Here is a 72,089-nt window from a genome sequence, read left to right as displayed (position 1 = left end):
CACCTGTCCTGTCCCGGTGTGATCCTCACCTGGCGTTTTCTGGCTGTCAGCGCTGCCTGAGTCCTCGTCCACAATGTGGGCCGGTAGGACATACATCCTGTTCGTCTGTGTCTGGCTCTTTGTACTGCCCGTCCACCTGCCAGTGGCGGGTCTAATCCAGTACTCGGCCACTGACCTGCTCCGGCTGCGCCATCACCTGCCTGGACCAACGCCAGAGGCTCTTCACCTCCACCCGGACATCATCTTCCACCCCCGCCAGAGATACATCCACCGAGGGTCCCGTCGGAACTTTCAACACAACACCTCAACAGCAATAAAATCCATCTGGTCCAGTTCCCGACGCCGGACTCGTCGCCCTCCACACTCCACCAGCCGGGCTGTCGACCACAGCGTGTTAGCCTGCCTAGCCCGGCCGGCTAGCACCACCACCAGCTGCGACAGCACGCCACTCAACTTCGCTCTGCTCAACATCCGCTCACTGACAGGCAAGGGACATCTCATCCAAGACATCATCACAGACCGTAAGCTAGACTTTCTATGTTTAACTGAGACGTGGCAACAGCCCCAGGACTACTCCCAGCTCAACGAATCCACTCCTCGTGGGTTTGTTTACATCTGTCAACCCCGCGGCTCTGGTCGGGGAGGAGGTCTCGCGATATTTTATCGCGAGAACTGGAAAGTCTCGCCGGTATCTGTGCCCGTCTCCAGTACGTTCGAGTCCTCTGTCTGTAAGCTGTCTGGTCCCACTCCAACCATCATTGCCACTGTCTACCGCCCCCCAAAACCCAATAGTGACTTTTTAATTGACTTTGCTGCTTTCCTCACCCATCTATCCTCTCACTCACCAAACATTATGCTGCTGGGGGATTTCAATATCCACATGGACAATACCAATCTGCCACTTACCAAAGACTTCACATCCTGCCTAGAGAGTTTTGGATTACAACAACACACCACCATTCCCACACACTCCAAAGGACATATTCTGGACCTAATCTGCTGCTCTGGTGTCACCCCTCTGGACATAACCGCTGATGATCTCCCCATAACCGACCACTTTCTCCTCTCATTTACAGTGAAACTCACTCTCTCCATCTCCAAAACACCACGCCTCATTTTTTACCGGAATATAAAGAATATCAACCCCGCCACTCTCACTTCAATTATTCACTCCTCCGGCCTCCTTGACATCCATAATCTGTCCACTCCCGCTGATCTGGTTTGTCATTACAACAATGGACTCCACAACATTCTTGACTCTCTTGCTCCGTTAAAAAACAGATCCGTCTCCTTCACCGTCTCCGCCCCCTGGTTCACCCCCGATCTCCGTCTCATGAAAACCAAAGGTCGGCAACTTGAAAGACGCCACAGGAAAACTGGTCTCACCATACACAAAGAAATCTACAATAACCACATATTACACTATAAGGACTCCATTGCCAGCACAAAAACCCATTACTACTCAAGTTTAATCACTGCAAATGAAGGAAACTCCAAGTCACTGTTCTCTCTACTCAACAATACCACCAAACCCCAGGACTCTCTCCCCCCTCACTTATACACAACCTCCTCCTGCAATGCTATCATGTCCTTTTTCACAGATAAAATCAAGAACATCCACCAGAACCTCGCATCACTGCCTCACCTCAGCACCTCAGCTGACCTTCCCCCACCCACCCACCCACTCTGCTCCTTCCAGCTCCCCACTCTCTCAGAAATCTCAGAACTCATCCGGACTTCCAAGCCATCCACCTGTCAACTGGACCCCCTGCCCACACAACTTGTTAAAGCCTCCCTCCCTTCTCTGGTCCCCCTCATTTCTGCCATCATCCACTCCTCTCTCACCACTGGAACCGTCCCTACACCCTTCAAAACTGCTGCCATTACCCCAATCCTGAAAAAACCTGGCGCTGACCCATCCAACTTCAACAACCTCCGCCCTATCTCCAATCTACCCTTCATCTCCAAAATCCTGGAAAAAACTGTTGCCTCCCAGCTCCACTCTCACCTATCCCACAATAATCTCTATGAACAGTTCCAGTCTGGTTTCCGCCCACTCCATAGCACTGAAACAGCACTCATCAAAATCACCAATGACCTTCTTATGGCATCTGATTCTGGACTCCTCACCATCCTCATCCTCCTCGACCTGAGTGTAGCTTTCGATACCATCTGTCACACCACCCTCCTCAGCAGGCTTTCTTCCATTGGCATCACCCACACCTCCCTGGACTGGTTCACATCATACTTCTCTGGCCGCACTCAGTTCATTCAACTCAAGTCGCACAAATCCATCCCTTCCTCCGTCACCTCAGGTGTGCCCCAGGGCTCTGTCCTGGGGCCCCTCCTCTTCATCATCTACCTCCTTCCCCTCGGCAATATCTTCCGCAAATTCAACATTCACTTCCACTGCTATGCCGATGACACCCAGCTCTACTTCACCACTAAACCCTCGTCCTCTCTTCCACCTACCTCCCTCACCGATTGCATCTCTGAAATAAGAACCTGGTTCACCTCAAACTTCCTTAAACTAAACAGTAATAAAACAGAGGTTCTCCTCATTGGTACAAAATCCACTCTATCCAAAACTGACAGCTTTTCCCTCAACATCGACAACTCCTCTGTTTCACCATCCCCCCAGGTTAAGAGTCTGGGTGTCATCCTGGACAGTACACTATCCTTTCAATCCCACATCAACAACATTACCCGGTCTGCCTACTTCCATCTACGAAACATCAATCGCCTCCGCCCCTCCCTTACCCCCCACACTGCTGCCATCCTCGTCCACAGCCTCGTCACTTCCCGTCTGGATTATTGCAACTCTCTCCTCTTTAGCCTCCCTCAAAAATCACTCCATAAACTTCAACTGGTCCAGAATTCAGCTGCCCGCATCATCACCAGAACCGCCTCTATCCACCACATCACCCCTGTCCTCCAACAGCTCCACTGGCTCCCGGTTCAGTTCCGCATTCAATACAAAGTCCTCCTGGTAACTTTCAAGGCTATCCACAACCTCGCCCCCCCATATCTGTCTGACCTCCTCCATGTTCCCACTCCCTCCCGCTCCCTCAGATCCTCTTCCTCAATACACCTGTCTGTCCCCTCCGCCCGTCTCACCACCATGGGGAGCAGAGCATTCAGCCGCTCTGCTCCCCGCCTCTGGAACTCACTACCACCCCAACTCAGGAACATTGACTCACTCCCCCATTTCAAATCACAACTCAAAACACATCTGTTTAAAACTGCTTATTCCGTCTGATGACTTTTACCCTGTCCAATATTGTATTGTATTGTTATTAATTCTGTGTATTTTATTGTATTTTATTGCTGTTTCTTTTTATCCTTTGTACGGTGTCCTTGAGTGCCAAGAAAGGCGCCTCCAAATAAAATGTATTATTATTATTATTATTATTATTATTAATCCTTACTTCTGCTAACGTCTGCAATGTGCTGAAGTGGCACGATTGTAACGCCGCTATGAAATGTCAGCTAATGTTGCAACCACAATTTTGAGTTAGCATTGATACGCTAATGGCTACTCTTGTAGCTGTAACAAGATTCGCCGCTAGCATCAGTTAGCCGCTAGCTTTCGCTAATGAATTTCACCGCTTTCCCACATTTCACAACAAAGAAATAACAGTTAGCAGAATGATTGTCCCTTGTTGTGAACCCCAACTTAAAGATATAAGTAACAACAACTCACAAACTTGTTTTTGAGCATACAACTGGCTTCCTTTGTTGTGCTAACTTACATTATTGCCCTAAATGTCAATCATTTATATTTCCAAGTTTTACCAACTTAAATCACTGTTTTAGGCATAAAAATACAAGTTGGCTTTTTTGCAGTGTACAGACAATTTAGAGTCACCAATTACACCAATTACACCCACAAGCTGCATGTTTTTGGACTGTGGGAGGAAGCCGGAGAGAACGCAGAGAGAACCCACACTTACAACATGCAAACTCCACACAGAAAAAGGGAGGGGAGGCCCATGACTTTGGCCCAGGAGACCAGTGTTTGTGTCCTGTTCAATTCATACGAACACCGGCAGTAAAATATGTTGAAAATATAAGAGCATTGAAGTAACTCAAACTTGCATTGCTATGAGCTTTTCAGTTATTAAGCTGCACAAGTTATTTTTCTTTTTGACCTCATTCTGACCGTAAGCTTATCATTAACAAAATTCCTACAATAAATAACTCAAGATAAATAAAGATCTCTTTTGGTATCTTTAAATGTACTCTGTCTCCAGCAGCCCATCAAAAAACTGCAGACTGTAATGTGATCTGAGGTGGTTGGTTAAAAAAAAATTCTGGTAGCATGCTCAGTAATTGATGTTCCCATCAGTGTAATTCAATCACAGCTCAAAGTGCTATATCAGCATCAAGCACTTCCCCACATAGAAACAGTTAAATGGACAGAAAAGATACACTTGAGACTGCCGATAATTTCATTGTCTGTGTGTGTGTGTGTGTGTGTGTGTGTGTGTGTGTGTGTGTGTGTGTGTGTGTCTGGGTGCGGCAGAGAGCAATATAACTCTGTTAAACAGAGATGTGATAACAGGCATCTCAACTTGACAACTCAACACGTCAATACACAGACGAGGAGGGAAAGTGGACGATGCAAAGAGCTGAGAGACACGGGATCCCTCAGAGAGATTGAAGAGTGACATCTTATAGAAAGAAGAATGGAGTCAGCTCATAGTGTTTTATTTTCTAAATACACAGAGCAAAGATTATGCATTGTTCTGCTGGCTTCATGAGCACATGTGGAGAAACACTAGCTGAATAAAGGAAATTATAAGCATCTGTTTTTTTCAGACAATCAAGATAACCATCACCAACCCTACTCATTACAAGCTGAAAATGCCTGGAAAGCAGTTGATAAGGTTGGAAAATACTACCTGCTCACTCAAGAACCCACTGCACACTGAAAACATATTTAGTTTAAAACATTCTGAAATTAACTAACAGTGACATAATGTGAAAAGAGTTTTGTTGTTATATCAAAGATGTCCATGTATTTTGTTACTGTAGGGTTCAGTCTGCCCTACTGAGAAGAAAGTAGGCAGCTAAAACGTTAGACAGTTAACAGTTAGCAAACGTTACACAACAACAAAAGAGCCACTAGATGTCCCTGTGGCGCCCACACGCTTTAACAACTATTGTTTACATATACTCATGCGTAAGGCAAAATGTTCCCACGCCACTTACTTCAGTGAAGTTAGATAGTTTCAAAGATGCCGTGTTACCTTTGAAGTGTTTTTTTTTTCTTCAGACGAGTACGGGTCGGCCGTGACTTCTGGTGAAAGTCGGGACAAATTGCAAGTGAATTTGTGTTTTACAGATATATGTCAGGACTCTGTCTTCTCGTTACCTACCGTAACTAGCTGTCTGCATCGTCTGCCATGTCGTCTTCATGCTGTGACTCCACTCTGTCTGTTGATCTCCAGGTACTCACTGGGATAATCTCATCTGGGATGGCGCTTTACTCTCAAAGACCCATCCACTGCAACAGTCTCATAAACAGAATATCAGTTCAGGTGTAGGTCTTAATTTTAGCTTCCTAAGCTTGCTATGCATTTTTGAGACAAGGTTCATTGTCTAATGGTACACAATCAAATAATGTAATTCCTGCACAAGGTGAAATACCGCCCCCTACCTTATTGGAGCATGTTGCAAAGAATTACATGTTGTCCCTTTAATGACCTAAATCATATACATGATCTTGAATTCTACAGCCTGCAGGTTCTCCAGAGAGACAAAAAACAACCATACATGAATGTCTCTGACAAATGATGATGCGTTTAAAAGTCACAACTGCAACCCAGAACAGGTAGCAGCAACCACTGCATCTAGCAGAAAGGAGGACCTCCCAGGAGAACACATCAGTGAGACCAGAGCAGGAAGGGCAGCAGAGAGGGACATTCCTCGACCGCAGGTCATCATCTCATTTATTGTGTTGGTGGCTTAGTCACTGAAAGAAAATGAATGCAAGTTTATAGCATAATGGCCATGTTTTTTCTTAGGTAACACTATGTGTATTCTTCATTTTATATATCTTGTATCTAGGCTCATTACTGCAAACTTCCGATTATATTCCATGACATAGTTTTTTTTTTTTTTTACTTTAACTGATTATATGGGTGATTTATTGTTTCCACAATAAATCATCACATTAACTTAAGAATGGTTCAGGTAAGGATAAAGTTAGGAAAGTTAGTAACAAATCATATCCACATCCTCACAACAGCACTGAGCTAAATCAATGGTACTCTAGCTCTGTCACTGAATGTTGGCATTTAACACAAATCACTACTGCATAATTGTCCACTGCGAACATAATTTGCTTTTCACATTTTGCTCAGTTTCCTTTTCCAATACATTATCTGCCTTGAGGGCAATTTGTCAGACTGGCAGCAGTCCCTCATTGGCAGTTTTTAAGAGAAACTATTGTGACTATCTTTCTTTTGACTGAGAGAACAAAACTGCAAAGGATAGCAAAATGTGCAGAGATGATTAACAGACTGGTTACACTATCATAGAAAAGTGGACCATTGACAGATGGCTAATAACCGAACTATGCTCTTTTGCTTTGGCATAATGTCTGTTGTTTGCTGAAGATATGGTGTGTTATGCAAAACTGATCACCACCAGCAAAAAATGCTTTCCCTAGTGTGTAGTAACAGAAACCCTGCAGTCCTCTAAAGCTGATGGATAATTTGCTGCACCTACACAGCCTCCAAAAAACAAGTAAACAAAGAAAACAATGATCCTCATCAGTCACAGTGTACAGACGTATGCTTGCATGTTTTTATGTAGGACAGACAGACAGACAGAAGAGGCATGGCTGTCCACGAGTTTGTGACACCAGCTGGTCTATGTCAACCTCTCCTCCACCCCATAAACACACACACATCTGTACGCAAGCACACACCATTACGTCTGAGAAAGGGTCATTTTTCACTGGGTAATTGGCGGCGAGGCACATTGCCCTTGGGATTCGATAATTCATAACCTCCTCCCATCCGATATCGGATGGCGGGTAGAAATGGGCTGAGACAAGGGGTGGTGTGCGTGGAGAGGGGAGGGAGGTGGGGAGGGGTGGCTACATCATTAGAGAGGAGAGGTAATGGCTCTTATTGATTCTGGCCCGCCGGGCCCCCTCACCATTTCATGTTTAAAACAACACTGATCCTCATTACCGAGGCAGCCGCCACCTCCCTGATAAGGAGGAGAGGAAAGAGACAGAGATGAGGTGAGAGGAGAGGGAAGGGGAGAGCGTAAGGGGGAAAAGGAGGAACTGATGGAAAGCAGAGAGGTGACTTAGGAGGAAAGACAGAGACTGAAGATGAAAAGAAGGAAACAATCAGGTGAAGAGGAAAAGGAAGAAAGTGGCTGCACAGCTTGTGTTTTCCTGTCTTAATGCCTCTGTTTGAGTGGTATAAGTAATTACTGTCACCCTTTAATGCGTGTAATGCAGTATTACTTGTTTAAATGTCTCTCCCTCCTTCCCCCTTCTCCTCCCACCCCCTGCAGTGTGTAATAAGGCTAAAGAATTGACTCAAACACAGACTGCAAGGATCTGTCTAATAATTCTCTGTGCTATTATCCTCTCTTTGCTGCTAACACACAGCCCTCTCTCTCTCTGTGTTTGGCCACAGGCAAACACTATCATTACAGCAACAGTGGTGTAAGCCCAGCTCTAATGCACCTCTCTCTCTCGCTCTCTCCTTACTCTCTCCTTGACTCTCTGAGTTTTTATTAGAATTTGGAGTTTTTATTAGGAGGGGGTAATTTGCCAAGCTCAAATTGCTCCGAACTCACAACTATAGGATTAAATATGTTATTAATTTCCTAGCGTGTTTCCTTTTTTTTCTTTTTCTTATTAGTCAGTTGTTGGGAAACTGCTATTCAGTTCTTCTGTTATATGTTTTGGGCTACTCCTGACCCTCCCCTTACCCCTAAACTTACCTGGGCAGGTGGGTTTCAAGAGGTTAATGTTCAAACTAATTACTTTTGTTTTGTAAATATAAACTCTGAATGCTGAATTTGATGCGTTCTTTTTTAATTAAAATTTTACACACCGTCTCAACTTCTTTGTTATTAGGGTTGTAGTATAACAGTGTACTGTAGTTCAGCGTGTGGTTAGTCCAAATGGTGTTGTTGAACTGCTGTAGATAGGTATAATCAATGTCAAACACTGTTCTGTCTCTATTTCTTTACTTTTAAATGTATCAAAAAGTGGAAAACTCGAATGTAATGTAAGTGGTATTTGTAGAACAGGCTGAGGTGATATTGTGGTAAGAAAAAAATAATTTTATGAATGGCTAGTGTCAATTTTTTTTTGCAATGTTATGCCTAATTTCCATCAGAACGTTAGCTAGTTATCTTACATTCCGTATATTAGCTAACGAATAGCTCCAGCTCCAGCTGATACATTCTGACCATATTCTATTTGCTAGCTTTGCATAAAGTTAATGTTACCATCAGCTGTTCATGGGAAAACGTATTGTTGTAACATACTATTTTTCTTTTTTTTGACTCGTTTATTTTATTTTTTTTGGTTTGGGCTCTATTTGACAGTGATAGAGATACAGTGAAAGAGGGAGACAGAGGGGAAGACCTACAGGAAAGGGCTCTGAGCTGGATTTGAACCCAGGCTCACTGCATGCAAGGACTGAGCCTTAACGGTATGCGCTCTACCGGTGAGCCGCCGGCACACCCTACAGCCAGAATTTTTTTAATATTTTAAAATGCTAGGAAATTAGCTTTTAAATGTTTTAAATTTTCTTAGGAAGGGGGAGGTTTTGGTCACCTCAGTGTTGACTCCACGGCTATAGCCTTGGGCTGGTCTATTAATCCAATGATAAGGTGCCTCTTGGGTTGAGTTTGTGTGTGCTTATGTGTGTCTGTACTTGTTTGTTGGAATGGGGGTTTCATTCACACGCAAAGTCTTTGCATACAGTGAATAAAAAAGGATACCACAACTCTCATCAAATTTTAAGGCAAGTCATTTCCTTTCTTTGATATGTATCCTGTTCTTGGCTTCTGGGCCAAGAATTAACATAGATATGAAGTTTCTCCAGAAACCTGAAGTTTAAAATAGCTTAGCAGAGGTGCCGCTTGCCACCTACATAACAATCCTACTGTGTGCAATATAGATATGATTCCAAAATCCTTTTATGCTCTTCACACAACAGCTGCAATTTATTTCTAATATCATGCCACAACTGCTTATAAAATTAAGCATGATTGCATTATTGTTACATAGAATTCAAATTGGTACATTTGGATTCATATACCAGAACTGCCAGAGATAGTTTGCATGTATTAGAACAAGCACTAGGCAATCAACAAACATATCAACTATATGATAAACACTAAATGTGCTTGTTGTTTGTTCAAAAAGTTACATATTTTTAAGCTGCTTGAGACCGAGAGGTTATTCAAGACTACCTTCAACACAGTGATAAAGTATAAACTCATCTTGTAGCAAAAGTACACACTTAAAGGTACACACTTGCACATTGTATACATGATAAGGTCATATCATTTTGCTACACAGTACAGGCAGGGATGGCAACGGTAGAACTGGTAGAACTTTTTAATTTTTTTGTGGCTCAGATACTAGCAGAGTCACCCACTGATTGCAAGGTCGGTGGTTTGATCCCTGCCATGGCAAGAGAGAATGTGAATGAGTTAAGCAGGTGGAACAACATTCACACATCAGTGTATGACTTGGATTCGTCCTCCAATAAAAGTGCTGTACAAACGCAGACCATTTAGGTCAAGGTCTGACTGCTGCCCCCTTCGGTTTGTTTTCCGGAATGTTCTACTTTGTGAGAAAAGATAGATAGATAGATAGATAGATAGATAGATAGATAGATAGATAGACTTTATTAGTATTGACTTTAGAGTATTGTAGTAAGTAGAGAAAAACTGTTTAATGGAGCGTATTCTGATTCAGTTGTTGTGTAAATCCACGTAAATTCTCCCTGTATACTCCCCTGCCCTCCATGTTGCAATGTCCGGTAGTTAGCAACTACCTGAGCCCTGTTTTCTTTAGTCTAATATTTGTACATTTTGTACATTGCTCGAGATAGGTCTTCTTTGTATGATTGCTAATCCGTATTATGGAAATGTATTCACAATTAATATTGAATGACTTCACTGACTGAGAGAATTGCACAAAAATTCCAATGTCCTTGTACTTGTCCCAGATCAAATGGCAAATAAAAGCCGTGAATCTTAAATCTTGCATAGTGATAACCTCTGGAAGTTTAAGTCACACAGAATCTAAAAACCATGTCTGTCTGTTCAGAGGTTGTGATGACTCAGAGAAGTACGAGTATGACTCATTGTGTGATTGGGGGGCAAGCCTGCTGTTATCGTCCTCTCTGAACTCTGCATTTGCTTTCACTTCATATAGGTTAACTAACTGCCAGAGACAGAAACTAAACCAAAATTCTCCAGTGATGAGTGTTATCATTCATTGTCATCACAATCTCAGAGACAAGTGCAGCACACCACTCACACGCCCTCCGACAGGCTCATATTAGATAAGATCCACCTACTTCAAGATTGGCAACCAATCGAAAATGACAAATGACAGCATAGGACAGCGAGGGTACCTTTTATCTATGTAAATCACCAGTCTGGTCAATATCAATGTGTCAATCTCTCTGATGTTTTTAGAAGGTTTTTTCATCATTGAGTAATACAAAAGAAGCAATTACTGTAGATTTTATTGTGCTATTACCAAAGAAGGGCCACTCACTGTTGAAATGTCTTTTGCTGTGCACTTTTTAAAGAATTATGGCATTCTTTAGAATAAAAATCGCAAGTTTTCTTGAAGTATATTTGTGTAGCTCATCAGCAAAGCAAAGCTAGATGGCAGTTATTGTGAGAGTCTACCAATTTGCATTATTTTACGTTAGCTGTGAAGAAGCATGAAGAAGAATGAACACACTGAGAAACACATCTCTCAGCAGCTGGTTATCCCCACACCTCCTGTGATACCTAATGGATTCATCTATCTATCTATCCATCTATCTATCTATCTATCTATCTATCTATCTATCTGTGTAGGGAGTCAAGTCACTGTGAGTCTCATTGATCTCACAGTGAAATCATCAGGGTTGGGGAAAATGTGGTTATGAAACACCGGATCATTCCATTCAGGGTATACAGAGTTGTTCATCATTTATTTAAATACTTATTTTATTAACAATTTTACTAAATCAAAGAATTTATACTTTTAATCAGAGCACCTACAATAATGTGGCAAGTATTAACAATGCACTTTTTACCTCTATGAATGATTTGCTATTTAAGTCAGCAGGGGAGGCACTCATTCACTTTCATGTCCCTTAGTTTCTTTATTTGGATTGCTTTGGTGTGGAGAATTAATTTAGGTCCGTAAAGTTTGTCTGTCTGTTACTCTGCTCTCATAACTGCAAACAATGGCAGACCAATACACACAAACACACACACAAAAACCGCTAAACTTAAAACTCTTACACCATGTCCTAACTGAACACAACATGAGTGAGCATCGGCATCAAAATCAGCCAAATTGAAGGGAGACCACCAGGAACCTGAGCAACCTGCTGCTAAATGGTAACTGGAGTGCACTTATAGCACTTTTATCCAAATTGCTTTACACTACACACTACGCTCATTCACCCATTCACACACACATTCATACTGGTGGCCGAGGCTACCAGGGCACACTGGTGCCACCTGCCACCATTGGGAATTCATTCACATACAGATGAACGCAGCATCGGGAGCAATTTGCGAACCTTCCGATCACTGGACGAACGCTCTACCAACTGAGCCACAGCTGCTGTCTTTATTATGTGCTTTTCCCAGTAAAATTCACAATATAAACAAAGGAAGATAGCAAGCAGGCTAACCGCCATCTTTCCAGGTTGGTGGCTGGTTAATCAAGGTAGTTCAGATATCCGTCTCCCCGGCAACGCTTTCCAGCTCCTCCTGGGATATCCTGATCATTCCCCAGGCCAGATGAGATATAAAATCTCGCCTCTAGTGTGTTCAGGGTCTACCCCAGGATTTCCTACTAGTTGGATATGCCTGGAAAACCTCTAAAGGTTGGCGGCTGGCTGTGGCTCAATTGGTAGATCGACCATCAACTGATTGGAAGTTCGTGGTTTGATCCCCGACCATGGCAGCCTACATGTCAAAGTATCCTTGGGCAAGACCCTGAACCCCAAATTGCTCCCGATGCTGCGTTCATCGGTTTGTGAATGAATTCCCAATGGTGGCAGGTGGCACCAGTGTGCCCTGGTAGCCTCGGCCACCAGTATGAATGTGTGTGTGAACGGGTGAATGAGCATAGTGTGTAGTGTAAAGCGCTTTGGATAAAAGTGCTATATAAGTGCACCCCATTTAAAGGGAGGCATCCATGAGGCATCCTGATCAGGTGTCCATTTATGGCAGCATCATTTTACCCTTTAACAAGATTCAGGGATACTTGGATTCTTTTGCTCAAGGCAGGAACTCACTCCCAACTCACCTAATGGCAGATGGATCCAATCAGATCATCCAGTATGCAGTATGGTCCAGAGCAACACCGGAGAATGGTGGACCTCCTTTAAAGTCTGTTGTTGCCTGGATAAATGATATTCTTAGAGAAACAAAAAGGTCAGCTACAGCTCCTCAAATCCCCTTTCTGCTTCTTCTCTCCACACTGACTGCAGAGGAGTTTGGGCTACTAAAGCATTCACTTGTCCCCCTGCCCATGCCCTCACCCCTGCCTGCTCTCTGACGCCCTCTTACTCTGACCTTGTTCCCTGACAACAAACAAGCAGTCAACACTCTCTTTCAATTACGGGTCCTTTCTGACGCTTGCTATTCCCTTACAGGCCTGTTAATAGCACAGAGGAGGAGCAGAAAAGGCAATAAATTGGAGAGGTCGACCCCTTGGGGGATAATCCTTGTTCTGTGGCGTGTTGAGGGTCAGCTTTTTGCATCCTGCATAGTAACGAGCAGACCATAAGAAAGAAATAGAAGAGAGACTGATTATTCTGATAAGCCATGTGTTCTTCCATGCATCTAACCCAGTACAACACTGCCATCCACACACACACACAAAGCCAGAGATAGATCCAGAGCCAGAGTAGATCCTGAGATAAGCTAGCTAAAGGGCAGAGTGTCCACAAAGCAGAATGCATAGAGAAAATCACCAGCAGACAGTCATGCCAGTCCTCGTCTTTTGACCTCACAGATAAACCACTAGCTGTATCAACTCAGTCACGGCCTGAGAAGCCCCCAAAGCGGCAAGACTGCTTCTACATCAAGTGTGTGTGTGTGTGTGTGTGTGTGTGTGTGTGTGTGCGTGTGACTCAAGCATTAATAAATAATGATTTGCCACAAAGAGCCTGTCTAGCTCTCTGAATTCCCATCTCTTAGATGTGCAGTCGCCATAGCCCTCTCTGTGTGTGTGCATGCATGTGTGTGCAGTTACTAGTGGAGACATACTTTCCGCAAAATGCCTCTATTGATGGTAGTCAAGTCAATGGCATCCTTGCAATAGTCATCCACACAGTCAATTACCTCACAGAAAGGCGGGTTATCTCTCAGATAGTCTGAGCCGGAGCTGGCAGTCTGCCCGGAGTGTCTGTTAGGCATGAATGTCTTTCTTGGAACAGCTCCTTTTTTAAAGGAAATAATAGGAATTCAAATATTGGGCCTGTCTGCAATTGACACTGAAATGTGCAGAGAAACTGAGGTCAAGTGAGGAGAACAGTTTTCATTTTATGCCTGGAAGAAATCAAATCCCAAATCTAGTCTCTCGGCTTGGGTTATGTACTGCTTTGTTTCCCGTAATTATCTCATCAACGGAGGTACTTGTTGAGCAGATTGGATCTACATGTAGTTGTGAGACAGGTTACTAGCTTTAATCTCACCATGTCCAGTTGACTCTATAACCCAGGGGTTGTCATACTTCCACAGAATGGAGCTCCAATTTTTTTCTTTTTTTTTATCATGCCCCGGGAATCTGGCTCATTAAGTATTCTAGTAGTCTTATGATGTGGGGATGAGACAGAAACTGGACTGCTGTAATGCCAGGGTTTTCCCCTTGTTCCTTTGCTCACACACAATAGGGGTTTTCATCCACTACATTTGATGCAGTATTGAAGAATGTCTTTGATACCAACAAGCAGCGTTGGGCAAGATGGTTGAAAAATAAGTAATTGCATTAATTTACTAATCATTCATCAGTGCAGCTTCATCAGAGGTGCCTTCAAAATATAACTGGTGCGCCATCTCATAACATGTTCAGTAAGAATAGAGCACAAGGCATTATATGGTTTTTGAGCAGACAGATTTTACCAGCATCCGGCAACATGGCATTTAGTGACCATCAGCAGCAAGCTTAACCCTAATGACAGCATTTCAGAAGTCTTGTCGTGAAGATGAAACACTCACTTCAACTGTTAACCCAGGGAATTCCTGAATATAGCCTAATGTAAATACTAACTCAGAACCAATGCTAGGTGACATTTCAAGGTATAAAATATAATGCAGTAGCTGTATTGCTTTTAAATTTGCATTCTCCTATAGGCCGTTTTACAAGCACAGCACACCATTACTGCATATCTAAAACAGTGGATAAAAACACAACTTGCCTAAAACATAAGAGAGTAATTAAGACATACAGAAACAAGGTGCCTGTCAACACCTGCTCATACATATGTTCCAAACTGGCTACTTACTGCACTGTGAAGTAAGGACACAGCAGGCAAATAAACACTAACATGTATGAGCTCTTCTTGGTGTGCAAAAAAGTCATTATATGCCAACGAGTAAAATTTAAATGTCCCAGTAGGCTGTATACTGGTACCAGCCTACTTGGAGCACTGCATACACTTAAAGGTTACAGGAAGAGGTATTTCTTCAGCTCCTGCACACAGTACTTGAATGTATCTCTTCACTGAACACACAGAAACTTAATAGTAGAATCATTATGAATAAAGCTATTCTTTATTCTATTTTTTTCTGTCTTCTACTATCTTATCCAATCTAACTCCTGGTAAGCAGATCCCCCCAAAAATTGTTGCAGTAACATAGCAGGCTATTTTTTTCACTATTATTGGGAGCAAACATGGGCACTGTCAGCTCAAAGTCACCAGGTAACACAGTCACTCAATCTTACATTTTTTTGCAAATTGTACCTGCCTGTTCTGAAAAAAATCCTCACGTCTAACGTCTGCAGCCACATCAGCAACAAATTTGAAACCACACACTGAGTTGAGGCATTCAAAAAAACAAAAGAAATGAACATTCATTTATTATCCGTAACCTGTTAGGATGTGCTACCTTTGTCTATGACCCTGTGTTTTCCTGGTATTTCCCTGCCCTTCGTGTTCTGTGTTTGTTTTCGTCTGTCTTCCCTGTCTGTGCAGGCTGGGCGTGGCTCCCTCATTGATCCTCACCTGTTCAGCTTCCACACCTGCCTCTCATCATCTAATCAACTTCCTGCAGTATTTAACTCCGGTTCATCTTTTCCGACTCTGCCAGTTCGTTGCACCTCACATGGTAACGTGCAGTACTGGCTCCCTGAAGAACGTCTTGGATGTTGTTTGGATACTTGCCTGTTTTTGATTCAACCTCTGCTTTGTCTCCTACCTGCTCAGCCTGCCCTCGTCATCTTACCTTGGAGTTTTCCCCCTGGACACCCCCTGTCTTGTCTGTTCGTGTAATTTTTTGTTTGGGGCAAATAAATCCTACTAAAATCAGCTCCTGTTTTTGGGTCTGCTTTGCGGGTTCAGTATTCTACCTGGCACTAACCCTTAACATAACCACTTATACAAATTCGGGTCGCAGGGGGCTTGAGCCAATCCCAGCAAACATTGGGCAAGAGGCGGGGTACAACCTGGACAGATCACCAGACTATCACAGGGCTCACACATAGAGACAGAAAAACATTCACACTCTCATTCACCCCTACGGGCAATTTAGAGTCACCAATTAAACCTAAGCTGCATGTTTTTGGACTGTTGGAGGAAACCGGAGAACCCACGCTAACACAGGTAGAACATGCAAACTCGGCAGTAGCCCAAGAAATTAAAATGAACGAGCTATTTTTTTGGGACTGTAAACTAGTGATTAACATAACAAGATCATTTAAATCTGTGTGAACTAAACAAGCTTCTGGTGAAGTGTTCCATTGCAATCCATTGTTGAGTTATGTGCCAAAGTGGTGAACTGACTGAGCAAACCAACATTGTTATCCCGCTACTCAGGCTGCTAGCAACCTGAGACACCGCCTCCCAGGTGATCAGAATAGACCCACAATGATTCATGTTACACATTTTCTGAGTCTATTAGGGAACCTTTCTTACCATTAAAAGTAAAAAGCGTTTTATCTGCCCTTTATCTTACCTTCTCTTTGTGACCTCTGACAAAACAAAAATAATTGCTTAGTGTATGTCATATACTTTGCAAGCTAATAAGTTGTTTTTCCACAGCATGGTTTTGACTTCCTTTAAAAATAAAATCAGTCTCCCAGGAGACTCAAGTGAAAATAGTGCTGTTGTTTAAGTAAGTATTTGCAACAAACAAAATAGACAGGTCTGAAATAAAGATAGCTTGTTAGAGATGCATTAATGAATACAACTCATCTAAAACCACCCAAGTGCTTGGAGCTAGTATGTGTTAATTGAGTGCTACAATAAAAAAGCACGCATCAGATGAGGCCTTCTCATTCAGGAGTTGATCAGCTATGGGAGAGTGATGAGAATCGACTGAGAGTCTCAATTTCCAATAGCAATCACAGTGTGACATCTCTTTCTCCAATTAGGACTGGAGAGGAGAGATGAATCCAGTGGGAGCTGCTGTTGCTTTGAATAAGTTATTGCCTACTTTAATAGTCTCTCTCCTGCTCTGACCTGTAAATGATGCGGACACTGTCGAGCCCACGCACGCATTCTGAAAGCAATTGTGTGCTGCTGGGCGAATTACATACCACATACTGTATAGTGTTGCTTTCAAATAATTCTTTCATTTGTTTGACTTGAAGTGTAATCAATTTGGCTCCATGGGAAGTCTAAGTCACCTGTGAAGGCTATATTTGTTCTGGCAAAGGCAGGAAGGAGGTTTGGGTTTAAAAACAAGATATTTTAAGAAATGAGTGGTAAGTGGTTAGTTCTGATTAACTGCATGAACATATGAAGGACATGTAATGGGGTCATGGCAACCATGGAGACCATACATGCCAATTAGAAAATGTGAGAAAACAAGTGTTGAAAGTCAATTAACAATTTTGTGTCACCCCACTTCCTTTGGCTCATTAATTCCTCAACAATGGAATACATACACTCACTGGCCACTTTTTTAGCTAGCAAGGTATATCTTATAAAGTGGCCGGTGTGGTCTTCTGCTGCTGTAGCCCATCTGCTTTAAGGTTGGACGTGTTGTGCATTCAGAGATGGTCTCCTGCATGCCTTGGTTGAAGTGAGTGGTTATTTGAGTTACTGTTGAAACAAGGCATTTTGCCTCACTGGAGATTTTCTCTTTTTCTGACCATTCTCTTCAAACCCCGTGAAGTTCCCAGTAGATCAGCAGTTTGTGAAAGCAATGTGACCAGCAACCATGCCACGTTCAAAGTAACTTAAATCACCTTCCCCATTCTGATGCTCGCTTTGAACTTGTCTTCACCATGTCTACATGCCTAAATGCATTGAGTTGCTGCCATGTGATTGGCTGTTTAGATATCTGCGTTAATGAGCAGCTGGTACACAGATATAGATACTGTATATGTACGTATATCAGTGTAAACATTGATTTCATTCACAAATATTTCTACTACTTTAAGTAAACGTTAAGTATATCTAAATTATACTTTTTTACCTACTGTATAAATAAGTTAATCCACCAAAAAAAGTAAAAAGAAATGTGAAACAAATGTACGGAGCCCCCCAGGGGACACGGGGGAAAAAAAAAAGATGGGTGAAAAAAAAAAAATGATGGGTGAAAAAAAAAAAAGGACGGACTTTTGCGAGATCCCGAGTTACTTTTGCGAGATCCCGAGATAGTTTTGCGAGATCCCGAGTTACTTTTGCGAGATCCCGAGATACTTTTGCGAGATCCCGAGTTACTTTTGCGAGATCCCGAGATAGTTTTGCGAGATCCCGAGTTAGTTTTGCGAGATCCCGAGATACTGACGAAAGAAGAGGAGCAATGGAGGAGCGATATTCGCCTATTTTCCGGCCTTCTAACTGGAATAGCGTCACGAAAACCGCACCAATTTCCCCCAGGATGGTTTTATTTTGTACAGAAAACTAAGACTGACATTTCACAGGCTTGATCAACTCCCCAAAATCAGCGAGTCTGGCGAAAGATTAAAGTAACCGGGCCGAATATACGTCCTAGTGCCCAACGGCAGCCAGAGTGCTTAGGGACCGTCGCAAAAGTGCAACGTCTTTCTTTTCTATTTTTAATAACTCACTGGAAATTCATCTAATAAACACCAAACGACTTCTGATGTGTTCATGAACTCACTGTGGACTTCCCACACCCTTTATTTTCAATACACACCTTTTCAATTCCTTTTATTCAGTGTGTACAATATTTAAGCCTTTTATTTTGTCATAGCTCTCTTGTTTTTATAGATAGCCTATCAACACCAAACCACTTCTGATGTGTTCATGAACTCATTGTGGATTTCCCACAACCCTTTATTTTCAATAAACCCCCTTTTTTAAAGGCACAAGTAATATGTGTGTATAGTTCTTTCATATATAAGGCCTTTCTTATTTGATAGCTGTTTGAATCAGTCACAACCCTTTAGTTTCAAGCAAAACCTTTACAAGTTGTTTAGATATAAGGAGCAATAAGCGTGTATATTCTATTCATACTTAAGGCTTTTATTTTTTAATAACTCACTTGTTTTTCTACATATCAACTTCAAAACACTTCTGATGTGTTCATGAACTCACTATGAAGCTTCCACAGCTTCTTGCTTTCCTTTAAAACCCTTACAAGATTCTTAGACATCATTCATTTCTTTACATTTCTCATTTTTTATTTTGACTTCACTGTTCTTTTTCTTCAAAATTGCTGCTGTTAATTCAGGTCAAGCATGCAAATTGTCATTCAAGCATGACACATACAACCTTTCAGGTAGTTTAGCATTAATTGCAAGCTGTTAAAGCAAAGTGAATAAACAAAAATATGATTACTACAGCCACAAGTATGCATCTGTACTTGACCATCAGCTCGTGATGCTTCCCAAAACAGAAAATCGAGAACAACTATAGCAAGCAATAGTGAGGAGTTAAAATACTAAGAGCAGTCTTTGTCTTTTGTTGAACATAGTCTTTTGGGCTGCACAGTAATTAAATACGTAAATTACATTTTTACTCATTGTCTTACAGATGTCTTATGATTGGTGACACACTGGAAGGAATGATATCTGAAATTTAAAGTGTTTGTTTTACGACAATAAAGGATGTGGGGAACCCACAATGAATTCATGAACACATCAGAAGTGGTTTGGTGTTGATAGGCTATCTATAAAAACAAGAGAGCTATTACAAAATAAAAGGCTTAAATATTGTACACACTGAATAAAAGGAATTGAAAAGGTGTGTATTGAAAATAAAGGGTGTGGGAAGTCCACAGTGAGTTCATGAACACATCAGAAGTCGTTTGGTGTTTATTAGATGAATTTCCAGTGAGTTATTAAAAATAGAAAAGAAAGACGTTGCACTTTTGCGACGGTCCCTAAGCACTCTGGCTGCCGTTGGGCACTAGGACATATATTCGGCCCGGTTACTTTAATCTTTCGCCAGACTCGCTGATTTTGGGGAGTTGATCAAGCCTGTGAAATGTCAGTCTTAGTTTTCTGTACAAAATAAAACCATCCTGGGGGAAATTGGTGCGGTTTTCGTGACGCTATTCCAGTTAAAAGGCCGGAAAATAGGCGAATATCGCTCCTCCATTGCTCCTCTTCTTTCGTCAGTATCTCGGGATCTCGCAAAACTAACTCGGGATCTCGCAAAACTATCTCGGGATCTCGCAAAAGTAACTCGGGATCTCGCAAAAGTATCTCGGGATCTCGCAAAACTAACTCGGGATCTCGCAAAACTATCTCGGGATCTCGCAAAAGTAACTCGGGATCTCGCAAAAGTCCGTCCTTTTTTTTTTTCACCCATCATTTTTTTTTTTTTTCACCCATCTTTTTTTTTCCCCCGTGTCCCCTGGGGGGCTCCGTACAAATGTACCCAATTAGCAAGGATGAAATGCCAGCTGTACCAAAAAGCAATAAAATATTAACACCTTATGCCAAAGTGAAATATTGCTTTATAAGTCAGCTCAGATGCTATAACCATGTCATCTTGTCATTGCTAATTAGCACATAGCAGCAAGTATTTTAACAAGCACTGTAAAGAGCCACAGGTGACTGATGAAATAATGTATTTCCCTTTGGATAGTTGTTATGGAATAGGTATGGCAAACATAATACATAATTAGCTTTCTGCTTGATCTGTGTTTAGCTCCACAGTTACAAGATGGAAAGCAACACTGTATGTATATTGTATGCTATTTGACACATAAAAAATGATTATGTAAAAATACATTTTTGTATTGCATAGTTTTTAGATCCTGGGAATGTTGACATGGAAACATTTTTGACAGGAAGCAACTTTTAGGGTTCAAACATTTAATTTCAAGAGCCACAAAATTTGGTAGGGGCACAGACATAACAGTGTACAACAGATCAAAAGACAAGCAAATGTCATATCTTTATCCTACATTGACTTTGTATTGAAGAAGGAGCCTCCTTGACAATTTCTTCTACTAGCAAAACAAACAAAACATGGTGAAAAGCTTCTGTGTGGTAGAACATACTACCAACAGGTAGACAACACAAACTTCAACTTCCGAACCAAAAAAGTCAGTATATTTAGTGTTAACTTTTTAGACAACCATGGCCAAGCAAACAAAATGTCTGTTTCTCGCTAAAATTATGAGATTCAAACAAATCATTTGATTATTTTATTGTCATATCTCTACCAGAAAGGTCAAGCTGGCTGTTAGCAAGCTAATGTTTGCTATATGTTAGCAATCTAATGTTCTAATATACACTTTTGTCCTCTTAAAAGTTTTATATAAATATACAATTATAAAACCTTATTTCTGGGTATTTTCTCTCGTTGGTAGTATATTTTGCTAAACAACAGCTTTTGACAATTTTTCTGTTTATTGCTAGTGAACAAATTTGTGCAGGAGGCTCCTTTCAATACAAAGTCATTGGAGAGAGAGACTTTGTTCCCCCCAGAGAATGACGTGTGGGGCTTTGTGTCTATACTCCTCAGCTGAATTAGGATAAACATCAGCATGCTACCGTTATCGCTGTAATATGTCGTGATATGTTTTTTCTTATGATGACCGGTCATCGGATGAGGCCACTGGCAGCACACGCATTCTGTCTGATTATTCCATTCTGCAGCACTGTGCATTCAAACACAGCATATAACAGCTACTTCTCTTGTCCACTGTCCTCACTCCTACCTGAAAGATCTATTAAAAACAGACGAAGGCTAGATTGTCCACTCCACTCCTCTATCTAAAGTAAAAGGCAGCACAGAGGGTTGTCAGGTGTTCTCCATTAGTGGTTAAAAAACGGCACCTCATTCCCTGCTGACTGTACACTCACACAGCAACATGAAGGCATACGTGTGTGTGTGTGTGTGTGTGTGTGTGTGTGTGTGTGTGTGTGTGTGCGTGTGTTTGAAAAAGAAAGAGACATACACTGCCTGAGAAAGCAGAGAGAAGAGAGGCAGGTTCACAGCAGCAGGTAGAAATCCTGTTTTTCCTTTTTGGGTAGTCATTTAGTTTCCAAGGTAACTTTAAACACACTTTCTCTCAAATCTAGCGGACCTGCCAACGGTGTCTCAGTGGGCTCTGAAGGTGACTAGTCCATCCAGATCTCAGAACAGGCTTATGGAAAATTGCAGAAAAAAGTGTGCACCAAATGTGTGGTTAAAACAGAGGTCTATACAGCATTTTTAGATTAAATCCGCTTTACATAGTGTGTCACAATCAAGTCAAACACAACATGGAGTGGGAATCAATAATCCTTTCTCTGATTATGATGTCGGCTGAATGTTAGTGCCAACTTTGTTAATGTGGTCCAGGTGCTGAATTCTCTGGCAAAAACAAATAGACAAGCAGAGTTTGTCTTGAGCTCACTGAAGGATTTAAAGGAAGCACTATCCAGTGAACATAAATTGTGTTTGGCACGAAAATTGGGAAAACAAATTAGTAGCATGAAAAAGTAATTTTTGAGAGATCATTGAGAAAAATGATTCATCGTTACTTAGACTGAGATAGACAAGAAGCCAAACAAGAAGAATGGGAAACGAAAAGAAAAGACTGGAATAGTTCAACCAGCCTACACAGATACAACTGAGAACAAAAAACGAAATACTAACTAAACTAAATAGTTAAGTTTCATAATGTGTTTAAAACTGGGAATTTCCACAAAGTTAAATTAGATTAGAAGTTAAATTAGTTAAGTTAGAACATTCAGCTTTTGTAATGAACCATACAAACTGTTCTATGATACACTGTAATAAAAAACAAGTGAGGTTCTCCATTTTGCTAATTCTTAAAGTTAAGTAAAACTTGTTTGCAGTGTAGTCTTGTTGTGTGAATAAGAAAATGACCCAGTGTTCCTATTGGTACTTAAATGTTGCAGGGCTGACACATAGAGACAGACAACTATTCATGCTCTCATTCACTCCTACAGGCAATTTAGAGTCACCTAGTAGACCTAACCTGCATGTTTTTGGACTGTAAAGGGGGAGCTGGACCTCCACACAGAAGAGCCCCAACAACCTGCGACCCTCTTGCTGTGAGACGAAAGTGCTAACCACTACAGCACCATGTAGCCCAAAAGTATTAAGTACTGTTTCTTATGCCATATTTTAAAAGAAATGGAGAAACTACTTATTCTGTAAGTTTCTTGAATACCTACAGTATTCAGTTGTTTCTACAAACAGTAGAAAGGCAGTGCTGCAGTGGCCAACAAGCAGAAGGTTGCACTGTGAACAATATATTTTAATGTACGGACGTGTGTGCTCAGTAAGTTTCCCAGGATCGATAAAGGTTTATGAGACTTAACAGTTTATAGTTTAATTTGATTACATACATCCCGTAAACACTGTTTGGTTTCATGATTATTGTCTTCGCACATATAGTATAGACAGCGCTTCCAGTTCCAAGCTATTTAAAGTAAGGTCATTTTTGGACTGCAGTTTATGGTTTATACATATATATTTTTTTAAATCTCTCTCTCTCTGTCGCTCTCTCTCTCTCTCTCACACACACACACACACACACACACACAAACACACACACACACACACACACACACACACACACACACACACACTTAAACTGTCTCCTCTGTGAAATTCAACCTGGATTGAGTTGTCCAATATCATGGATCACGCTGGATAAATATATTTCATTTCCCACTTCCTCCAGTCTCCACACACACACACCACAGGCCTCTGCAAATTGTTAGCACCCGCTGCCTGTAATGTGATATTACAACAATTAGCAATTAGACACCATACAACACTGGTACATTGAATTTATGTTTCTGTCTGCGCCTTTTGCGGATGCGATGGTGCCGGGTGTCATTGGGAAATTTTATCACTGCTTGGGTAATGGAATCGGGGAGGGAGGTGGGAGGGGTCTGAGAGATTGTGGTGTCAGGTCTTCCTGACAGAGTGTTTTACTTGCAGACCTTTCCCACCCTGATACCCCCCCACCCCCTCCCTCTATTCACTTTTAATGTAATGAGCTTTATTGGTATGAAAGTTCACAAACAATATCACCAAGGCAATTACATCAAATTGACATATAATTTAGATAATGATTAGACCTTCTATGAGTGCATGCTTGTGGATTTCCATGTGTGTAAGAAAACAATTTAATTAAAAAAATAAGAACAATTAAAAGTAATTACAGCAATGCCGCGTTCATGAAGAAGAAAACAAAAGGCTAAACGATGGGGGCAATAATACCAGTTTAGCCTGTCCTTGTGAATGTTTCTTAGCTATAAAACGTTTGAGGCTTTTGGTCATAGGATGCCTTTCGGGTGTTGGGTGGCTAAACCTTACTTCTTTACAGGATTAACAACATGTTTAAAGCAGTAATGGTGAGATTTAAAACAGCAATTGTGATAAAGTGTGTAACAGCGGCCATCACGTGTCAACACTGTGTTGCTGTTACATGTCAGAAATGTGTTTAAATTAGCGATTGTGATGTTTTTATATACCTCATGATAACTGGAAGTTTTTTAAGGAGCTTTTCAATCTTAAATTTTTGTCATTATATTCTCTACATATTTCTTATTACTTTAGTTAAGAACTTTATTATCTGATTATTTTCCTACAGTAGAGTAGAAAATGTTCCTTTCTATCTATAGAATTTGACAGTCAGACTTGTCACAGGCAACTTTCAGCCAGTGTTGTTTGAGGCTGTGGTTAATAAGTCTACATGTTTCTTTTCTGTTTAAATTGGTTCCACTGCTCAGGAAGTGTGCTAGATTGTACTTGAATATTATTAGCGCTGAAGTCTGCTATGAGTCATTGTTCATCGATTGTGCTTGTCTGGCTCTAATTTGGTTGGGGCAGGCTGTCTGACAGTTGTTAGTAGAGGTGGACTTGGACTTTTCTGACGTTAATCTAACTACGGTAATAAAATAAACTTTACCTTAAAGTGGCTATAATCTATGATTTTGTAATAATGAATCAAAAGGCAATGTGAAAGAAGTCGCACAGATTTTTGGAGCTCTATATTTAGTTTCAGCTCTGACAAACCCACTGCACACTACCTGCTAAGGACCAAATAACAGACAGACACAGTAACCGAGCGGAGCTGCCAGCTTTTCAGTTGAGTTTAGAGTAAGATTCAGTTTCTGTGAAGTCAGTGCATTTTATGTGACAATACCCACCGCAGGGGTCGGGATCATCACTTCTCAACCCTCAGGAATTTGTTTTAACTTTATATTAACATGTGTGTTAATACAAGGTTACAAGCCAGACAGGGCCAAGTTCCGTAGCAAACACTAAGTTATCAGTCAATGCTAGTTTTAGATAGCTATTTTGGTAAGCATCCAAAATTCACCTGATATTAATTGGAACGATGGGCTAATTTTGACTCCCCAAAAACAATCTTATAAAAAATATACTTACAGGAAAAACTGAACAGCCAACACTTCAAGGTGTCTTTACTAGTACTATATCCGAACACAGAACCAGACTTTTTTAAGTGACCAAAATGTTACAACTAACCCATGTGTGAATGGGTGCAGTTTTTACATGTGTAATAGAAAATGAATAGCACACGAACTGTTTTCAATATTGTGTCTAAGTAACATGTCTTCAATATAAATTCTGTGCCTTAGTTACAGACGAAGATTGTTCTCATGTTACTTAATCGTTTTTAACAATTAATATTGAAAGCCTGTTCTTGTTATACATCTGTTTTGCAAGTTGTTACTTCAAGGCTGCAGCTAGGTCTGCAGGTGTTCTTCGTCAAACAATGAATCAAGTCTCTTTTCTCTTCTCTCTTTTCTCACGCACACACTTTTGTGACAGTGCTTGAACACAGAACCTCAGAACGATATTGCAGACTGCATCTGACACTCTGAACTATTTGCTCAATAAATTGACAAAAAACAACTTCTTCCTCTCCAGTATTCATTTTGGTGACTTCTCATTGAATATTGTTTATTCAGTGATTTTTCACAACACATGGAAAAACAGCAGACTTAAAAAAAACTGAATATATAGTTTTGAGAAATATATACATCGGACTGCCTTAACTAGGGAATGTGTGCAGCATTTTTTATTCCAAATTACAGTCGGCCTCAATAATTATGGAAGTATCCAAAAAGCAAAGTAAGAAATAATCAAGTCGAGAACCTCAATTAAAAAATAAATAAACAATAACAATAAAATCTTTAGTGGCGACAACTAATTAAATGGAAAAATGTCAACAGAAGTCTAGTTTTGGTTTTCATCTTCATTATCAAAGCACATATTAATCAGTGAAATATTTTAATAAGAATGTAATTTTGAATCATATAAAGAATATCTATGATGTATTAAAGATGCATGCACAATACATTTAAAATATGCCTCAAGAATTTCTATAAACCTTCACGATGCATTAACATCTTATTCAAAGCAGTCTTAGAGCATTGCAAGAATGATCATTAGGATTAAGGAATAACTGCCTATATTTGCTTTTTTTTCACAAGTCTGCAAATCAAAACTGCTATAATAGAAAATAGAAATCATAGAAAATCCACAATTTAAAAACAAAACATTCTTTAAAAAATTTACTTTCCAAAAAACTGAAAAGCCAACACATTAGAGTTAGTACAGCCCAACACTGAATCAGACACAATAACTTTCCATGATCTTCAAGTTCCAAGACTGAAGATCATGGCTATTTAAATAGACACAGTGTCATGGATATGCATTGTTTGGCCTTTATCCCCATTGACTAGTAAGTGTGATAGTGTAAGTGTGCAAAACCCACATCAACACACACATGCAAATATATTTGTATTTTTTATACACATGTGTGCATCATGTTGGTAGACAGATGTGTGCCTGACTCTTAAAGCCAGTACATGAGAGTTGGAAGCCCTGAAACTGTCTAGCTGCTGAGCACAGTGGAGCATTTAGTTGCTAAAGAGCCAGATATATTTCCCTCAGGAGTCAGTAGAGACAGAAAACAGACTTAAAAGAGAGTGAATATTGGACTTACACTCATCAGGTGGACAGAAAAACATCTCCAAATGAGTGATAAAGTTGCTCCAAAGCTGTTGAATATGTAAATAAGCAGCTGATTGCTAACAAGTTTATCATGCCAACCTGTTAAAGTGTGTTCATAACTTGTTAATGTTGATCCCACATGGCCAAGAAAATCAGCTATTGCTGGTATAAATCAAGGAACCCTCCCCAATCCAATCATTATATTTTGGCCATCCACATCAGACTTTCAAAATAGCCCGGAGTGTAATCTGCATTGAGAATGATTGCCAAAGGCATATTGCCAAATCACATTATTATGCTTTAGCGATGATCGAGGGTCATAAATGTTACCTGCTCAGCAACGCTGAGTAATTCCTGGGGTGATTACTGGGGTGTTATTATTTCTGACCCTCAATCATTCTTAAATACTTGTGCAGGCAGCTGATAGCTGAAAAATATGTCAATGATGACACCTGTTTTGTGTGATCAGCTAGTGAAACACAAAAAAAGACATGGCAGAGTGTCAAAGGCTATAGAGAGATGGCCTCTTAACATCCTGGACAAGTTATTTTTGTTAAGCATTCCTTGAAAATAATTTTTAAAAAGATTACTCTACATAGGAGTTTTTGAAAAATTTGATTTTTGGTGGTCATACTAACGTAATGTAGATGAAAAAACAAAGTGCACTGTTCTTTTCACATTTACATGCCTCAGTGTGGACATGATCCTGCATACAGACACACAAGGTGGCTGGATCAATAAGGCGAGCAGTGTGTGTCTCCCTCTGTGTGTGTGTGCGTGTGTGTGTGTGTGTGTGTACTCATACTTCTTACATAGCGAGGACCATAAGAAGTATTAAACCATCGGAGTGAGGACATTTTTGGAACGTGAGGACATTTCTGCAGGTCCTCACTTATGTATCGGTAAGAGTTGGAGTTAGGCATTTACTTGTGATGGTTAAGGTTAGGGTAAGGGGCTAGGGAATGCATTATATCATTGAAGGGTGCCCACAAAGATGAAAGTACAAGGATGTGTGTATGATGTGTCTCAAACTGAGACAGGGAGAGCTTTGAGAAAATCATGGAATATGGTATATATATATATATATATATATATATAAGAAAAACATAAGATAATAGGTGGTCAAATTTCACTAAGTACTGGGTGTTGAGCTTTATGATGTATTTTCGACAGAGATGTGAGACAGAGGAGATGTGTAGAAAGATATGTTTGAGTGTGTGTGTGTATTTGTGTGCATGCATGTGCATCAGTGAGAGTGTAAACCCTCTGAGGTGAAGTTTAAAGGCTATTTAACATTTAACAGCTAACACAGTAAAATAACTAATCCAAAACCTGTGCAATGAAAAACTTGAAAAAAAGACAGACATTTACCACTTAGATAGACACTTTAGCGGCGCGCGCACACACACACACACACACACACACACACACACACTCCATGGGGTTTATCCAGGGTTATCTTGGATCCCATTTCAGGAGATGGGCCTCTGCTTGGATTGGTTTCCCACTTGGGAGTGAGAGAAAAGGAAATGGATTGTAGAGCCGCCCTCTGATTGATAAACCATGTATGTGGTTTCCTCAGCTAATCCTATATAGAAGAAGAAGAAGAAGAAGAAGAAGAAGAAGAAGAAGAAGAAGAGTACTTTATTAATCCCACAATGGGGAAATTCAACCTCTGCATTTAACCCATCCTTTTTTACACACAAGAGAACACACCATGCAAGGAGCAGTGGGCAGCACATTACATTGCAGCACAAAAACACACACGCACATATGTGTGCGTGTGTGTTTTTGTGTCTAAAGGCAGAGTGGTGGAAAATGGAAGTCGTTTAGATTGAGCTGATACTGAAGGAGTCTTGCCGTGATGTTGTAGTATGTATATGCATAATGTGACTTCATTGAGCCCTTGAGTTGCTTCCTCTCTCTGAAGAGGAAGTAAAATAGGAATGCTACTGTGTTGTGGCTTGCGTGTCAAGGACATCAATCCACAAGCAATTTATTTTATTTTGCAAAAGTCTTTTTTTCTCTCTGTTGGTATCCTCTCAGATCATCAGCACGAATACAACAGCTTTGACACTTGTGACATGATATGCACCAATAAAATGCCGATGGAGCAATTATTGTTAAGAAAGAAAGAAAGAAAGAAAGAAAGAAAGAAAGAAAGAAGATATTGTTGTGTTTGACATTTACTGGGAATGGATGACAAGCACAGAGAAAGGAAAGAATGTGTCGAAGATAAAAAGGTTTTTTTTTTTTTTCTTGCACATACACATTGATTGAAGCTAAAATATATGAAGGCGTGCAATACTCCCACATTACTACAGAAAAACAAGAACATTTTTTTTTGGTCTAGCCCCACCAGGATAACAGGGGAACTCAAGCCGTACACTATCTGTGCTGCAAGTATTTTCCAGCCACTGTTCCAACACACCAGCTGTGCTCAATTCAGTGAGAACAAAAAAAACACATTGTGGGACTTGAATGTGTCTGAATATAAATGATTGTGCAGAAGATTCCTTTCACTGAAATATATTTTTAAGTGTTCAACAGCACATTCAAATCAATGCATAAACATATATTCTGCTTTTCATTACCCCTGCGTCCCACTGGCCATCACATCCTCTATAATGTAATGTAAACGATAGTAAACATTCAGGTGTGACTGACAGCATTTAACTATAAATGCACAGACAAAATTACACCAGTATAATGCCTATAATTCCAAAATACAGTACGTTAGACACCACCCTGTCAGTATTATACAGTCCTTTAAGGAACAGGAAGTGGTTCCAGGGCTACCAGAGTAACACTTACACACTGAAGATGTCACCATCCAAGGACTAAATCATGTTATCTGGTGCTATCAAATCACTATACAATCTTCAATGTAGTTTTTTGCACTTTATGTATCTATGTATCCATCCATCTTTCATCAAAGCCCATTTGAGTGGATCCTACACTAGACAGAGTAAGTGACTAAGAAACATTATCTGTCCTTAAGGAGCAGCTTCCCCAGCTGCTCCGCTCAGGTGCGAACCATGGAGAATGGTGGCTCAGCTGGATAGAGGCAGCACCCAAATTTGACTGGGTGCAGCAAAAACTGTGTAATATGAGAAATAAATACATCAGATAGCCTTAACTTGGGAATGTGTGCAGCACTTTTTATTCCTTTCATTCCTTCTGCCTTAATAATTATAAAAGTATCCAAATAGCAAAGTAAGAAATAATCAATATGAGTCCCCCCCACTATAAAGCACCTCTATAAAAAAAATATTTAGTGGCGACAACTAATTAAATGGAAATATGTCAACAGAAGTCTCGTTTGGGTTTTCATCTTCATTTTCAAAGTACAAAGTTATCGGTGACATGCTTTATATGATTCAAAATGACATTCAAATGAAGAGATATCTATGATGTACTAAAGATGTATGCATAATACATGCAAAAGATGTCTCAAGAATTTTTATAAACCTTCACGATGCATTAACATCTTATTCAAAGCAGTCTTAGAGCATTGCAAGTATGATGATAAGGATTAAGGAATAACTTTTTTTAGCTTTTTCTGCAAAGCAAAACTGCTATAATTTCACATTTTTCATTCTTTAAATAAACTAAAATTACACTTCTGCTGCTCATGATGTTTACCACAAAGTAACACATGTCAAGATGTAACGAATGCACATAATCCACATTGAAATTAATTCCATTCAGCTGTAAAAGTAGAAATGAAATCAGAGTTAGATAGAAAATCAGCTGCAGTATGAGACGCCCTCCTTCGCTGACATCCATACTTGTATTTTCTAAAGTTATTTTTGAGACTTCCTAGAATGTGGGGTCTGTGGGTCGCAAACAGTCAGTATTCCCAGTCAGCTGGTGAAGTTCTTTTAACAAGGCTGTGGCTCTGCTTGTGCCATCACGCTTGTGCTTTGAATGTCTGTCATGCTCTCTGGAGGTTGCATGTGGACTGTGGTGTTGGAATCGACAAACACATGGTGGTTGTGTCCTGCCGGAGCCCCGCAGCTAAGTGTGTTCACTGGAAATAAAACCAACAAGGCCTTACTTAACTTCAAGCAGAGAATGAGATTTTAGAACCACATTCTTTATCATTTTTTGTCTATAGAAAGCTCAGTGATGTTCACTGTATCATGTAACATCTTATGAATGTCTTATGCCTGGCATCGTGTTTTATGAAGGCTTAAAGCATTAATATTCATAATTAAAACCCACTATAAGTATGCAAGTACTTGTATAATGAAGGAAACATATGGACATCACAATGGGTGTAGAGTAGGTTTGAATACTCTAGCGCTCAAAAGTTTGGGGCCACCCAGAAAATGTCTGTGTTGTTTTCCATGAAAATAAACTTTTATTCATGAAATGATTTACGAAATGAATCAAAAATACAGCAAAGGCATTGATAAGGGTAGAAATAATAATTTCAACCTGTACCAATCTCCAGCCTTACCTCTGGATACTCAACTAGCCTGAGGAAGGATCACTTTATTGCTTCTCAGATCAGAACAAAGCAGTTTTCAGCTGTGGTAACATAATACACATAATTAATACCTTTCATCACTATAAATGTGGATTATCACAATGTGCACATGAGTGATGGTTGCTGACAATATATAATATATATTCCATTGTAAATCACAATACAACCACACAACTTCCTTGTTCCCCATCACATGTCAGTCCATTAACCAATCAGAACTAGCAGGATGTAGAATGAGGCAAAAGCAACAGAATCAGAAAAGCTGATTCAACAGGTAACCGTGACTGCTGGTACATGTGCAAATATATATAATAAAACATGTAAATCATAATTATGTTAAATAATAATCTGAAAATGGTTAGCTGCTTACACATTTTAAATATATTTTAACCACTTAACTCAACTAATTATTAGCCATATTCAAGCAAATTAGCACTTGGAAGGAACACTTTTTTTATGGTAAAAAATGGTAGATTAGAGACCTAGACATACTGACTTTTAGTCATGGGTCTAGCTCCAAAAAGCCTGGATCCATAGAAATAGACTAGAATGGACATTCCCATATCATGCCATTGCAACCAATGTAGTGGACTGAAATCTGAATATAAATGGGGCCTTGACCTGAGGCAGTAATGACAGAACAAGCAGTAGAGCAGTACTAACACTTAACGCTTAATGCTTTAGTCACAGCATGGCACTTGCTATCGCCAGATGAGTTTGGCTCATTTTCTGTAACCAGTGTAGCATGAAAGCATGGTAAGCAAGCTAGCTAGGCTCAAACGGTTCCTCCACCCCACTTCACTGGAGCGTAAACTGTGGTGCTAGCTAGCTAACTAGCTAACTATCCAGGTGTCGGTCCCTGAAGACAAATTTCCACCACAGTGAATAATAAAGTCAAATCTATCTGCTGGGTAACTTATTCTATTAACATATATTACTATTTATTAGTTAATGTATATGTTGTATTAATAATAAAAAAAAAAGTTACTACAGTTAAGTCAAATTAACCTAGGGTTTAAAAAAAAACCTCTAAAAGTAAAGCAGCAAATCTTCAAATTAGAGGAGCTCACAGTTATTTTATTTTTTTCATGAACAAATTGAGAAAAGCTCTCAAAAGGGCTAATTGTAGTAAAAACAAAATTTTAAAAAATATTTCTCTCTGAGGTGTAGTGGAGTAGAAGTAGAATACTAAAGTACCCCCAAAATCATACTTAAGTATATGTATTTAATTATAAATTTATATTCACTACTTAAATTCCACCAGTGGATGTCAGACAGTTGATGAAAAAAAATTTTGCCAAAACAAAACAAAACAAAAGACAGCCAATGTGGCCTTTTAACTCCACTGAAGCACAAAGTGGACTGTATGTTTTGCTGCTTATTATGCTGCAGCTGTCAAAGCTGCTTCTTCAGTCCAAACTGGATTCAACTTCTTTAACCTCTGGGTCTTGGAAACAGACCAAGCATACCAGAGACAGAAGTAGAGCAGAACATTACACCGATGAGTAAGAAAAAGGGGAAGCTATAGAGGACAGTTTAGAGATAAAGGTTAGGAAGGCGACGGGTAGGTTAGAAAGACGGGGAGAGAAGCTAAGAGAAACTGAGAGAGGGGAGAGATCCATACAAGCTGCCCAGTTTGGCCTCTATTTATAGGATTGAAAAACAAGAAATCAATAGCGACGGCCACCCAGGCAGTCAAATAATTGAGGCTTTACAGAGCAAACGATGACTACACATTAATAAGGAAAATACTGTTTGGGGGGAAATTAGACACTATGGTATGCTGAGGCATGGTTGTGCAATGAAAAAAGACAGAGTGGGTGCATCAAAAATATAAAATGCAATACAAACTTCTACAATTGATATGTTGAGTGCAAGTAATTGAAACATGACAATGTGTTGTTTACCCAAAGGCTGTTCAAAATTGAAATCAATATGTGCAGGACTGAAGAGCAGAAATGATGCAAAAATAACATTGAAGGTTGGACAGAAATGGCCAGAAAACCTTCACCATATCTGCAAACACTGTAGAACTTGAAACAAACTTTTCCAGTGTTCGAAAAACAACGTGGGCATAGTCCAGTAATCCAACAGGAAGCTCTGCACATAAGGGGCAAGGCTGAAAACCAACTTTGGATGCCTGTGACCTTGGATATTTTTGGCACACTGTATTACAAACTAACATGATTGATTTAAGGACATTACCACATGGGCACTTTGGAACACCATTGTCAGTAAACACATTTCACTGCTGGATCTACAAATACAAGTTAAGACCATCGCTTTCAATACAATAAGTGTCCTATGTCCTTTTACACTTACAGAGTGTTGTGTTGCAAGCTCAAAAAGTGTGCCAACTCTTTTGGAACATGCTGCAGGCATCAAATTCAGATGATTGTATATTTAAAGTAAAAAATAAAGTCTGTCAGTTTAAACATTAAATATATAAGTTTTCAATTGAATATATGTCAAAAAGGACTAATCAAATGATATAGCGTCCCAATTTTTTGGAATCTGGGTTGTGGGGTTCAATTAGCTTAATCTAGTTGGAGTTGTTTTAAATTTGTCATTAGATGTGATGTTTTTGCCTTAATTTACCATGAAATTTAATCAAATAAATAAGGGACATAAAGCATCTCTCTATATATATGAACTGAACAATTTAATTTTAGTTTATTAATATTTAGGTAATGTTAAAGATGAATATATCTTTTTGAAACTGTGCTCATCTTGAGTCATTTACAGGCCACTCTCACTATAATACAAACCCCCCAGTTCCAGAGTAGTTCTTCATTAAAGTCTCACCCTTTCCACTGTTACCTCACTGTGTTGAAGTCCTCCAGTAATTGAAGAGAAGTGTGCAGTCAGCTTCCTCCTTAAAGGTCACATAGAAAAAAAAATGTCCAACTGACAGTAATGGCTACTCTGGGATTGGATCTTCCACCGTCGCTGCTAATTTCCTCTTAAACCTGACCAAATGTCAGCAGCACGCCTGTTTGAGGCTCCTGCTGCACAGTGTCAGTTTGTGGTGGTTAAAGAGGGTTGAGATGGTAATGAATGGTGCTGCAGTTATTAGCCATGCTATGCGAGGGGATTATGCTTTACGTGTCTCTGGGTATGGAGTTACACTCAAAGAATAATAAAGAATGCATCTTATCTCATGGTGCATGCTAATAACATAGGTAATATCTGCAGAGATGGATGGCCATGAATGCATTTGATTATTTAATGACAGTTATTTTAGTTATAGCAGTTATAGGGATAGTTTGGATTTACTGAAGTGGTTGAATGAGGTACTTCACAGTCAGTGTATTCCCTACAGTAGATGGGGGTCCTCATGGAGCAGCATTCAGCACAGGCATGGAAGCTGAGCAATGTTTTATGGACGGGAGCAGCAGTCCTATGTGCTTTAGCTGCCAAAAAATAAACACAATATAAGTTTTAGACAACACTACGTCTAAGTGTTTTTACTTCTTTACATTACCTTCAAACAGCCCTGTTTGAGTTTAATATCTACACTTTCGTCCCCAGACTACATTGACAAAAAGATCAAAGTCACTCAATAACACAAACAAACTAATCGATGGCAGCAGGGACTACAGTGTTCTGCAAGATAAAATTACTGTTTTTGTCAAAGGAGTCTGGTGGCGTTGATGGGAGCATAGAACAGCTACAGTTCCCCAAACATAGACATAATGATAGCTGTCTGATGGCAAGGTAAAGTGGTGAAAATGTTCCAAATACAGCGTCAACTTAAACTGTATTTTAATTAATATTGACTTTTTTAGGTGGGCCTTCTTTTAAGGTGGCTAAAATACATTTAGCTGCTACCCCCATCCACAGGAGTACAATGCTTAGCTTCTGTGTTGGTCATCCTGCCTGCTTCAAACTAGGGGTGTGCTGAGTGCCATCTATTCTAGATAATACACTCAATAAGTAACCCACCTCATCCAACCTCACTTCAACAAATCCAAATTATCCCTTTAACAGCAGTGGAGAGCCCACAAGGACACATGACTAATCAGCTGGCACAGCAGTTTCCTGATCCACCCATGATTAAATGACATTTTTGCCTTTTGTGTTGAGCTATAAAAAAAAATTCAGGAAGTTAACACAGCGCATCTATGAAGATTAAATAATAATGCTAGACAGCAACAATAACAAGCTGTGAACACAATACAGACATATTATACCCCTTTAAGCTGCTATGGTGAACTTGTTAGCACACAGTTGCTTTACACATCCGGTAGATACATTCATTATCATTATCATTATATTCATGGCTGAATTCATACTAAATTCTGAGTATTATACATTTTCTTGGGTTACATATGCTGCTAATGAAGATCTGACATCAGTTATCCATGTCTGTGTCATTTATTTGCATAGTAAATGCAAAAGAAACATCATCTATGCTTAAGTGGATGTTGTGCATCCGATGAAATTACATACATGCTTTCATACCAAGTGGCCAACAAATTTAATAAGACTAATAAGTGACTTTACCATTACAGTGGAATAACACTAGTGCTGACTATGACACATGAGACAGTGAAAGTGATCCTGTGATTACTTTGGACATTATACCCTCCGTTGCATTTACTGTATATCTGAGATCATCCTTCCACTAATGTGTGATTCCAACTGAATCTGGTGTTGAAGGGACTAACTCGTCTTTCCTCACTAGTGTTCACTCACACTACAAAATAATGGTTAGACAGAGTAGAAAGACAAACAAAGTGTTTAACAAAGCTAAATCCCATACAAGGATGCTGTATATAAATGGTGTTCGCACAATAAAGGCGGTAAGAATGGCAGGCTTCCTTGTTTGTTGAGCTGTAAGGAGATTACTTACCACCGGCCACAACATCTTATCCCCCAAATCCCTCTCTAACACTACGCAGCCTCCAGCAAATACAGATCTCATGCTCCTTGTTGCCACCCAGTCCTGGCACTGTGCTTCATCCTGTGTGTTAGGATATAATCAAGACAACAAAAACACAATAACAAATAGAGGGCTGGTGAAAAAGCCAGAGGGGGACTTAAAAGAATATAATAAAACGCAGTGTATTCCTGAGAAATTCAAGAGAATTAAATCATAAAGGTGTGTGCTCTTCATTAGGAATAACTGAGAGTGATGACAGAGTGACAGTTTGGGGGGCCTAGTGATTTAAATGTAGGCTACTAAAAGTGACAGGATTGAAACTGAAACACTGAAAGATTATATCATATGAGGTAAGATGTTTTTTTTTGCCCAATATTGGCCCGCAGACTGTGGCATGCTGCTGGACAAATAAGAGCTTAGAGTAAGTCCCATAGAATAGGGCTGGATGATTCTATATTGTCAAAGCCAGATAAAAAGTTTTTCAGCATACAATTGAGTGGTGCTCATATAAATTATAAACTTTGCCTAACAGCATTACCACGCAACCAGTAGCTTTCTACAAGGAGTTATTACTAATTTAGCAGTAGGTTCGGGCTGTATCACAGTATTACAGTTTGCCCGAGTATTCTGCAATACTGACAATACAAAAAACCGACACTGCTCTTTCAGTTTATGTATTTAACGCTTGCATTTTTGGAATTGTAGTGCACAGCACCCACCACCAGGAGCGAGCATCGAGGAGGGATATTGGAGGAGCCACGAATGAGGAAAAATGAGGACAACGTTATAGGGAAATCTTTTACAGGTCGACACACGATATCTGTTATTAATTGGAAGCTGCAGTTCATAGGACTGATTTTATATATTGCAACATCACTGTAGTTTCATACCATAGTGAAGACAGATAACAGATTAAACTCAAGTGTGTCACTCACAAGTTTAATATTCTAAATATCTTCTGATTCACCATTAAGTTAAAAATCTGTTTTTTGTGGGTCTGAACCATAGACTGTATAAATAATGGACATGGTCACTGTGACATCACTCACTTGTGTCGCCATCTTTTTTTCGGAAACGGGGAGCAGACCATATTTGGACTGTGGAGGAGCGAGAGGGAAGGAACGACACTGACTACACGCCTCTCTACACCGGCAACCTGACTGAGCGAAGCCGCTGCTAATTCATGTTAGCATTAACTGGGATGTTCATTTTAGCTATCAAAAAAGGAAAACAAAATGTTCATTACTTACCTCAGAAAAATGAACAGCGACTCCTTGGAGTGTCTGTTAGTCCAACCAAACAATGAACAATACATTTTTAATGAACAAAATTTTAAAATAAACTGTCATTAAGTTTAAATACAGTGTGAAAGGGTCAAAGTTATCAGACCAAACCGGTACACGTCCTTTTTTATATATATATTTATATATATATATATATATATAAAACTTTATTGACACAGTGTCGTGGATACGCATTGTTCTGCTTCTCTCCTGATGACGGCTCACCTTGTTAGTGACCTGTCAATCAAAAGTAGCCACGCCCCAAATCATACGATTCTTTATCTTCGATTTCCTTCTAAATGGGGCCATTATTTACATTATTAACATCTAATTGTCTTGAAGATTTTTTTTTACCAGCGATTGAGATCATAGCGAGATCATCCGTCAGCACCCCCTGCTGGAATTTTTGGTAGAATGCAGCTAAAGGCACATCCTGGTTTGCCTCCCTGCTCAGACCTGGAGGTTGCCACCTGGTCTGAACAACAAAAAGACCACAAACATCTTTCTACATGTATTATAAGAGAAACAAAAATTGTTCTCAAACCTTTTTTTTTTACTTCCATGATCTGTTATATCCCCCACTTACTTGTGATTTATTATGGATACTATTCAAGTAAAAAAAAGATTATGAGAGTCTGTCTGTCAGCAAGAAACACTTTTACATCGTTTGTCATTTATTTTCATTACATCCTGAGTGTAGGTTTGATATGAGTGACACCGTTTACATTTTCCCTTCATCATCTAACTTAATAAAACATTTCCCGGTGTTCAGTGGACACCATAATCATATTCTGGGATATTAAATAATGAATGCATAATCAGGATATCCTATATTATTTAATATTTGTATCTGTATTTAAACGCATTCCTGTGCCTCTGAGCAGGACACAGAACTATAACGGGTAAAATCTTCCTGTGACTGTTTCTCCACTTGTATTCTACTTCGTTTCAATAAAATATTAAAGTCTCCTAGTGTTAATGTCCTATAGCACCCACTATTGTTAGAAAAAAAAAATGTTAAACCAGATTTAAACATTTTTTTTTTAACATTTATTCATAAAAATGCCAGCTGGTAAAATTTACGGCTAATTTACGCCCTCCAAAAAATACAGTGATTTTGTGTGTTTTGAAAAACAATGCTTTTTGTTTACTGTTTCAGGACTGAAACAATAACAAAATGATCAACACATTTTTTGCTTTAGTTTATTTTACTCTCCATTTCACTCCCAAAGATGTTCACGATCCCTGTGAACATCTGAACACCCTGTTTTGATTAAAGTTACCAAATCTTTGTCTTCTCTTGCCTTTATCCATTGTATTGTGTGTTAAATGTATTTAAACTACAGTATTTGTTATACAACTGTGTTGTAGAAAATTAACGCATTCCAATATCAGGCAAATTTTACCTGTTGGCAATTTTAAATAAGCAGTGTGGCAGTTTGAGCGATAATCAAAATAAATATCAGTACATCAGACCTGGAGGTGTCCTGTGATACAGTCTGCATGTCAAAAGATCCAGTGTGGGGTCTAACACCAAGGCTGAGAAACTCTGACGAGAAATCGACACAGGATGTAAAATGAAAATCACACAAGGACACACAGGGCAGATTTTAGGAGATCTAAAAGCTGTCTGTAACCCAGCAGGCCTGTACAAAGTTTCAACCACCTTGACAAAGGAGAAACTTCTAATACAACTACTTCACATTAAGGTTCTAACTTGCTTAGTTTTGGCTCAGTTTGGGCGAGGAGGAGGGTGAGAGATTACGCTCGGGCTGGCGGACAGCCAACTTGAATGTTTGAAGATGCCTTTTGATCATCGCTACATATGTTTTTCTTTTTTCACAGCATTAATTAGTGCAGCCGGCCCACTAGGCTCTTCGCTGCCGTCAGAAGCCTCTTTAGTTAAAATTCTCCATTAGCAAGCACACATGTTTACACGCAAGCACACACACACACAAACACACTCAAACGGATTTGTAAAGTAAATGAGAGTAGCTTTATAGCAGCCCTCTGTGAGCAGTAAACAGACGTTTACATCACTATAAAAATTGGCAGGGTGTTAGGATGTGGCACAGAGCCAGCAACATGTTGCAAGAAGGCTCTTAACCAACCTCATGCACCCGTGATGAATACACAAAATGTGCACATAGGCTCATCACACTCCCTCATTTCCAATGAGAAAGAAAAAAAGATAAAATCTTTTTAACAGTCCATCTTTCCATCCATCATGTCAATAAACACACTGGAAATGTTCACACTTTATCGAATCCAGTTTATTCTTTCTCAGTTAAAGAAAAAAGTTGGAAAGGGGAAGCATAAAGTAAAGCAATGGAAACAAAAATATAGAATTTTCCACGTTCATCTTCCCATTACTAACCACATTACAACCAAAAAAAAAACAGCTCTACACTAAGGTGTAAGTGAAAAGCAAAAAAGAGGTTAAATAAGGTTTTCTTTAAGATACAGAATATTCATTCATAATTCATTTGCTGTTCATTTTTTCCATAGTCCACCAGGAAAATGTTGTGAAAAGTAATTATTTGCTGATTTTAACTTTCAGCACTCTGCTCACCCACAGCACAGGGAAGTGCCCTCCTCTACAGCACCAACGAGGGAGGGAGGGGGAGACAGAGAGGGTGAAATAAGGAAAAATAGAGCAATCAATATGGGGAAAGATGAGAAAAGGAAACTAAGAGGCAGGAGGAGGAGAATGCATGTAAGCTCATCTTGCAAGCTGGAAATGAAAACAGGGGACATTAAAGTAAAGAAAATCAAAGCACAGTCTTGTATCAAATTACCTTTAAAATGTGGATAATTGAAATGAAGACATTATGAGAAACCTGAACTATAATAACCATCACCCATGTTAAACAGGAACCTCTGAGTGACGCTCTGCTACCTCAGCTTCAGTCCAAACTCAAAGTGAACAGCAACTGTTTATCTTGTGCTCAACGTGAACAACAGCTGAGCACATAAAACAAAGGTGAGGGTGTGTATCTGTAAAATAATAGAGCTGTACCCAAGCATTAACGTACGCCGTGCCCTGGAAATGTTGTCTTCCTGAAGTTTGTACACATCCAGCAGCACACGTAATCCACTTGTTGCTTGTCCTCACGTGGGAGGGGGAGGGGGGAATAAGGGGATGAAGACTGAGATGGAAAAAAGGAAGACAGAGAAAATCTGCGACAAATTAAGTCTCGAGCAATCAATCGCATCCCAACGTCAAAGACAAATCTGTGTGTGATCCGAGGACAACCAGCTCAACTCGCACCAGCATAATGTGTTTGAGTCCTGATGGACTTGCAGTATCACCCCAGTTCACTGCCCACTGTGGCCTCCTCAACAAAGCAGAAACACCTTCAGAATCTTAAAACAAAATGAGGGGGAAAAAAAGGTTCCCTGTGGAGGAAAAGAGAAGGATGCAAGTTGGTGAGGGGAGGGTGGAGCTTGGGCTCTGATATCCTGATAACCTGAGGCAGATGATTAACAGGTGTTTCTAAAGGACTAGGGGTAGTGGACGGCCAGGGGGTAAGACACTGACTTAAACTGAGGCTGGCTTGCTCGGTTTGCTTCACAAAGTGCCTGGCGCAGAGTACAAAGAAGCTCTGTCTGATTTTGAGGTAAAGAGCACAGTCTATAAACAGCGCCAAAGCAGAAGTGTACACAAAGGGTTACCATCCTTTTCTCCTCCCTCTCCTCGTCATTCTTTTTTTTTCTTTTTTGAGGTAAAGAGTATAGTCTTCCACTGGCTTCTGGGACAAACATTTGTATAAAGCATTGTATTCTTCTCATCATCCTTTTATCCGTTCTTTCTCTGCACACACTTGCAAAAAAGTGAAGAAATTGTATTTCCTTTTGCTCTTTATTGTTCTGTCATTCCTGGGTTTGGATTTTCCAAAAGGCATCTTAGCAGCAGGGATATGATCAAGCCAACAAAATCAGAAAAAAAACTGGGGATGTGGGTAACAGTGGGATCTAAAAACTAAGCGAGGCATAATTTAAAAGAAAAAGATGTAGGTTTGTATCCAAAAAAAAGAGCAAAAATCTTGAAAAAACAAAAGTGGAAACAAAAGTAAAATCAAATCCCTGTTGGTGCTAAGACGCCGTCTGAACACCGAGATTCTGCTGAGGGAGCGGCCGCTCAGGAGCACTCTTCTCCGATGCGCTGGCACGAGCGGCCCACCTTGCGGTCCAGCTTGACCATCTTTAGCACGGCCTCCTGGCGACCGCGGCCCAGGTGGTCGAACAGACAGTCGTGTTGCTCTGGGAGCCGGTGGAGCATACAGAAGACATAACCTGGAGGGTGGGTGAGGGGTGTGGATGCACGAGAGGGACATCGGTTAATACGATTATTATAAGATATATAAACATTGAATGCATTTCTACCAGTGGCGGTTCTAGACCAATCTTACTGTGGGGGCCAAGCAGGGGCCAGTGTTTAATCAGAGGGGCATATTTAAAAACTGCAAAAATTATATTTAAGAATTCAAAACCATTTATTTTAGCTTATTTAATAATCTCATTTAAGTATACTTGGAAGATACAAATACATTGATTGAGACAATGAGACTTACCAACAGTTATTTTTGTACGACAACGGTATGTCTCATCTTTGTGCACAATTACTTTTTTTTATTTTGAAAGTGCGGTACAGCCAGAATGATTGTTTTTTTTTTATATGCACAAGCTTTTATTGCTTTTATTGGCCCCTGTGTAGAACCGCCACTGATTTCTACAAACAGGCAATGCCTTGAAAACCCTAACCCTAATCACTACAATGTATAGAAAAGGTAAAAAGGCAACACTGTAGTCAAATGCAGGTTGATGTACATCTCGTTAAAAATCCAAGTGTTACAAATGGCCAAAGGAAATAAAAAAATATATATATTTATTGCTATTCAACCATGCTTTTGGAAAAAGGTCTTGTTACCAGTGAACACATTTTATTTGATAGCTTCCTCTATTGACTCCATTCAACACGGCCAGACAACCCTCATCTCTCTCATTGACTCTCTGTCTCTACTGTAGCGCTCTCAACAAAAGGCCCTGCCACTGTAGGAGGCTCGTTAAGCTCAGAGAAGCTCGTTAGCTCTCATCGTCTTAAATTCATTCATTAATACACATAATAACACTGCTGGCATTCAATGAGCGTTGATTAAAAGCCTAGTTTGACAGCTGGTTGCTATGCAATTAAAACCTACGCCATTACAGCACACACGAATGGAGTGGAGGGCAGAAAGTTGTGTAACGTTTGAGGCTGTTAAAGGGATGGGCTTATACCAGGGGTGGGCAACGTTTTAATCCATACTGAACCAGATAAGGTAAGCAAAACCCCATTATGTTTAACTAAATAAATATGGAAGACATGGCTGATTTTTTTCCGTGTTTACCTTTGTAGCTAACTCAAACTTTAACACTGCTGCATTGCCTACCTGCTTCGGTGAACGAAGAAAAGATTATTCTACGGTCACTTCTCTTTGCAAGACCATCAAATGCTACTAGTCTGTCACTTGGAGGTGGTGAGCAAGAGTCATCTCAAAGCCTTTAGTCCAATCTTATAATAGATTTGGTATTATGGAGTACAGAATTATTACATACATTTTCCTTAAGATTGATTAACATAATGGGACTGGGTCATTCAGATTGAAGGTGTAACGTCACAGAGGAATAAATATTGCGGCTTGAAACAGCAATCTGAAAAAGCCTTTGTACTGCTGCAACCTGACCGTGAATCAGGTCTAATTTTAAAACATCAATGAGATGAATGGAATTCTGGTGATTTCCAAATGCTTTTATGCAATATAGTACAATCCATGTCTTTCCAGTAAGTTTTAAGTTTTTATGGCATAATATCAGAGCTGATTTAAATATTAATTCTACAAAAAAAGAAAAGAAAGCAATCATGAGAAACACACATACACACACACAGTCAGTACATAAATCCTTTAAACATAACTACTTATTGTAGAAAAAGACATTAATTAATAGGCTAATTATGTTATTAAGCCTTTTCTTTTTTTCATTTCTGCAGCTGCGTAACGTGCATGGCCAAATGGATTGCAGCCATTGTGTGATTGTAATGTGCCGTATGACTAAATGATTACTTTTTAAATCTATAGGAAATTCAAAATATCACGGCTAATTACAAATACTGGAGCCAGATCAGGAACAAAGGTTACTCTTCATGGAAAAGACATTGTAGTGTCTGTCTATTTTGAGACCAGTGAAAGACAAGGAAAGTTGGCAGGCAGGAATAAGATCCTGCTTCTGTTGGATCTCAGAGGGGAGCCTAATGATCTAATTAGCTTTTTAAGTTGCTGTGCCTTCACTTTGTCACACTAACACCTAGTCAGATGAATATTATAGTCACTGTGTTACAGCAGAAGTCTACCAAGTGTGACCACATTGGATCAGATACTCCACCGGAGCTATATTTTCTCCCCCATTTACTCTCTGAAAAGCGTTTGTGCTTTCAGCTCATTATCAGACCTTCTTGGCTTACTCTGTGAAACATTCTGCGGAACCATTAGCAAAGTAATCTGCAATTACAGCAATAGTCAGAAATCACTATAATTGCCACCATTTCCCCTTCAGTCTGTATAAAGCATGTTTTCATAGTAAGCATTGGACTATTAAGGATGGATGGCCCGTGCATTAAGCAGAGCCTGGTGGAGAAAAAGACAAGTCAATTTCCAATTTAGAAATTATTGCGTGGGTTTAAGCAGATGGTCTTTAAGCAGTGAAGAGCTGTGACTTTTTAAGTACTTTAATTTGTATGCAAACAAGTTGATTAGGGAGCCAAGTATTGCTTTAAACTGCATTAGTGTTCGCGGTAATTGGCTTATGTTTTATGTGCAATGTGAAACATTCAGGCTTTCTGTAATGGTCCCCCAAGGCTAGCAAAGGCACTCTGGTCATCGACATTTCCGTCAACACACAAACACATGCTGCACTGGATGTATAATTCACTAAAAACTATGACCAAGTTAACCAACATGTTTTGTGTATTTAGCGTGACAATATTAGCCACTGAATAAGTCATTTATGACCTCATGCACATGTAAGACAAACGTCTTTAATAAGAGCTACCACGACTTAATGTGCATGCTCTTGTGCATGAGTGAGCCTGTGCATGCATAAAGCTCTTCGTAGGTTAAAATGTTAAACTGCAGAGATTTCCCAACCTACTAATTGTAATCTACAGACTGAAGAAAAAAATCTCTCTATATAAAAAATATAGTAAATATACAGCCCTAATGTGTTCTAATGTTTGTTTATGTGTGTATAGTTGTATGATCATACCACAGCGACAGGAACCCAGCTCTTGCTGAACCAGCTCCAGTTTGGTTTGGCAGCGATGGCATCGTTTGCGGCTCCGCTGTTTAGAGCCGCTGCGAGACGAGGATGATGATGATGATGCAGACAAAGATGACGATGAAGACTCCTCACCCTCTGGCACGTCACCCACTCTCGCTCGCTTCTCGGGCGAAACATCGCTTTCTGACTCCGAGGCTGGAGACACACACGAGCAAAAAACGAGATTAAAGGCTGTAAACTGCAATCACTTTTCTTCTTAACTGCAACCCAATAAATGATAAATAAAATAACTCTTATTATATTTAACTTGGTAAGAAAATGCACAGCAAAAGTTCATGATTGTACTGTTAATGAACAACAAATCATGATGTATTATATATATTTTTTCTATTTCATTTCAAACTTTTATATATATGCAATAACTCATCTAGATCCCATCTGTTTATATTCTATTGGATAAACAAAAGGCTATTTACTGAACACTGAGTGAATAACAAGTCTGCTGTACTTTATTTAAAAATGCCCAACGTGAGGTTGTATAAACCAAAATATTTATTCATATTTCATTCAAACATCATAATGTGGCAGTATGAATCAAATATACATATCGCCTCTGTAGAGATACAGAATTCGGCAAATAAAGAAATCAGTTTTCTGTTGTGGACGGATACAAAAGTATGTGAAGGTTAATCGAATTGAAGAAAATTATTTTAAATAATTAATATTACAATATACTAAGAGCCAAACCTTCTCCGACTTTATTAGTCCCCCTACCCAAATAATAATCCAAAAAGCATTTATCTCCCGTGTGTTCAGGGCAACAGCTTTGACTAGGATTTCAAGGGAAACGTTCCAATATTTGCTGCATTACAACTTTAATTAAATTTAAAATGGGAGAGGAGAGGAGAACAAAATCACCTTGTTGTGTTAAATAAAAAGATGCTTTGGAGATGAATGATTCTCTTGCATTAGATTACATTAAACCAAGCACCTGAGACAAGAGAGCATGTCGTGAGTTCATCTGGTCGGCTAGAATTTCAACTCAGCTTTTCTCATCAATCCTGCTGACTTTTTCCCCGGCCCGGCCGAATGCTGATCAGCACTCAATAAATCTCTGAGAACTAGGCCAAGTTGAGCAGCCAGATCTCCCCCTAGCCTGCCATCGATCCCTATATGTGCCAGAGCATGTGTGTATGTACACGTGCAAGTAGGTGCATGTTTCCCTGTCTTTTGTTATCCTGGTAAATCTCTGTGGCCAATTTACAATTAACTTGGCCAAGTTTTTTTTGTTTGTTTGCTTTTTAAAAGAGAGACATCTGAACGCTTAAGTGATTTAAGGGTGTACAGTAATATGTTCCATAAAAATATATCCAGGATTCAACCTAAAGTATATTTTATACATTTGGAAAGACAAAGTCAACTGAGCCACAGCACAATGTTTAACTGATGCTGTGTGTGCACATGTGTGCTCACATGATCCCGCTGCATTAGACAAGGGATCGACATGTTCACACACCATCGATGAGCCGTGCCTACTCTGCAGTTGTCTCGTGGCATGTGCAAGTTTTCACTTGTGTGAGTGCAGCAGGTTGTGTCACCTAAAGTTGTAAGCACAATAAAGTGAAATTTACACTTGAAGAAAGTGTGCCGAGGTTCGACTTATGTCCCACTGAACTTAGTTTAATACAGGTTGTTTATGTTGCTTATAATACATATTTTAGAAGGGAAAAATTCACACATTATCAATGTTGCGAGTGATATTGTTTTTCAACTGGAATAAAATACACCTTTTCTATGTGGATTTTGCACCAATTTGACAGTATTTAATACCATTTACATTATTATACAGTATACATACAATATATTACATTGTCAAACAATTTGAGAAATGATAACTGAGAAAACAAAGAATAAATAGCTAAATAATTATCAATACCATATGTTCAGTGTCAGTAAATTGCTGACTATTTAAATGACGAATAGATAAAAAAAAAATATATATTAGTTAATACAATTTCTAAATCAGGCAAGCGTTTTGTACATTACATATTGTGTAAAAAAGTTTCATATCAATGAATATTAGACAACATATGTGCTGTCAATAATATGGGTCGGGAGCTCTTGAACAATCCGATGTCATGGAAAAAATATCAACATGTAGCCTCACCTTTAGGATATGTTTTAACTTGAAATTCACGCTTTATATTAATTATATTTATTAAAAAGAAAAGATTGTTTTTCATTTAAATGTCTGGATGAGATACAATATTTTTTCATGTTGATGTAAATGTAATTGATTGTGTAAATTGGCGTGCGATATTGTGTGATATTGTCTTAAAGTTTCCGAATTGAAACGAATCAAATCCTATTGTGGCAGACTCTGTGACATCAGCACATATTGTTTGTTGTCCAAAGAATCGATATATTGCATGTGATGAAAGGTGTGATTCACAGTCCTGCACACATGCTCTGCATTTCAGTTCTGTCACAAGTATCTCATTGTGACCTGTTTTCGCTTTAAAAATACAAGTCTATTTTTTAAATTTGTCTCAAACACATAACCACAGTGTCAACCACTGGGCTGCTCCTATCTGTGTGACCTTTACCATTTTGAATCTTTATTGCATATCTAGTTTATCTCTCTGTTTAAATACTGCACATGTACTGTACTATATAGCGTAGGCTTTACATGTGCAGCCTCTTGCAGATGCACTCAATTCCCTCTGCTGTTTCCACTGAAAGTACAATTAACCTGGCTATTTTGGATCAATCCTGTGGTGTTCATGCTAATGGTTCCCCAACTCCAATACCTTAAGTGGACACGACAAGCACACAGTGCAAAACACATGGTGGGCATCGCAATGGTAGAGCTGAGCCATACCTGACTCAAAGGAGCGTTTTGTGGGAGTGGAGAGTGAACTGAAGACCGTGTCTGTGCTGGATACTTCTGGAGGAAGAAGGAGAGAGAAAAGAGAAGAGACAGAGGAGAAGATGTGAAAGGAAAATGTAAGAAAAGATAAAACATAAGCACATTAGCTTATTGTAAGAATTTGTTGTAATTTCTCTCATATAAGTGTAAAACAAAATCAAATGTCTTCTGGCTATATTGATTTAGAACAGGCCAATAAATAATTCAACCATAAATCATCTTAAAATAGATACACAACGGCAAACTATGAAAGTCCTAAATGCACTGATGTGAATGAACACATAGACACTGTAGAAATATGGAAATATAGAAGCCAAACATCTGTATAAAAAAATGGTAAATTGCTGATGATTGACAGATTAGGTCATGTGTTAAGTTGCCCTAAAAGCAACACAGTTAATAATCGCATCAGCCTGAGGACAGAAGCTGTTTGAGAGTCTTCTGGTGGTTGCCCAGATACTACATTAACGGTAGTGAGATAAAAAGACCGTGACTGAGGTGTGTGGAATCCTTTATTATGCTGTGAGGCTTTTTTGTCTTTCACAGAGACTGTGATAGATATCTGTGAAGGAGAGACTGCAGTGTGCATGCGTGCAGTACGAAACCATCCAAGAGACGAATAAATGTAGATGGAAAAAATACATAGTAAGATATCATCTACCTCACACTGTTAACTTACATATACTTACTGTATAGACATATATTATCAAAGAGACGAGAGTAACACTGATAAAACAATGCTTGAGGTGACTTAGAAATGGTGTCATCATTATTAATTATTTTTTAAATAAAACATCCTTTTCTCTATCACTTAAATATGGCTGAAATGTGTGGCAGTGCTTCTCAAAACACGGTGCTCTAGTTTAAAAAGTGATACATTGTATGTACAATGTATTAGTAGAGCCTGACAGATATACAATATTTGAAACCCATGCTGATACTGATTTTAGAGGGGAAATTCACCAATAACTGATACGGTGGCTGATATGAGCTGAAAATTAAATAGACCTTTTTTATGTGGATTGTACACAGACTCTGCAAATGTACCCAGAGAGCTATTTTTTCAAATGTTAAACTTTATCAAATAATATTTAACACTGTTAAATATTATTATACACACAACTGCATTGTCAGTCTATTCTATAAAAGATAATTGAGAAAAATGAGGAATAAAATAAACACCTAAATAAACATTACTGCTGTTCAGTGTCAGTCAATTGCATACTTTTTATTTTTAAAGAAGACAAAAATTAAAAGCTTTAAATATTTTCAAAATCATGCCAAGCTACATTTTTTGCATTAGATATTGTGCAAAAAAAGTTTTCATAACTTCACATATCGGACAGCATACTGATATATCGGCCGATAATATCAGTCAACTGTCAGGCTCTATATTATAGTGTTGAATATTATTTAGTTAATAATAAGTTATCTATTCAAGAAAGCAGCTTTCCAAATATCTTTGCTTTATCAGTGCAAAATTGGTGCGCAATCCACATAAAAAAAGGTATTCTTTCTATCCCATTCAGAGATGTATTATATTAGCCACCCTTATGGTAATGACTGAATTTTTCCACTCTAAAAACAGTATTGACCTCAAAATTCTATATTGGTTGAGCCTTATAAGGAGATACAATCCAACTCTATTGAATATATATATATATATATATATATATATATATATATATATATATATATATATATCTCCAACTCATATATCACGCTTTTACTTTTTTTATCATGGTGAGATAAAAAATTTTCCTTAGGTAATAAAGTGTTACCTAAAGCGGTTATAAATGACTCGCTCTTAGTAATATTAATGCATGGTAATATTAAAGCACAGAAGCTCCGGCTCAGAGTCCTGTAATCAGACTTTCTGTCCAACCAAAACAAGCCACAAGTCAAAACAAATCATTTACATTTACATGCAACCTATAGGGCTGAAACTAACACGTACAAGTAAGATATTCAGTTTATAATTCAGTAAGATATTCTATTGACATGCTTACTTGAAGAAAAAAAAATCAATTATCAAGAAGAGTTGCAGATTCATTTTGAAGTAATCATTTAGTTGTTTTGTTCTTGTAAAATGTAAGAAGTGCAGCAGAGGCTGATGAGTACTCAGCAGCTGAAATGTCAGACTTGACACTTGACAATGCTCGATTGACTTGACATGACTTAATTTGTTTGTCAGTTTTTATGTGAATGACAAATCAGTCCATGTATGGCTTTTTTAATCTAAAAATCAGCAATTATCAGGTGCTGTTGTACTAAAATGCTCCTGCTTTAACGGAGGACTACAGGTAAGTGTGGGCACCTTTTTTCACACATTTATTTGGTAGCCACTTTATTGTCCTGTCCTGGATCGGCCTCCACAAATAACCTTGTCACTGTACAGCAATGACCGATGAACTGTCCTCTTAAAACCTTCACTTCTGAATGGATACCCTTTGCTATCATTCTCTCTATCTGTGCCATGAAGACAAATATAGCCAGGGCAGAGCACTGCGGTCGCTGCTGGTACAAACTAGCAGCAGAAAGATGCCCTGCACTAAAAGCTACAACACTCTGGTTTTGATCACTGAAACTAGAGACTGTGCATTAAAATACACACAAATTTGCATACATTAGGCATAAACAGGCAAATATTTCTTCAACAAGTAGGTCAAAGTAGGGGTGTGCCATATCGTATCGTTCGTGATAATATCGGTATATCTTTTTTTATGGTTAAAAAAAATGCATATCATGATATTGGCAACGTTTCTTCTTCTTGATGTAGTGGTTAAAGTTGTTTTTATCACAAAAAGCTACTTACTCCCTCTCGCTAAACACATGCAGCTTTCAAAATAAAAGCACAGTGTGTTAAGAGAATCCACCACATAATTTACAAGAAGACTGTCAAAATAAGATGCCTTAAATAAAACATACGAGAACCTTTATTCTCCTTTACAAAATGTCATTAAAATATGCCCCCGAAACCCCTAAATGGTTATTTTTATTATTTGCTCATACTCAAGAGTCAAGAGTATTTTTTGGTAACACTTTACAATAACCAACTAAGTAGTGTTTATAGATGGTTTATAAACCAATTATTAACCATTTTACAAAGTGGTATACAAATTTAATCTTTAAATCTTTTCAACCAATTTCTTAAAGGTATATGAATCATTTCAAAATCACTAACATACTTAACATGGTGTTTAAAATGTTAAAATGAGTGCAACTAAAGATATTAATGAACTATTCATTATAATTAAATTGTTTGTTAATGGTAAAGTAACTATACACTTACATTAATATACCATGAACTTACAATAATATACCATCTATTTGTCATTTATAAATGATTTAGTTAGTTAAACATTAATAAATGATATATTTACCATTCTAAATGCAATATATATGGTTTATAAATGATGATTAAACATTAATAAACTATCTGTTTACCATTTATAAATGATGGTCATTGTAAAGTGTTACCTATTTTTTTTGTATTTGGCAACTGTTGAGATTTGCACTTCACACTACATGTTAGATTTGTATTTATTCATACAGACTTAAAAAAAAAAATCATATTTTCTATATCTTTTTAAGTACTTCCTAATATCGTAAAGTATATCGTTATCGCAAAAATAGCCTGACATATTGTGATATTCTTTTAGGGCCATATCGCCCACCCCTAGGTCAAACATTTAATACCAAACAGATCTCCGACATTTAAGTTCTTAATAACTAACTGCGGTCTTACCGTCCTGAGCAGGTAGAGATGGCGCTTCCGTCTCCCCTGGCAAAGGGTCTTCTGATGTGTTAGGCATCGACATCAGTGACTGACTAATGCTGCTGTTTGTTTCATTACAGAAGATGTCTGCTTGGCTACTGCTGGAGCTTGAGGAGGCCTTTGGGGCACAATCATCGTCTGGCTGTTTCTTCTGAATGTCTATGAATAAAAGTCAAATGGTGAGACATTTGCATGCATCTGTGAAACATGAATTGAATGCATCTATCAGCTCTCGGGTAAGGAGTGGTTGTTAGCTTGGGTAGCAGACCAAAAAAGTGACACATGGGGTGAATCTTTTTATGATGCTCAATTTAATTTAGAAATGGCAGTACACAGTTCTGATTAAATCTTTTGTAAATTGATGTAGTTTTGACTTGAGAAGTCACACAATTTAAGGTTTCTGAAGAGTATTGAATAAGGAAGTTAAGGGTGAACATTACACTCCACTTAATGTCACCTCAAGGACTCTCCAGAAAAAGCTACAGACAGTTTCTGACCCTCCCCTGCATTGCACACAGGGCATGATAGACATAAGATTAGTCAAGCAAATAAATATGAGGAAGAACAAGAACTTACCTGCAAAACACTTTGAGCAGAGATTCATAGTTTTGCTTGACCTGAGGGGAAAAGGCAGAGAAGGAAAACAAATGTGTTAATTAAGTAGCTTGTATAAGAGTTCCAAAAAATGCAGTGAGATGCAAAAAAAAATGCATATGCCTTTAGCTGGTGGGCATCAACGTAGCAAGAGTAACAACATGTTTCCATGATCCAGAGTCCCAGGCTGAGACTTTATTTCTCATTTGGGATATTGGTAGGGAAAATTCAAGATGAAGAGTGTGATCCAGGCTACAGTGTTAAATTATTCACTGAATCTAAAGCTGCCATGCTATGTATGAGGCTGTCAAGGTCTAAGTAGCAGACTAGCTAGCAGGGTGCATCAACTGAGGCATGACTTTTGTTTGGATCTATTTCTGTATTACATATTGCAACCCATACAGGAATAATAAATATTGCAATTCTGAATACACATTTTTTTTAAATGTACACCTAGTTGAGGGATTTAAACTGTCAACCAGGTGTCCAAGTTATAGCCAGTTAACACAGATGTAGAAAGGTCCTTTTGAACACACATCAAGTGTCTCAATATTAACTTTCAATCAGAGAAGTCTCATTGTTCCAGCAAACAAGCTCACAAATGCTGACTGTTACTGACAGGTCAAGGACTGAAGTGCCCTTGAGCAAGGCACCAAACCACCCACTGCTCCCTGGGTGCAGAAATGTGCTGCCCACTGCTTCTAAGCATGGTGTGTTCACTGGTGTGTCAAAAGGTTGGGTTAAATGCAGAGGTTGAATATCCCCATTGTGGGACTAATAAGGGAATCTTAATCTTAGTAAAACAACAGAGTTTAAAAAAACAAACAAAACAAAAAAAATGTAAATACTGTAGTTAAATTCATTAGGGGACCAGGCACATCAGTCACTCAGTGCGTTTACATGCACAATTTAATCGAGCTATGCTTAAAATTCGATTTTGGTGTATAATTAGACTTCTGTCCTTGTCCAAGTTTACATGCAACTGAGAAAATCTAATAACTGACAGGAACGTTTCCTCTTTCTCAACACTGGGTGGCGATATGCATCGTTTCAGCGGGTTAATACGGCCCCCTTTACGGCTGACTAATTACAAGATTAGAACCCGGCTGCTTTCGGTGGGCTACAACAGTGGCCTGTCTTCGGTTTGACACTTTGTGCTGTTGCTAGGGTAATGGCTAACGCTACCCGATATCTTGGATGTTTTTGTTCCGAGGTCATACGCCAGCGCGGGGGGTGGGGGGGGTGGAGCATGCGCACATGCGTTGTCTTGTCATGCATGCCGGTGATAATCAAATTCCAATCGCATTATCTTGGTGTCTTAATTGGAGTTGGAGTATTCCAACAATAGTCGGAGAAACACGTTTACATGCACTTCAGTTGTCCAGTTATAGTTGGATTAAGGCAATAATTCAGTTTTTTTAAGTGTCATGTAAACGTAATGAATGTGGTGTGGCCAATGATGGTAAGTGAGCCAAGATTGCTAACATAGTAACCATGGGAACTTGAATTGACTTCTTGCCCAATGCCAGCTAGGATGGGCTCAAGCCCCACTGTGACCGAGTTTGAATAAGCAGTTAAGGAATTAATGAAAAAAAAATATAAAAAAATAAATAACTACAATTGTTTTACTTTTGTTTAACTTGTTAATACCATCAAAAGGAAAGTAGGCAAAGCATTTAATGTATTGTCGACATAGCCTTTATAGCCACCTACTGGCCCATATGAGAGTCTTTTTTGCATGTTTGTGTGTGTGTGGGGGCTGAGGTGGGACAACAACAAGTGGGCAGCAGCCAGCCACCTGTGATGGTACCCACCTGTCACTCAACTAATTAAGCACGACTTTAAGCGTTAATTACATATTTATTTGCAACCTGTTACGTTGTCAAGAACGAGAATATTAGCTAAAGAAACAAAACCGTTTTTGTATCAGACTGTAAACATTTTTATTTATGCTGTATAGTTGGGCATTTTAACATGGGGATCTATGGGGATTGGCTCGCATTTGGATTCAGCCTCATGTGACCATTTGTGGAACTGCAGTTTGCTGCTAGATATTATGTAAAATAAAGTTCATGGGGAAATATTTTTTTTACTTTACATTATTTAACATTTAAAAAAAAAAGCTTTCAAAAAATATTCTTAAATGTGATACTAGAACACAGGCATTTGTTATATAATTTGAACAATTCTATTGATTTAATGCTAGATTTTCAATTGTTGTTTTTGTACATTTTTACAGAATTTACCTATAGTATAGTTATCAGTAGGAGTGACCATATAAAACACTTAAATTGTTAAACGTAATGGTCAGGATCAATAGCCTCTTGTCTCTGACTAACAAACAGTCATTCCCCACAATATAGCAGCGTGGAATTGAAAATGTCGAATATGGTGGAACTAGATGGCTCAGTTTTGCTAACAAGCAGTTGATTTCACACAAAAATATGTGGCCTCTCCACTGTGTGTTGGCAGTGTACACAGCTGACATGACAACCACTCAGCTGGTCTGATGAATGTGAAAATGAGGTGACTGGAGATAATTAAAAACTTCCTTAACTTGCTCTTTTTACCAGCTACCAAAGCTTTGAAGCATACTTTTGCCTTCATTATCATGGATTAAGATCTTAAGGTATAAAACGGCAGTTGTTATTTTGGGGTTGATCACTGAAGCCTTGCTGATTTCAGTGGCACAACTCTATTACAACAGATGGCTCTAGCTTTCCTTCAACAGGGCTCCTCTCATTTCCTCTCCAGCCCTCGTCCTTATTGCCTGAGCATCGAGCGTGACGGTCGCTGCTATCAGTCACATTCTATTTATTTTGGGTGCTTCGTTGCACACCTTTGTCCTCATTTCTAAATGTAGGGTCAGCTGGAGTCAACCTGAGGGCTGTCTGTCAGTCGGCTGGTGTGTGGCCTTGGGTATGGAAGAAAAAGGAGGAAACAAGTATGGATGGAGGATAAACCTCATCATGAGACACGGGCAGGGAGGAAGCTGATACTGGGTAAACAACAAGTCATATCCTGTTGTCAACCTTAGAAATTAGGGGTAATCAAATCACAGAATAATTAAGGAACTAAAAGAGGTGAGAAAGGATGATTAAAAAAACATGCAGGAAAGAAGCTGCTGCATGCTTGTTAGGCTGAGTGAAGTTTGCACAGAGTGCACACAATCAGTCTATCACATAGTTGGCCCACTGCTGTTACTAATGAGAATATCTGATTGGAACAGACAGGGAGATGGGCTCCGTCGCCTTGGTGATGGAGTTTGAGTGACACAAAGAAGCTAAGGCTGGGATGGTGATAAATATTTTGAGGAAAGTTCAACTTAACTACTACTGACATGAGCAGTAAAATACAGTAACATATAATTACAGTTCTACATTTGCACTTGGAACATGTCTTGTGGATTTGCTCAAGCAGCAACCTGCTGGGCTGAAAAATGAAGCCAACGTGGAATTCCGTGGATTTCCTTTAAATGGCCACTTGTGATTGGCTCCTGAGGCGAGTCAATCCCCATAGACACCCCATGTTAAAATGCTAAACTTTACAGCAGAAATAAACATGTTTACAGCCTGGTTTAAAAAACGGCTATGGTCTCTATAGCAAATTTCCCCTTTAATGACACCTGTGAGGGGGGTGATTTTTTGTATCATTTACACATTTAAAGCCTACATTACAATAGGTTGGTACGATAGTATAAAGGATTTTAAAACAATTAGCTTCTCATGTATCCCACACAGTATACTTGAAACACAGCAAATTATGTCAAGTATATTTTGACAATATAAAAAATATCACAAGAAAGCCACATTCAGTTGAGTGCTGCCAAATTAGCTTCAATATAAATTTAAATTTTACTAAAGCACTCTGTGGCAAGATCATTAAGAACTCATACTGAGAAAAAGTGAACAAAACAGGTGAATAAACATCTCCCCTTCTTTCTTTGCCTCCACTGTCAAAGATCCCTTTGAGACAATCAAGGCTTCTGCTCTCTCACAGAGAAATAACAAAAGGAAGAACAAGCATTAATCTCTCGCTAAATGTCAGATGCAATTACGGTTTATGAGCCACAGAGCACCAATCACAACCATACACGGTGCACCTGATTGTACTTCTTCAAACAAGTTTGAGGCAGAAAGAGACATGAAGTGAAAGTCAAAAAGTCAAAAGGGGACAGAGAAGAAGTGAGTGTCCTGGTACTATAAAACAACCTGAAGGAACTTGTGTTTCAAACGTTGTCATACATCATGCTGACAAGTCTGGAGCATACAAAACAACTCACAGGTGATTCCAACCAATTCCCATTTTTCCATCCCAAACCCAATGACATAATGTAATAGTCCTCCAGTCCTATGGGTGATCCAAGGCCCCGCACACTTTTCACAGCAAAGCCTATAAGCAGGAAAATCTAATTAAGAGGCTGGATCTCTACATCAAATCCATCATCAACAGGCAAGAAGGCCTGCCCCAGTTCAAAGGCACCTAATGCAACTGAGATATGTAACTTTCTTTGACCAAAATTTGGAGGACACCATTAGTGCATGCACTAATTCACTGTCAACTGTGTAATGACACATCCTGTCAACTAATAGTCAGAAAATATCACATGACTGTATTATGTGTAGAGCCTGACCAATAAGGGATTTTTGAAGTCAATACGATACCTTAGAGGTTAAAAAATGTCACTGATAACCGATATGGTGGCCGGTATAATACATTTGAGCTGGAATGAAAATAAATCTTTTATGTGGATTGTGCTCCAATTTCTAAGTGTTATTATTAATTTAAATTATTAAGTGAAACATCACAACTTGCACTGAACACTCTGGTGTCCTCAAACTTCCCCCAAGATTTGCAATCTCAGTATTGATCATAAACTTTGAAATATTTGACTTTATGTGTTGACAGAGACTGCAGGACTGCATCATAAGTGTTGAAAAAGCAGGTTAACCTTGGCTGTCATATCCTCTGAGCCAGCAGGGCAGCAATCATTTTCATTACATTTAATTATTATTGAGTCTGGTTTATAAAATGTCAGCAAATTGAGAAAATGCCTATTATGTTAACAAAATATATTATTTTCAGCCAGATATTCAGTTCATTATCAAAGAAGAGAAAGAAAGTAAGAACTTTTTCCAACATTGTTGCTTAAATGATGTATCGATATTTAACAAACTGTTGCCAATTAATTTTATGATGATCAACTAATTGTTTAATCAGCATGTTTTGTGTTTTGCTGCTATAGAGGGAATTTATTCTTATTGAATGGGAAGCTCCTCCAACTGATTTTGATCACACTTTTGGACCGATTTATTATCTATCAGGGTTCACTCATATTCAGGCAAAAACTGACAGCAGTTTTGATTAACTGGTTAAAATGCCAGTCACACATATTCATCCAACAACTTAATCAAAACAACACCCAAAGCTACTGGAAATTGTGCATTAGTGACTGGGTAAATGCTGGGAAATAATATTGCATGAACTGATATTACAGTGAGAACAGTAGTGAGAGAAAACCAGTGTCCATTTCACACCTGAACTGTTTAAAGTGTCATGTAAGTGTGGATTTGCTCAAAAAAATGCACAATTGAGACAAATCAGACCTAACCTGGCAACAAGTCCTTTACTTTAAGTTGCCGTTTTGAGTTACTTGGATTTCATTTGAGTATTTTTATTGCATGCTACTCCAATACTATTTCACGGCTATAATTAGTTACTTTCCAGATCATTATTTTATATTTAAAACATTTCATCATCTTTATACAGTAACTATTACATAACATTTTAATAGATTAAATTACCCCAAAGTAGAGCTAAATTGTTAAAATGGGGACAGTTTTCATAATGAATATATGTACATTGTTATTTTTTCTTAAGGAAGTAGTTCTTCCACCAATGAATACACACACAACACACCACACACACACACACACACACACACACACACACACACACACACACACACACACACACACACACACACACACACACACACCTCCCAGTAACTTTCTAGATAATTTTGTCTGCAGCACATGCACTTGCTTTTTTTTTTCCCATACTATCATAATCTGAAATCATTATGGCTATGGATTTAATAATAATACAGTAATCATTTATATACTATAAAAATTCCTGTATAACAATATGTGATGCAGTGTGATAGTGTCTAAATGTTAAGTACGTTTAGGGCAATGATATAATATCTTGTAAGCAAATGTGGAACTTTTAGTGTTTAGTTTCAATACTGTTAGAAGACACAGAGATGGCATGATTTTTGTGCAGAACAAAATATTTGAACCCCTGGTGAACTCTAATCACAAATACTGTCTCTGGTGTAGTTCTGGGGATTGACATTGCAAAAGTTCTTGCTTCAAATAGTTTCTGTGCTTATCCAACCAGTCAGTGGGTAAAGCTGTCCCTTCCAAACAGATCAATTCTTAAAAAATATGCAAAAAGTGAACAGGGCAGCTCCTGTAGCTTATCTGAACAATACAGAGATAGAAAACAACTATTAAATTTGGGCAATGACTAATTCCTAATTACCATGGTTGATGACTATCAGCTATCAGCCACCGGCCCAACCCAAATTCCTTTACGGTAAAAATAAAAAGCTGAGCTGAAAATTAAACCCTGTAAATAAATTAAAAATCAGACTAGCTAGCCCTGCCTGAAGTGTGGTATTTGTACCAAACGAAGCTCACTCTAGGTCTGCCCAACAAATGCAAATGGTAAACAAACTGTAAGATACTCTCACTTTGAAGCACCATTATGAATTTAGAATTGTGGATTTCTGATATGTGTATGCAGTAGTACAATTTAAACCATGTTTACCACTCCAAATTTGTAATATGGGCCTGTTTAACATTATTATCCATACATCCATATTAATGAACCTTACATTTTGGTAATTATTTTTCCATTGATAGGGACCAGACACACTTGCCCGACACTTCAATCATGTGAAGTGTAAAATCGCAAAATCTCATATCTCATCTCATATCTTGGGTTCATATGGATCTGTAAGCTGAGTGAAGTTAACATTATGACCAGTATTTGACCAAATAAAATGTTTTCATGATGATTGAGGTGCTTAGGAAAAATAAAAGAAACATACTGTGCCAATGTGTAAACTATGCGTCAGTATATTAGCACATATTCTGCTAACGGCGAAAATGAGCTGATATAATAATTAGTGTCTAGCTTCCACCCAGGTCCAGCTAACTGTTTAACCCTCTGGAGTCACCAAAAGCGCCAAAGCATGACTTCTTCATCACATCCAGACTAAAAAACAAAGCAGCGTGGAGCCCTACTGTAAATTTACCTCTAAAGTTCTGGCTGTAAACTCCATGAGGCCAGTTTCAGTTTGATGATGACATACAAAGTAAAACTGGAGACAAGGTCAAATATATTTTGCATAAAATGATAGAACTGGACGTAGTGTTTTGACACAAAGACACAAAATGACCAAAAAAAGACACAAAAATGAGAACACAAAATAACCACACAAAAAAAGCACAGAAGACACAAAATGACGAAAAAAAGACACAACAAAAGACACAAAATGACTAAAAAAGACACAAAATGAAAAAAAATTGTTACGCTAAACACACAAGACACAAATAAAATAGAGTCACAGTAGAATAAAAACCGGAGTTGAATGATAGGATCACACACAATCACAAGATCACATTTATGTTGATTATTCTTTGTTGGGTTGGGGTTAGGGTTATGTTGATCCAGTAAGTCAGAATAAAAAAATAAATTATTATTAGGTCATATAGGTGAGGTTGTGCTGTAAAAAAAATATACCAACATGGCATTTAAACATTTTTAAGTGGTGTATACAGACAGGATGAAAAGGATTCAAAAATAGACAAAATAGCTCCAGAATCCATAGAGTTAACAGCTGTCCCCTGCGCTATCTCTTACCAAGTGTTCAATTTAATATCCGAATACTTTAAAAGTAGCCACTCATCAGCACTGTCACACCTGTCACATTACCTGCAGGGCTTATCCCACACCTCGAGCCTGCTCTCTTCCTCTACAGGAGAAGGTTACCGAGGCCAGCTGGTGTTAGCTAGCAGCTAATGCTACAAAACAATGGGGAGGGGGTAATAACAAGAAAAGCAGCTCATCCCTGTTTGAGCTGCTAACGCTAGTGGCTAGCGACTTTGCTAGCTGTTGGCAGAGAAAGAAAGCATTTACAAACAAGACATTTGTGAGGTGTCTCTCCTTACCCCCAGAAACCACAGGGGCAGCGCGGGGGTATAACGTTAACGTTACTCGGAGGCTTGCTGCCCTCGCTCCCCGTGTCCCCCATGTTGGTCTTCAATGTGTAGCTTTACGCGTAGCAGGTGAATCCGGGGATGGAGTGAGGGCCTCGTATTTGCGTTCAGATCCCCTGGCTTTGACAAGTACAAAGTCGATACCCCGGCCAGATTATCCTCCAGAGTTTCACTAGACGAGGCACGACTTGCCGACACGAGCGGCCACTGACTCCGTAAATTTAAAACAGTTTAAATCGACGTTGAAACACTGAAGCCGTCAAAGCCAACGACGGGCAGAGCCACCGGGGAATCCTGGGCCGATCAGCTGGAGTGAGGAGGAGCAAACCACTGCCACACAGGGGAGGCGTGTGGGTAACTGGACAGACAGGAGTTAAAATGTTGTGACAGAAAGTAGCCAAAAAACACAATTGAAATCATGTTAAATATTATACATGCAAAAATTTAACTTGAAGTTGAAAAACTGTCCACTTTAAAGATTTATTTTTTTAAATGTAATCGAGTTAACATGGTATGGTCCATACAAACTATCTTCCTACAACTAGAAAACCCACAACTCCACTGTACAGTATGAACTGCTCTTTGCGGGCATATCGTAACACTGTTTAAATAATCGCCTAAGTCATTCAAGTTTTGCAGGAAACACAAAAAACTTCACCAAAAGTGTAACATATTACATTTATTGAGCATTTCATTCAAAAGGGATGTAACAAAGGATGGCTATTGGCATAGTAAAAACACTGTGTAAATTATGTAACTTAAGAGAAATAAATGACTTAGGCATTTTTTGAACATGCCTTTGTGACTTAAGCAAGCTATGGTAACACTTTATTTTGAAGGTGTCTACATAAGAGTCACACAAGTCTGTCAGAAACATGACATGACAAGTATTATGAGCATTAATGTGTCATTAATGTTCATGACACATCCCATGTCATGTTTATGACACACTCATGTTATGTAGACACCTTCAAAATTAAGTGTTACCATATATTGCTTAAGTCACAAAAGCATGTTCAAAAAATTGCCTAAGTCACATTTTATTTTGACTTAGGCATAATAAATCCGCTTAAGTCACACACTTGACATAGGCCATTATCTTAAAGGGGTAAAATCACATGATCTAATTAACTGAGGATGTAGGCGATTTTACCATAGGTGGCCAGCGTCATGAGGAGATGATTTAGGGGGGAAAAAACAATTTTGACAAAAAATTACTTAGGTGATTATTTTAACAGTGTGACAATATGTAGAAAATTATTAAAATGATTAAATGTACTGTGTACTCCCTTTAATTCCCACGATAATGTCCACTTTTGTTGATCTGGACTCGCATTTTAGTTGTAATTAACTGTCACCATTGTCAATCTAGTTGTTTAGTACTTTGACACAGATAACTATTTTAAAAAAACATGTTTTCCTGTATCCTAAAAGCAGAAATATAGTGAAATATGCAATCCTACCTACATGTTCTTTGCTTGTATGTAAACTGATGGAATTTACCAAGCAACAGGTGTGTAATACGTAAACGTAATATAATATGAGATAAAATTAACTTTTTTGACCCAGACGGAGAAAATGCACTTGTTACAGCAGCTCAAAAGTGATAATTAAAAAAAGGTTAAAAATACAAATGAAATAAATGAGTTTCAAAAAATGTACTATATATACACCTTTCACTTAAACAGATATGTCCATGAAAAATAATTGCATCTCTAATTGTAATACATACATGGTCTTCAGCATTGTACTAGAAAAACAGAAATGTGAATGAATGCACATAATAATTGCACCCATAATTGTAATATGCACATAGCATTTTGCATTCTATTATAAAAAATAGAAAAATATATGAAATTATGTATGTATGCAATAAAAATGTTTAACAATAAAAATGTTTAACATTTTTATTAAATAATAATAAAAATGTTTAACAATAAAAATGTTTAACATTTTTATTGAAAAATGTTTAACATTTTTATTGATATTGTTATTAGTGTTGTAATATTGGCTTGCTACAAATGAAAATGTGTCGAAGTGTAAATTACAAAGTTAACAATGACTGAATTACATTTATTTGCATAAGTTTCAGGATTCTGGTATTGTCAAGTCAAGTCAAGTAAAGGAGGATAGAGAGCGATGGTTGAGAGGGGGAGAGAGACAGAGAAGAGCAGGAGTTCTGGGAGGGCCACAGCAGCAGGTGATGAAGCGACACCATTGGCCAGTAGTGATGCGGTGAGTGTAGAGTGGAGAACAAGATCCACGGCAGTGAGACCAGCAGGAGTGAGTGCCGAGCAGGACCACAGCTCGACACCCTGTGAAAGAGAGAACAAAGAAAAGTGTGAGTACTCTCTCTCTCTCTCTCTCTCTCTCTCTCTCTCTATATATATATATATATATATATATATATATATACATGTATATCGTGTCCCCCGACACATTTGGCCTATAGCGGTATAACTAGGGGCTGGTCTAAGGCCTCAGCCAGCCCTAACTATCATCAAAGAGGAAGTTTTAAGTTTACTCTTAAATAAAGAGAGGCTGTGTGCTATTGTGCATGCAGCTGGCTGTCACAATCAGTATCATAAACTTAAATCTTAATAAACTGTATTTATAGTTGTAACTATACTGTAGCTGTATAGTTACAGTTTACTTACTGTGGGCTTCAGTGGAACAGAGACAATGTTACTACTTGTTACTACCACAACTTGACAAATCAAAATGTCTGCCATGAAAACGTTATATGACATATTGCACATTGTGACTTTTCATAGGCAAAATATTTCTTAATGGAATGCATTACAAATGCACAAAGCACCATTCCTTCAAGAGGGACAATTTTTGCAAATGGTTAAGTTCTTTTTTTTTACCTTGAATTACCATTACCTGAATCTTAAAAGACAGCTTTTATTGTTTGATTTGTTGTCTTGAGGGTGGCAATGTCAGCCTGTCATTCAGGATGTTCTTCATTCTATTTGTCCAACACTTTATTACACTACAGAGTAAAAATAACGACAACAATTGGATGCATGGCCTTGAAATTTAGTACTCATCCAATGTTGTGATCCCATGACCACAAATCCCAATAAGTAGGGGTTCCTTTCATCCATCCATCAGGCCCCTTTCATTTTAACTTGTTTTCACATGGGACATGAACGCTGTTCTCCTTGGTGAAAGTCCAGGGTCTGCATGCCCCCCAAGCCCTCTAGCTGGCTACTTTTCCCTACTGGCTACCCACTCCATGTTTGAGTGGAAAACCCTGATTATTGGAGTGTGATACATTGAGGTAAAGAAAAATAATAATAATAATATAGGAGTGATAACATGTGTTTTAGAGGCTATTTTGCACCGATATCAATCAGGTGTGCCTTGAGATTTTGGCTTGCACTTTGGAATGCACAAAGTCTTTGAAAACCACTGAAGTAGGGTATGCTTCAGGGTGGGGTTACTTGTGTTTCAATCTTTGATCTTTTATCCTTTCCCAGTGTGTTTTCACTTTATCACAGTTAATTTTGGTTGCTAAAAAATGTCTTGTTTAGTGTTCGGTTGGACTTAAAGACACTCTAAGTCCACGTTCATTTTGAAATATGACTGCTTCTTGCTAATTAAGTTAGCCAGCTTGCTAGCCAACATGGCACCAAATTGCCAAACTCAAGGCTTCAAAACCAGAATCAACAAACCAAGGGAAGAAGTCACTGTGACTATGTCCACTATTTATATATGGTCTACGGTCTCTACGGTACGGCAGCGCATTGCATTCACTGGATAAAAAAAAAAAATAGACACCTTTTCTCGTAATTACGAGATCCTGATCTCATAATTACGAGATCTTTTCTCGTAATTATGAGATCCTGATCTCGTAATTACGAGATCCTGATCTCGTAATTACGAGAAAAGATCTCATAATTACGAGATCCTCGTAAGATAAAGAAAAAGGAAACATCTGTAAATCCTCTCTCAGTGGCAATGATGGCGCTATCGCAGTTAATCTGCTACTACTACCTTCTCGGTTTGAGACGGGAAATACTGATGTTTCTTAAAAATGAGGATGGTATTAATATTAGTATGTCAACACTGCGTGACAAAATAAAAGTCCTGTATTAATAAATACTTATTATCAAGCATAAAAAAGAGGGGAAAAGTATCATCATACATTAGGCTACTGTTCTCTGAACCACCCTGTGGCTAAACATCAGCACTGAAGCCATAACTTCACAAATCCTCATTTCCAATGATTATTATGTTTATAATGTGTGTGAGGTTGTCGTTGCAGCTGCTGCCCGTTCGTCACTATGCTGACAAGTTGCCAGTGACAACGCGTTGCCATGGTGATAAGATAAACAACATAAAAGTACTTCAGAAGCGATCAGCAGCACCGGCGATACCCGGCGCAGTTATTACATGAAGAGTAGACCTGAGGGCTTTAGAACAGAGGAGGCTCAACCAGGCTCTGTGTTCATGTTCCGGCTCAAAAAAACCCCTTTAGCCCCGGTTAGAGTTAACTGGTGTTATTTTCCGGTTAACTCTGTGCGCATTCTCATCAAAGGAGCTGCGATCTCGAACAAGCTTCCCCCATATTCCAGGGATTTATTATGATGCAGCTACTACGTTGCCATGGTGATGAGATAAACAACATGAAAGTAGCTTACTTCAGAAGCGATCAGCAGCACCGGTGACCGGGCTCCACCCGGTCAACTTCTGCCCGGTGCTGTGTATAACATGTGGCCTTCCCAAAACATCAGGCTCACCCGCCAGCATTAGTTATGATTAGCCTATAATTAATAATCAATAATAATTATGTTAATAAATGTGAACCGTGCATGGTTCAGAGAACAGTAGCCTATACTAGTGTATGATGATACTTTTCCCCTGCTTGATAATAAGTATTTATTAATACAGGACTTTTTTTCTGTCACGCAGTGTTGACATACTAATATTAATACCATCCTCATTTTTAAGAAACATCAGTATTTCCCGTCTCAAACCGAGAAGGTAGTAGTAGCAGATTAACTCATCATTGTCACTGAGAGAGGATTTACAGATGTTTCCTTTTTCTTTATCTTACGAGGATCTCATAATTACGAGAAAAGATCTCGTAATTACGAGATCAGGATCTCGTAATTACGAGAAAAGGTGTCTATTTTTTTTTATCCAGTGAATGCAATGCGCTTCCGTACTACGGTATGGATTGCTTACAAATTGATACATTAGGATGGCTTGTGTTCCTTTGACAAACTAACTATGAAATGTCGGTTATGCAAAGAAAAGTTTATATTCATTGTGTTATTAACAATATCTGCCCTATTTATATAATCTATAGTGTATGGTCTCAAGTGTATGGCAGAGTGCATTTAGGGCATGCTAGTTAAACGGCACATAATCTGGGCACAAAGAAAGGCACAAATTGCAAAGGGGTTGTAATTAGTCTCTTAATTAATCATTGGTGAATTAAACTAATCACAGTACTATCTTCCATTTCATTTAAAAGCCAGATGCACTGACATTTGAAGGACAAATTGGCAAATTAAGGGAGTTTCTGCATCCATTGTCTCCCAGTGTTCTGCCCTATCAACAACTCTGTTGTGACTGCATATGAGCCAGTGCTCCCATGACCAATTTTACAAGGAGGAGCACTGCTGAGCATGCGTGTAACAAGCTTTTACTATCTGGATAATGCATGCCTTAAACAGCAGGAAAATACTGTGCTGTTGACTTTAGACCAGGTTTGTATTCGTCACTGGCGCAATCGCCATGCACCAACAACTTATTTCAAAACCAACACGTCAAAGGGCACAAAATTGGTGCAATGGCTACTTACACAATGTGAACACTGGCCGTGAAAATGACAACTGTTTCAGTCTGAAAATATCAATGGCAGCTGTGCTGTATGCCCCTTTGCACCATTTGTAAGATAGCACCCTGCATCATGTTGTTTTTTAACTGGGGACAAGTCAAAACTAGAGAATCAACAGGTTTGCGCAATCAATAGGTTTACATGTAAGATTATTCTTGAGCAATCATTTATGCCACAGAATGTCTGCAACCTGTTTTGACTAATATTTAGTATTTTATTGACATAGCAGATGATTACAGCTGTCTGGGTTGTAGCTTGGGAATGGGGTTGTTTCATGTTCACAAATATTGATGGTGCCTGTCTGCGACAACAGAAATAGCATCAATGAATTCTGTTTTTCACCTCAAAATGACTTTCAGAAGAATGCAACACTTTACTTTAGAGCCAGGAGGTTTGGATTCCCCTCAGCAAGACCTGCCAAGAAGTAGCTTCTGTCTGCAGGGAAGGACAAGTGGGCCCTGGGTGGAATGAAGATAGATAGCTGATAGTTCATTAGCTAGTTAGGCACAGGGAGGGGTATACCGCAGAGGATTGCAGAATCTCGTTTTTCAGTGTTGCTAACAGCCCATATTGCAGTGCGGGGCCAAACAATGCTAGCAAAGGCGTAGTTTTTTTTTTTGCCTCTCAGCCTCAATCAAAGAAAACATTTCTTCGTTGACCTTTTGCCGCCTTAAGACTTTGTATTTCTGATGGGATATATTGTTCCAGATAAACAGATAACAATGGTAATTTGGTGTGGAAAACATGGCCATGGCAAGCCCCAATTTTGGCCCCGCAGTAGAAAAGTGGTTGTTGCTTCTCTCCCCACAGCCTGAGTCCAGCCTCGGGCTCGGTTATCCTCTAGAGATTTGCAGAACACCACTTCAAAGACAGATCCCCCCTCCTTACATACCGTATACCCCCCCTCCCTCCACCCCCCTGCTATAAACACAAGAACTTAAGGAATTAATTAGACACTGGATCAAACACGGGTTAGTAAATTCTGCTCACTGAAGATACAAGGAATAGTGTAATCACATGTTGAGTGTTGTATCCCTTATCATGCAGGGTATCTTTGATATGTATGTGGAAGCCTGTATTTCATTTCAGAACCAGCATGACAGCGTACATTGGCAGTCTCTTGACCTCTCTCTTATTCACTGAGGGATTCGGTTAGGGATATTTTGCAGGCTTTGCTCCTCACACTGAGGGACAGCACCACAGCTCTGTTGAAAATGCAAAGAAAAAATGTCCTTGATACAGCAACTGCTCCTGGCCTTTTCTTTAAAGAGAGTTTCTGCCACAAGGGCAGCTCCCAAATTCATTTTCCCATGGCTCACATCAAAGAAGTAGAAGCTCTGATAATCTGTGAAACATTACATAATCCTATTTATGTTAAAGGTGAAAAGGTGGAGGGATTTTGAAGTAGATTGTATTTATGTTTTGGGGTAACCCAATATGGTCTCTTCTCTCTCCAAGGTGTTACTTCTACATCAAGCCCCAGTTTAACCAATGTAATTTGTAGGTATAGTACAAATCACAGGCTGCATTGTGCAGATTGCACAGCTACACTTGCTACATTACTCCATGTGTCGATAAAGAGGGTTGATTCATGACTGCTAATATGAGAGGCAGGCTCTCTACAACATGTTTTGGATGGATTGTATGGGAAATCTATGCAAACACATTTGTCCATCAATGAGAGTCTTTCCTATCTTTTAATGTCATGCCCAGATAGGCAGGCTGGATGTTATTGACGGGAGGACTAGCAACATGTCACAGCTTGTAGATTTGCTCAGCGGGGATATACGATAGGATCCTACTTTGGTCAGTGTGTGGAAACAGCATTGGAATAAGCAGACTATTTGGACTTTGGATATTGGTTTTTCACTATATCTTCCAGTGATGGTTACTGCTGGCCAGGTTTTAGGGATATTTAATAATAAAATTACATAACATTCCCCGTAGTTACAAAACAAACAATCTGAAATGGAAAATGGCAGATTAGAGCCCATGACCCTACACGAACCTGCGTGTAGTTTCTGTCAAAGCCAGACTTTTCCATCCGGACTTTTGGGCCCACAATCAATCCGAAACCCACATTTATGCTGTAAATATATTAAAGGAATATCCTAAAAGAAACATAAAAATGAAGTTATGTGGCAACGACTTCCCAATCATGTTGATTCCCCCTATAAGAAAATTAGGAAGACCAGATCCTACCTGACCGAGCAATCGTCACAACTCCTGGTACAGGCCCTCGTGGCACCATGCACCTTCAAGCCTCTGCAGATGACCCAGAATGCATCGGTGCGTCGGGTTTTCAACCAGCCCAAAAGAGCACATATCACTCCATTACTCATCCCTGTGCACTGGCTCCCAGTTGCTGCCCACATTTAATTCAAAACCCTGTCTATTGCCTACAAAAAACATTAACTGGCACCTGTCTACCTGAACTCCTTTATTCAGGTCCACATACCCTCCTGCTCACTACGCTGAAGGGTCCTAAACCTCAAACTAGACTCTTCTCCTCTGTAGCTTCCAAACTTCCAAACTCCATCCATTTTTTTTCACTATTTGCACTGTCCTTAAACACAGCCTGACAGCACCTACATCCTATTGGAGACAAACTTAACCCATGGCACTTACTTATGTGTTGTTCTTCTGACATCATCTTTGCATGTGTTATATGAACTCTCAAATGTACATCGCTTTGGATAAAAGCATCTGCTAAATAATATTGTCTTCCTTAGTGCAGCAGACATATTTATGACACAATCTCTGAGTCCGACATGCAACATGTGCCTTCTCACAATTTCTCACATAAGTTCCTAGAATGTACAACTCAAACGAGCAGCACCAACCAGAAATGTCAGATCACATTAAAATGAATACAAAAGAAAGAAGATAAGAGAAAAATAGCAAACAACAACACATACAGTATAGGGCTCCCACCTGGTGGGATGGAGAGTTTGAATGCCAGAAGATGGCGGTCACACACAGCGGTACACATTATGCATGCCTTTACACATACTATAAGGTTGGCATGAAATAAAGTTAATTAATTAATTGAAAAAAAATAGGCAGAGAATCAAAGCTCTTCAGCTGATGCAGTCTGCTTTAGAAGAATACTTCATCCTTAAAATGACCATTTGTATATACCTTAATTTCTTGAAGAAAACATATTTATCACATGCCTCCACGATGAACTGAGAATCTGAAGTGTAGAGTGAAAGTAAATGGAAATTGGAAAAAAAAATGGAAACGCATTTAACAATAAAAAAAAATTACTCTATTAAAACATCCACTCATTTAGTCACTCATGTCCTTGCTACTTCCTAAACATTTTCATCAGAATATCACTACTTTACCCTTGTGTGGCATTCAGGGCCATATTGACCTGTTTCAGATTTGGAGAAAATGGAATGAAATGGTTTTTTTTCTTCCTGAAACTCAATGGCTTTAGCTTATTTCCTGTGATAAACATGTACAAACAAACAAACAAAAAATAAGTGAACAGACATGCTACTATACCCCACATAATTACATCCTTCACATGGTCTTCCAATCAGTTTGACCCACACACACAGATAATGTTCCATTATTATAATCTAAACTCAGAGAGGCTGTTTGCTTTTAGGCAGGTGTTAAAAAAATGTGTAAAATAAGAATGTTTTCAAAATTTGAAATGGTAATAGTTTATTCTTTATCAAGTAACAAAATGCACAGTGAGTGAACAAAAGAAACAATCTAAATCAAATCAATATTTGGTGTGACCTTCCTTTGCCTTTAAACCAGCATCAATTCTTCTAGGCATTTTTTCTCATCTGTATGTTATCTTAATTGTTTGAAATTGAGATAAAGACACTACATGTTAATGGCTTAAGAAATAACATTTTATTTCAGAATTGTTTTTAAAACCCCAAATATGTTGTCAGGTCGATTTGACCCGAGGGATACCAGAGGGTCCCAAAAGTGAAGACAATACAAGGGTTAAAACACTTTGGCCACTACTATGCTACTCGTCTGAAATGGCAGATTTTAGTGAAAATGCATGCATTTGGAAAGTACTGAACATAATAGGGTTGTCACGATACAAACATTTTCAACTCGATACCGATACTCAGGAAAATATTCAATACTTGATACCATTTTCGATACCACAAGGATAAAAACAAAGACCCCAAAATTTAACAGAAATATTTTTATTAACAAGAAAAATGCAACATGTAAAAATGAACAGAACCACAGGTTAAAAATATTTATAATAAAAAACAGTTGTGCAAAAAGAAACTGCAACTATGATAACAAGCTTCAGGTCTGAGGTAGTGCAAAAAATAAATAAATACAATAAACAATAACAATTAGAACAATATTTTGAGGTTGTATGCTGTGCACAATATTAGGCAAGCTTGATAAAGAAATAACAATAACTTAACAGCTTAATAAGTTGTTGGGAGAGTTTGAAATTTCAGTTTTAATACAGTGATGCGATTGTTTAAATCTAGCATCAATTAACTTCAGTTAATTAAGGAAGGAAAAGAAAGTTTAAGGCAAGATACCTGCAGTGAATAAATGCTTTACAGTACAAATGCACATTTTAAGGCTGAAGTATTCCTTTAAATTATTATTCAAGTTCAGTCTCCCTTTTCATTCCTCTTGCCACATTTTTGCAAAACACTTGGCAATGCTGCGTAATGTATTGCACTTGCTGTGTGTTGATTGAACTCGGTCGAATGATGCTTCATGCAAGTCCTTTTTTTTATTTATCAATTTATGATGTTTTCAGCTGCACAAATGCTCGCTGACAGACAAGGAAAATTGTCTTTGACAAGGAGCTGAGAGATCATAACTTGGCTGTGAAGCAGCAGTGGCTGTAGGTAATGTTTAGAAGTACACGCAGGCAGGATCCACATCAGAGCGGGAGCCTGCCAGGCAGCCAGTAAAAGCTGTTTGCACTCCTTCATTCAAGACAAAATGCCCCTTCATCTAAGAAGTCGCTCTCTTTCTTATTGCCTCTCTTTTTCTCTGTTTCTCCAGCAATTTCTTTCTTTACCTCAGCCTGCCTACGTATCTTTTCCTCTTTTATTTTCTGTCTCTTTTACACACACACACATACCAAACAGGCAGCCTCCCACTGTGTGCAGAATGTGTAGTGAAGCCACCCGTGCATCAGGCGGGGGAGCCGGCATAACCAGCCTCCCTACCATCTCTCTATCTGCTGATCAAAGAGCCGCTAAACAGCCAGAAACTACAGCGGGTGCAAGAGCGGAGCATGCACAGCAACACAATTAGCAAGCAGCAAGCTTTTTTTTATATATGCTAAATTCCACTCCCCATCCCTGACACACAGGCGTGCATATATGTGCATACAAATGTGTAAAGTATAAACACAAGCATGCAAATACCTCTATTTTTATTTAAATAAGTTGAACACACAGGTGTGTATATATGTATAGAATAAGTTGAAGTGAGGCTTCACCTGTGAGTGACTGTTCACGATGGCATCAGCCACTGATCTCTAAGTTGTTCAATTAAAGTTAGTGAAGAGCCTTAACAGGGCGCGGAGAGGGGAGGAGGAGGAAGATCAAAGGGAATACAGAGAAAATCCTGGCAGGAGAAAGAGAGAGAGAGGAAGAGTGTGAGAGAGAGAGTGCACAGGGTGTGAGTGAGAGAAAGGCGGAGAGAGATGGATAGTACAAAAAAAGAGACAGAATGCATACTAAAAGAGAAGGGATGGCAGCATATTAAAAAGTCACCCTGATATTCACGTTCTTGTTGTAATTAATTGTCTCTCCACTAAGTGATGTTGGAGCCATTGCAGAAGTCATTTTTATTGTAAAACCCCCG

The 72,089-nt window shown here is 38.9% G+C and overlaps 1 protein-coding gene across 2 annotated transcripts; it reads right to left on the bottom strand.

The window, feature by feature from the left end:
• Positions 1–39,755: 39,755 nt before the first annotated feature.
• On the bottom strand, positions 39,756–60,722 carry LOC131989071 (AN1-type zinc finger protein 3-like). 2 transcript variants are annotated; one of them, XM_059354246.1, is made up of 6 exons: positions 60,359–60,722; positions 52,101–52,141; positions 51,495–51,683; positions 47,699–47,764; positions 44,803–45,012; positions 39,756–41,796 (listed from the first exon to the last, which is right to left on the bottom strand). In XM_059354246.1, the coding sequence occupies exons 1-6, from the start codon at positions 60,439–60,441 to the stop codon at positions 41,642–41,644; spliced, it is 744 nt and encodes a 247-aa protein (XP_059210229.1). In that variant the 5' UTR covers positions 60,442–60,722; the 3' UTR covers positions 39,756–41,641. The 2 variants fall into 2 exon arrangements, with proteins under 2 accessions (XP_059210229.1, XP_059210237.1); XM_059354254.1 differs by having other exon boundaries at positions 47,699–47,761.
• Positions 60,723–72,089: the final 11,367 nt, after the last annotated feature.

Source organism: Centropristis striata, chromosome 2 (assembly GCF_030273125.1).
Source record: "Centropristis striata isolate RG_2023a ecotype Rhode Island chromosome 2, C.striata_1.0, whole genome shotgun sequence".
Taxonomy (NCBI): Eukaryota; Metazoa; Chordata; class Actinopteri; order Perciformes; family Serranidae; genus Centropristis; species Centropristis striata.
This window is presented reverse-complemented; position numbering and strand designations above follow the sequence as displayed.

Coding starts and splice junctions, on each gene's coding strand:
- LOC131989071 (XM_059354246.1), bottom strand. CDS start 60,441: ATGGGGGACACGGGGAGCGAGGGCAGCAAGCCTCCGAGTAACGTTAAC. Junction 51,684..52,100: donor CTGCTCAAAGTGTTTTGCAG/GTAAGTTCTTGT, acceptor TTTTATTCATAG/ACATTCAGAAGAAACAGCCA. Junction 45,013..47,698: donor AAAACGCTCCTTTGAGTCAG/GTATGGCTCAGC, acceptor GTGTGTCTCCAG/CCTCGGAGTCAGAAAGCGAT.